Here is a 71864-nt window from a genome sequence, read left to right as displayed (position 1 = left end):
AAAAAAATTTTTAAAAAGCATTAAATACCCCCACCTTTCCAATTATTTGTCTACATTAACTAGCACCCAGGTTGCTGAGGTTATTTGTGTCTATTGTGTCTGTATGGTGGAAATCCTAGAAAGGGTGAGCTGGGGTACGTCTCTCAACTCTACGTCACGCTCAGTGTGATGGCGCATAGGTAATTTGAAATGGGTCGTGGTCAGAGTATTTACACCACAGAAATCAGCAAATGCTCCAAATTGCCCCTTGACTTATAGTTTTGTTTTGTCTAGGCTTAAAGAAGTGAAGAAAAAATACTAGTCATACCGCTTTAACTAAAAAGTGTGTCATATCTGGAATCATTGCATCGTAAATACAGCAAAATAGGAAATATTTTTTCAGTACTTGAAAACTATTACACAATTTGGCAAAGAAGTCACTCACATCATTTGTGACATTGATAAACTAGTGAAATGCTGCCAAATGTCTTTGTTTCTTCACTTTGACCTTGCTAGTATCAACCAAGGTTTGTGTTGTAACTACACTTGTTCGTCAATTACAACCTCAGGTTGGTACAGATAAGTGAGTGCATCAAAAAGCAATGAAAACATTCTGAGGGAATCAACGGACTATATAGAATTTACAATGAAAAGTATTACAAACATTTTTCTTTGTAAATTGTATGCCACAGGTCATTGGTAACAGTAAGATGTGTACTCTGTGTGTGTGTGTGTGTGTGTGTGTGTGTGTGTGTGTGTATGTGTGTTTATATTTATTTTTGGAGAGTTGGTTGTTAAACATTTGACAGCTCCCAGCACCCCTCTGGCTCCAATCCAACTTCGAATCAGTGATTACGGATCATAGGGACCGACAGATAGAAGGGAGAGAGGTTTCTCAGGACGGCCAATCAGCTGAAAGGGATGGAGTTATTTTGAAATCATTCTGCTCTAAAATTCAGTTAGCCAGGCTGGACCCCAGGAATTTCTTTGCATTTCTACGGATGGTGACTTTATGGTAGGTGAGTCTAGCTCTCCATTTATGGTAGTGATACAGTTTCCTTTTCAAACACAAATCGTTTGAAGTACCCCCAAAAAGGTTAGTTTCCAAAAGAAAACCATTCAGTGAAGGATACAGGTAAAACACAGAAGGGGCAAAAATCCAAATGGTGGGCTGCAGTGACTTAACCACTTTGGGCAACACTAACTCAGTGACTAAGAACACAGGCTGTGAAAACATGCACCTGGGCTCCAATTCAGGCATTCCAAATGACCACTGGCTTTTTGAATTTACAGCCTCGGTGTCGGCAGGGACCTGAGTCAGTGAGATTAGGGAAGCCCAGGGCCTGGCACCCAAGCCGCAGCCTCCAGAGGGGACCCGGGGAGGAGCCTGGGCTGGTCTAGGCCTCCTCCCCCACCCAAACCAGGCAACGCCTTCAACCTCCTCTCTCCGACTTGTGTAATGTAAATGCTATATTCACACACACGCACGGAATTTTTGCTTCAGTAAATCAGCCCAGCAGCCAGCTCCCTCTCGCAGTGACTCAGCGTTCCCAGTGCAAGCTGCCTCTCCACTCCTAACTGCCGGAGGCCCCGACAGAGCAGAATAAAAATCCCACTGCCACAGTTTGACTTTTGCTTTTCATCCTTTTTTTTAACTTCCCAAAGTGGGGGAATAAAGGGTACTTTTTGAGTGGGTAAAATCAACTTTGAAAGATAAGTACAGTCAGACATTGATTGTAAGAGTTTTCATCCCTCTGTATTGGCTTTGAGGGTGAATCAGAGAGCTTGTGGTTTAAATAAAACGTCCTGATGCTTCTCCCAGGTTCCTTCAGGTAGGGCCCATCAGAGTGCTTGTTGACATGTGCCTGGTCCTGTGTTATGCACTGAAGTTATAAAGCCGAAAGGCCTCTGGCCTTGCCTGCAGAGTTTTGACCAACTAGTGAGGGGAGCAGCTGTCAACAGCAGTGTGCGTTGTGATCGCCACCAGACCAGGTGGCCCCATAGGCCTCGCCGTTTGTTTTCTGATGGTGCTGGGCTGTTTGGCTTGCAAGGAATAGAAATCAGTTGAGTTCTTAGGCGACAGGCATTTACTGCAATCATCACAACAGCAGTGTTTGTGTCAGTGGGCATTTGTGCCGAAGAGACTCTACGGGCTGTCCGTCCTCTCCCCACCCTTCACCACCTGCTCTGGGCCCCGGCAGGTGGATTTCCACGTTGTGCATCCGCCGAAAATGCCTTGCACTTTGGCTTCCAATTGGATTGGTCTTTGAGTGGCATGGGCTGGAGCTCAGAGTGAAGGAGGAGAGGGCTTGGGGGTCTGTGACCCCTCCTCTTCTTCCCCGTAGGGCCAACTGGCCCAGCCGCACCCTTGTCCGGAGCCCACAGTTCCTGTCCCGCCATCCTCTTGAGAGATTGCTGGGTGTCTTGCCCCTCCCCCACCCCATCAAGCCAGGAATGGTAAAGGCCCCCTGCAGGCACTAGCCCCAGGCTGCTCCACCATCCTTTGTTGGTATCCCTGCGTCTCACCCACGCCCATTTGTAAATGGTCCCTTACACTCTCAATTAGCCAAATGAGGGTCCAGTCCAGACCCAGACTGCTACCTGGTTAGAGAGCGTTCAACATGGGCCTGTCTGCTTTCTGCCTTTTCTATCCGTTAACTCATTCAGTCATCATCACAGTCCCATGAGGTACATACCAATACCAATATTAGCCTGGTTCACAAAAGAGGAAATTGAGGCACAGAGAGAGCAATTAATTGCCCAAGTGCACCCAGGAGTAAGCGGCAGGGCCAGCATCACACTCAGGCAGTCTAACTCCTGATGCTCTTCTGTGTTAGGATATGTAAGGGAATAGGAACATATGTGTCTGTTTTTGCTGAGAGCACAGGCCCAGCCATACACACAGGCTTCTGGAGTCTGGAGTGTCGTTCAGAAACAGAAAGACCCTCCAGGCCACTCTGAGGATCCTTCCCTATCTCATAGCTCCCAGTACTGCCACATCACCGTGACTCAGCCACACTGTCTCTGCCCCTCCTGTCACCAGCACCCTGCCCCTCTCTGCTCTCCTCTTGCCCTCAGCGCTTCTGCCCAGAGCCTTCTCTGCGTGCCCTTTAATTTCTAACCTCCACCACCTGCTGCTGACACAACCCACTCCCCCACCCCTGCCACTGCCCGCCGCAAGAGGGGGCCTGCTTGATTGGGCCAGCCACTAATCAGGTGGTCTGTTCCACTCCGAAAGTCACTGGCCTGGCCCTGGGTCAGGAGCTGCATGGTCACCACAAAGGGATGGGGGTCAGTGGAAAGCCACCATCAGCTGCGCTGCGGGATTGTTTCGTGGCTGAGAAAACAGGAACCTACACGAGCCCTTCTGCCAGGGCAGAGATACGGGCATTCCCGTGGGAGATGAAGGACAGACCTTCTTACCACTTCTAACAGTTCTGGAGACACTGGTCATGTGCTGGCTCTCCTTGAGAACGAGAAGCCGATACTAAATAACTCCTGTATACTACCACAAGCTAGGTGAGGCCAGACTTAGTTTCTCAGGAGCATGGCGGCAGACTCGGGCCTCAGGCCTGTCCCAAGTCCATCCCTGTAGATGTCCACCTCAGGCAGTAGCTATGGCCAGAGTGGATGGGCCAGCTGTACAGAAGGACGAAACCAGGCTGGCGATAGACAAGAAGCCACTCAGACCTTCTCTTCTCTGTACCTTCTCTGACCTCTCTGGGTGTCGCAAGCCCCCAGATTCTGAGACACTCTTCTGTGAACATTCCTCATGCGCCCTCCACTCCGGTGTCTCTGAACTTTCCACAGGTTCCAAACATAAAGCATTCATAACCTTCCCTCAGCCTAGAAAGTTTTTCTCCACTTTCCTCCAGCAAATTACCTGCCACTCAAGAAAACCTCCCCAGATACTCCAAACTGGATCAGTTGTCCCCTCGCCTGTGCCCCGACTTCTTCGTTTTCTGGAACAATACTCATCATGTCCCACTGCCAGTTTTTAGCTGTCTGTCTTCTCTTAAACCACAAGCTCCTCACGAACAAGGCTAGTGACTGATTCCTTTTTATATTTTAGGGCCCTTCCCCAGACCAGGAACATATTAGATGGTCCCCAAGTGCTATTAAAGAAATGAATAGATGAAGAGGTAGAAACATAACCAGAAAGTAGCAGATAGATAGGAGGGTGACTGTTGTTTCCCACAGGGAATAGAGGGGAGGCGGGAACAGGCAAGGAGAGAAAGCCAGCACAAGGGTGTGATATCAGCTGGTCACGTGGGGATATCTGGGGCCTAATCCCACTGGAGGCTTCTGAGTCATGTAGAAGGACCTGAAAATTACCCACCTGACAGACAGAAGAGGGGGGCCTTCGCCCTTCAGTTCCCATCCCCCATTGACCAAAGTTTGCCCCGCAGCATGGTGAGTCCCTCACATACCCAGAGGGCAACCAGGAGGCAAGCGTGTCCACCCTGCAGGGTCAGGCAGCAAGTGTGTGATTCCCAGCACGGTTCAAGTGAGAGCTGTTGGGCCGCACGTGCACAGAGCTGTTGGCCACAACAGTGGCTAGAGTGGCAACTGCCAAAAAGGATGCCAAGCATCCATGCGTGTCTACAGAAGGCGTAGATATTAAGGCCAGAAAAGCAGGGCGAAGGTTATCCTGCGGAGGGTCTGGAAAATCAGCCTACGGTGTAACAAGGTAGGTTTCCCAGAGCCGTTACGAGTTTCTATACAATGTAGTAATGTATATGGCAGCACCAAGGTGTGGCCTGGGTTAGCTGTGGTCTGGTCCCTCCATGAACCAATAAGCCCTCTCCCCAGACCTCTGCAAATGAACAGAATTTAGCAAGAACCAGTGCAACTGCTATACTCCTCTTCCCATCGATCCATAGCCAAGCCCAGACAGGCCCCTTGAGTCAGAAATACTAAGCACCAGTTTGTACGACCATCTCTCTCTCCCTCCCTCCCTCCTCCCATGACAAAATCCCCATAAACATACTTTTTAAATATTTCGTTCTTTGTGTTGTGCATCTTTAAGATCTAAAGAAAGAGAAGCTTGGGAAGCTTTACGAAAAAAGTCAGTCACGAGAGGCTTCCTTGTTGCAACCCAGCAGGGTCTTTAGCTACTGAGGAAGTAATTCTATTCTAATTTCCAAAAAGGTTTAGAAAAACATGCTAGGTCAAAGAAAAAAAAAGAAAAAAGAAAACACCTTCCAACTGGTAAAGAATCAAGCAGAATACACCTGGCAAATGCCATGATCCTACTCTTTCAATTTCTTAAGCAATTCTATCAGGACAACGAGAGCTGGCTTTGGGGGGCACGTAACACTTACACTCTGTGTTCGCGGTGTTTCTCTATTTTACCTCCTGACTCTGGTGGCACATTCATATGAATCTCCTCCAGAGTTGCTTTCTTTGTTCTTTTGAGATAAACTGGATTCTCTTGAATAGTCCGAGATCAAAGGCAAGAGGAAAGATTAAGATTTTTTTTTTTTTTGAACATGAGTTCTAGCCTGGAGTTCACCAAATGTTTTCAGTGGTGATGACACTATGCAGACAAGATTATAGAGTTCTGGTGTGACGTTTAATCAAAACTTTATATCTGATCAAGGGCACGGTCACCGTTGGTGACAATGGAAGTTACCCATCACCCAGAAAGTCTGCTTCTGGGAATTTATCCTGAGGAACTAATCAAGAATCTGGGGTAAGATTTAGCTGTAAGGATATTCACCAGAGTGCTCTTTAAAAGAAAATTTAGAAGCAACATAGATTCCCAAAAGAAGGGGATTAGCTAAAGGTAGGATCACCATACAATGGAATACTATGTTCCATGCTGCCATAAACGTAAACACTGTGTGTTCACATACACACATACACACACGCACACACACACACACATGCCCGGACATAAAGTGAAAACTAAACAATCTGTGGTATTCCTCAGATTTGGGGAGATGGGATTATGAGTAGTTTAGATGTTCTCTTTGGTTCCTTTTCCCATTCTGAGCACAAACTGCTTTTGTACTATAGAAAGAATAATTAAAGAATAGTCCTATTGGGGGGGGAGTCCCATGGCTCATGTACAAGCTGATCAGCATTTCTCTCTTTTTCCAGGCTCCGCTCATGGAATAGTTTAGTCCAGTAGACATCCAGCTTCCCTAGGACATGCCAAATACAAATTTCTGGGCACACAACAGTGATGGTGTGGTATGGTTCCGGGTCTTGAAGAACTCATGTCAAGTGGGAACACACATACCTTAACAAGAAGTCATCAAAAATCCAAGGGAAGCCTACAATTTCAAGCACAACTGTCCCTATCCCCCAAGATCAGATACTACAGTAAAGTGTTTGAAAGGCAGCTCTAGGGGCGCCTGACTGGCTCAGTCGGTTGAGCGTCCGACTTCGGCTCAGGTCACGGTCTCGTGGTCTGTGGGTTCGAGCCCCACGTCAGGCTCTGTGCTGACGGCTTGGAGCCTGGAGTCTGCTTCAGATTCTGTGTCTCCCTCTCTCTCTGCCCCTCCCCTGCTCATGTTCTCTCTCTCTGTCAAAAATGAATAAACATTAAAAAAAAAAAATAGAAATACGAAAGGCAGCTCTATACTAACATAGGCTCCCAAATGCCTCCCGTCATAGCCTCCCCTCAGAGGGGCCAACTCACAGGAAAAGCTAAGTCTTCTCACGAAGGCCAGCCAGCATATAGAGTGTACAGCATGGGAGAAAATGTCTAGAAGCTTCTTTATGGCAGACACATGTAGGTGGAATCTGAGTAATGCTGAGGTCAGCCTTCTAGCGGCAATACCCTTCTGATACAGTAATATTTCCCTCCTGTAGAAGAATACTACAAGACACTCTATTAAAGAAAGACGTTTCATTTTCCTTTATACTAGACGGTTTAGATCTGGTCTGCCTTTCAAGTGTGCCATTTTTTTTTTTTTTTTTAATTGCAATTACATGTTGCCCCCTCGTGTTCATTGATATTATTGCACCCTGTTGTAACAGGGCAAGGATGAGGTGGAGGGAGGTCTGGGCCCTTGACTTCCCCAGAAGGGGAAAAATGAATGTAGTGGATATGTGATAGGACTTGCCAAGGTACACAAATAACAGCCATTTATATTTAAGCAAAATATAAGCCGTGGCTCTATTTTTTTTCCTGTAACAATGTTAAATCTTTTAGTTTTTGACCCGGATAATAACAGGTAATATTTAGCATGCACTTACCATGTGCCAGGCACGATGCTAAGTGTACTGCATATATTAACTCACTTAATGCTCACAACAATCCTAAGAGGGGAAAACTATTAGCTGCTCTGAGCTTGTGCAGTACCTCACAATTCAAGGGAGGATATAGGCATGAAATGTCACATCAAAACAAAGCAAACAAAGCTGAAGGGCCCAGGACCCGCAGAGAGAGTACAGGAATGAAGAGCCACATACAGATGGCCGGGGCTGTGTTCCATAATCTCGTCACATTCGTTGTCGCTGATGCTACCTGGATGATGTGCTTTCCGTTTACCCGCAAAAGTAAGCCATCTGTTTCTTCTTAACAGCTTATTGAGATATGATCCACATATCGTACAATTCACCCACTTCAAGGGCTGCCCATTAGCGGGCACTCCCCATCTCCCCAGCCCCCGCTGATCCTAGACAACCACTAATCTACTTTTTGTCTCTGTAAAGTTGCCTATTGTGCATTTTCTAACAGTGGAGTCACGTACTACATGGTCTTCTGTGACTGGCTTCTTTCACTCAGCACGTTTTCAAGGTTCATCCACGTCGTAGCATTGCGTAGGTACTTCATTCCTTTTCGCCGGCAAATAATATTTCATTGTATGGATATACCGCACACTGATCACGCATTTACCAGTTTATAAACATTTGGGTTACTGGGATGCCTGGCTGGCTTAGTTGGTTAAGTGTCCGTCCAGCTCTCGATCTCAGCTCAGGTCATGATCTCACAGTTCCTGGGTTCCAGCCCCGTGCCAGGCTCTGCGCTGACAGCAGGGAGCTTGCTTGGGATCCTCTCTCGCCTGCCCTCCCTGCCCCTACCCCACTGGTGTCCTCTCCCTCTTCAAATCAATAAATAAAAACTTTAAATAAAAGTAAACATTTGGATTATTTTCACTTTTCGACTATTATGAATAATGCTGATATAGACATTCATGCACAAGCTTTCATATGGACATGTTTTCATTTCTCTTAGGCCTATGTCTAGAAGTGGAATTGCTGGGATGTATGGTGACTCTGTGTTTAACATATCAAGGAACTGCCGGACTGTTTTCCAAAGTGACAGCACCATTTTGCTTTCCCACCGGTAGTATAGAAGAGTTCCAACTTCTCCATTCTCCCAACACGTGTTTTTTTGACTGCAGCCATCTCAGTGAGTGTGAAATAGTATCTCATCGTGGTTTTGTTTTGCATGTCTCTGATGGCTAATGATGTTGAATGTATAAAACCATCTCTTTTTTTTTAAGTTTATTTATTATTTTTTGAGAGAGAGAGCACGAGCGTGAGCAAAGGAAGGACAGAGAGAGAGGGAGAGCAAGGATCCCAAGCAGGCTCTGCACTGTCAGCACAGAACCTGATGTGGAGCTCCAAGTGACAAATTGCGAGATCGTAACCTGAGCCGAAATCAAGAGTTGGATGCTTAACCGACTGAGCCACGCAGGTGCCCCTAAAACCATCTGGTTTTGATACTGGTAGTACAATAGCCACACAGGCCAAATTCACACAATCTAGTCTGATTTTTATGAACAGCCTAAACATATTGATAAAATAGGAGTAAGGAACAATCAGGAGAGATGGAGTCGAAAATTCTTAAGATGACAGGTCATTCATTTACTTATTCATTTATTTGAGCCCGTTGGAGGTAAGAGACCATTTGGGGTGCTGGAAACAAGGTCGGCAGCCACACCCAGAATAGTTACTGCCCTTTTGGAGCTTAACATTCTATCAGGGGACACTAGCCAAGCAACTATTTACATAATGAAGTAATTATAGTCATGAACGGCTCTGTGAAAGACAAGTAGGGGAGGCTCTGAGACATTACAGAGGGTCCTGACTTCGTCTGAGGGCTCAGGGAAGGCTTCTCAGAGGAAGTGAAGTTTGAGTGGAGATCTGCAGGATGAGTTCATGGTCACAAGAGAGGGTGCTGGCATAGAAGGTGCTGAAGAGGTGGGGGCCATGTGGGGCAAGGAAGCTGAACAAGTGTGAGGGACTGAGAGCTGGCAGTGTGGCCACAGTATAGACACTGAGGAAGGAGGCCAGAGGCACAAGCCAGATCACACGAGGTATGACAACTTGTGTTCAGGGTTTTGACCTTTCTCCCAGAGAGCAATAAGAAGCCACTGTTTGAAGGGTGTTAAGTTGGGGAGCTGAGTGATAGGATTGGATCTGCACTTTTAAATGATCACTCTGGCTGCCATTTAAAGAATGCAAAGATAAGAAGGAATGCAAGCAAAACTTTCAGGAAGTGATTTTAACTAATCCAGGTCAGCGATAAAGGTAACTCGAGCCCAGAATTGGGGACAGTGGAGATATTTGAGAAGTAACTAGGAGAAATTTTGAAGAAACCTAGTCAACGATTAGATTCGGGGGCCAGGAAGTGGAAGATGTCAAGGATGACTGTGCAGTTGGATAAATAATGGCGCCACAGACTTGATAATGGGATTCTGAGGGAAGGAGCAGGTTGCAGATGGGAGATCTCATGAGTTTATTCCAGAGAAGCTAAAGTTAGGTGCCCAGGAAGTACTAAGTGGAGAGGTGGAGTGGACAGTCTGAAATACAAGTTTTGAACTCAGAGGAAAGATCCAAGCTAGATCTCCTCAGGGAGAGACTCACGTGGGACACTCAAGGTACAGATGGTAAAGGTGGAGCCTTGGGTGGAGATGAGCTGATTTAGGGGAAAGGTGTGGAATTAGAAGAGAAGGATCCCACTGAGGAGGCAAGAGTCACTGCAATATTCAAAGTCACATGGAAGAGGACTCACCAGCAGAAGAGGCTCAGGAGAGATTAAAGAGGTAGGATGAGAACTGGGAAAGTTACTTGAGTCATGAAATAAGAGTTTCAAGAGAGAATGATCAACAATATTAGAAACAACACAATGACCACTGGATTTAGCAACACAGAGGTCACCGGTGACCTTAGCAGGATTCAATATGTTAAGTGGCAGGGGCTGAAGTCAGGCTGGAGTGAGGTGAGGAACCTGAGAGGAGACAAGCAGGCAACTCCTTCAAGAACGAAGGGGGTGAAGGGCAGAAGAGAGAGGACAGCTCAAAGGAGATGTGTGGTCATGGAGGTTCGCATTTAAGATGGCAAGCTGAGGCATATTTAAATGTGGATGAGAAGGACCCACCCTACTGACAGAGACAGGAGGATGATGGCACAGAGGTGACAAAGCTGAGCGACGAAGAGTTCGGTTTCTGAAGCCAGACCTCTTGAATTCAATTCTGGCTCCTCTATCTGCTGCCTGTGTGGCTTTGAGTGGTATTTTGGCTTCTCTGTGCCTCAGTTTCCTCATTTCTAAAATGTAGGGGGGAAAAACGGAACTACTGTTGGGAGGGTTAAATAAGAGCACTTACGGAGAGGGATGAGATTTGGGTAGAGTCACTTTGCCAACGCAGGATGTCGGAACCACACTGACCATCTTCACCAGTCACCTAAGCTTTGCTCTTAGAGACCCCCATTTGCTCCCTCAGAAATTCCGCAGCAACTACCAGATAAATCCTGATCCAAAGGGGGTGATGGTAAACTGTTTCTACAATTAAAAATAAAGCACCTTGGGGCACCTGGGTGGCGCAGTCGGTTAAGCGTCCGACTTCAGCCAGGTCACGATCTCGCGGTCTGTGAGTTCGAGCCCCGCGTCAGGCTCTGGGCTGATGGCTCAGAGCCTGGAGCCTGTTTCCGATTCTGTGTCTCCCTCTCTCTCTGCCCCTCCCCCGTTCATGCTCTGTCTCTCTCTGTCCCAAAAATAAATAAACGTTGAAAAAAAATTTTTTTTTAAATAAAGCACCAACAGAATGTGAGCATATGCTCACCAGAAGTCACAAACTAGAACGTTCAGAGAAGCATGATTCACAACAGCCTCAGACTGGAAACTACTCAAATACCCATCAACAGAATAACCAATAAATAAGCTGGTATATTCAGACAATGATTACCGTAAGGCAACGAGAATACATAATCCACCACGACACACAGCAGTGAGCATGAAGCCAGGTGCAAAAGAATGTATGTTGTATGGTTCTATTTATATAAAAGGACAAAAATGGACAAAACTAATCAACACTGTTAGCTACCAGGACAGGGATTTCTGCTGAGGGTGGGTAGTGACCAGAAGTGGGGGAGGTTTAGACAAAAGGGGGTTTCCTGGGGGGATGCTAACATGTACTGTAATCCTAATTTTTAAGAAAACATTAAATAAAGGACCTATATGGAAAAAATACTGCTGGATATGCTCTATAGGCATCTTTCAAGTTCAAGTTCCTTCGTAGGGTTGGTGAAATAAATATGTACATTCTGAAACGCAAAGCAGTAACAGTTTTTGCGTTGTTCCCACAAAGGCAATGACCCCAGACGCTATGAAAGGTGTTTAAGAGTCGCCACTTTGCAGAGGGAAAATCTCTCATGTTTTCTGAGGATTTGAGGTCTTTCATTTACTCCGGACATTCTGGATGGGTAGCTTTAAAGGAAGCGTCTTCCTGACTCAGCCTCAGGGAGAGTCACAGTGGAAGCCCCGCAGTCTCACCTACTTGTTTGAACCAGCCTCTAACTGCTGACCCTCTCACTATGGCATGCTTGACTGACAGTCACTTCTCGTCTCTCGTGGAAATCCCTGAATGTTTCTGAGACAAAGCTGAGGAGCAGTCATAGCCCGACCTCACCTTCTCCTGACCGGGTCTCTTGACCTTATTTTTCTCTTCATTCAGAGCTTTTGCCTGGATTTCTGACAGAATGATTGGAGTGACCTAGCTCTGAACCTAATATCAAGATAGTTACCAAATTTTCTCACAAATTGTTCCTTCAGCTTGTTTCCACCATACTGGAACCCCTATGATCTCAGAAAATAAGAACTGCACTGCATGGGGGGGGGGGGCGCCTGGGTGGCTCGGTTGGTTAAGTGTCTGATGCTTGATCTCAGCTCAGGTCATGATCTCATGGTTTGTGTGTTTGAGCCCTGCACTGGGCTCTGTGCTGACAGTGTGAAGCCTGTTTGGGATTCTGTATCTTCCTTTCTCTGGCCTTCCACCCCCACCCCCAACCTTCTCTCTCTCTGTCTCTAAATGAATGAATGAATGAATGAATGAACACTAAAAAAAAAAAATAAATAAATAAACAAAACTGCCCTGGCTGAGTCACATGCTGCCTGGGACTTGACTTGAGGGGTGGCCTCCTCCCTGGGTCTTGATTCTGTCTCTCCTGATCCCTCACTTCTTGTACTCTTTATATTTGCTCTCCTTCCCATTTTCCGAGGTACGTCTTCTCACGTCCTGCTTGGGGCCGACTGTGACACTACAGGGTTAAAAATGTCCCCTCTCTCTTTCCCCTGCGTGCCTGCTAAATGCCACTTGGAACTGGAAAGAAAACAATCCACACTCAGCTAAGCTGCACCTACCTATCAATCATCAAAAACAAAGCCAATAAGGGGCGCCTGGGTGGTGCAGTTGGTTAAGCATCCGACTCTTGATCTCAGCTCAGGTAATGGTCTCACAGTTCGTGAGTTCAAGCCCCACATCAGGCTCTGTGCTGATACTGCAGAGTCTGCTTGGGATTCTGTCTCTACTTCTCTCTTCCCCTCCCTTACTTGTGCTTTCTCTCTCTCTTTCTCAAAATAAATAAACTTAAAAAAAATAAAATAAAAAATAAAGCCTATAAATAGGTTCCTTCCAGTTTTTGGTAATTTCCTCAGGAAACATAATTATTTCCAAATTGATCTGCCTTTGTTTTTTATTTCATTCTATAAATTGGTATGTAGAAATTCAGCTACCTCAAGAAAGGGAGGAAGCAAATAAATCAATCGTGTTCCTTTTTGTCCTGAAGAACCCAGTCCTCTATTCATAAAATTCTCATTAAAATATAGATAAACAGCTATAAAAATAACACACTGCACGTATCTTTGTGAAATAAACAGTGAAATCTGCGTATCAGAGATACTTCAAGTGAAGGGGTTTAAATGGCTTTCCAAGATATTCTATTGGAATCAGCCTGGAGAAAGAAAAAGAGTATTAGGAAATCAAAAGTAAAGGGGTTACGCTCATCTTTGTTAAGGAGTTGAACGAGTCGAAACTACAATTATCTCCAAAGTAATACAACGGTGAAGGATTCCAGAACTTGACAACTGAAAACGTAGGGCTCAATTATATTATTATTGCTATACACACTTGTCTTTGTCAATTCTTACAAACAAAACCAATCCAAGCGTGTTGGCACAGATAGAGCGTTCTCAATGTTTAATTCCTGGACCAGTAACATCAGCATCATCCAGCAAATTGTTAGAAATAAAAATTCTTGGAACCACCTCGGACCCACAGAATCAAAGCTCTAGGGGTAATGTCCAACAATCTAGATTTTGACAAGCTTTCTAGGTAATTCTGATGCATACTCAAGTTTGACTTGAATTCATTTTCCCCTAACACACAGAAACACCAGGTACCCCTACTTTTGTGTGAAGTCATACTGGTATATCTCCTCCTTGTTCCATTAGCCCTACCTGGGTATGAGATGTCATTCTCTGCCTCTCTTAACTAGGACCATGACAGAAATTGCTAACAGTTCCTCAGGATCCATTCCTTCCTTATCCCTCTTACTATTACAATCATCGCCCACCCCATTCCACCACAACTTTTAACCAGCCAAAGGGCTTTCCAACAAGAACTTACATATCTAATCCTCTCTTACCTCTAGATAGGACTAGGCAGATAATTAGTTTGGATCAAGAACACATGGATGGAAGTGATGCAGTCAACTTCCAGATTCTATCTTTTTAAAAAATCCCCAACTACCTGGTTGCCCTCCTCTTTCTCTTGCCCACCCCCATCCCCAATCAGAATGCTAATATGGTTCTTTGGCTCTGAGGGTGAGGACCACATTGCTCTGGTGAAGCAACAAGGTACCCAACACCTGGGTCCTTGAATGCTTCCGGATCAGAGCTGCCTCAAGAATCTTAACTGCCTTCTTTTGGACTATTGTGTGAGAGAGAAATAAATACACTGTGATTTTTATTTGAACTGCTGTATTTCTCTCTGTTACAACCTAGTCTGCACTTCCTCAGTGGGTAGGGCTTCCTTCCCAGAGCTTTAATCTTATTTCCTTTCCTAAGGCTGAGACTTCATGCACTCAATCCCATAAATCCACCTTCCACATATATATTCCCACCCAAGACAGCTGACACTTTACACAAAGGACTTCTTCCTCTAGTAATGACGGGCTTGGTAATTTGGACCAACTTGCCCACTGAGGACCTCTACAAAAGCCAGACATGTCCATATAATTTTTTAAAAGTCTACTTAAAGTCACCAAAGAGGTAACAATAACAAGGCAGTTTAATAACTAAGTTAATGGAGAAGGGGGAAATCCAAAGTAGTATTTTTGGGCTTGCTTTTTCCCTGAGCATTTGCCAATTCTAGGAGAGGTGACTGAGAGGTTGAGAAAGATTTCTGACAGCCTTGGGGGCACCTGGGTGGCTCATTCGGTTAAGCATCCAACTTTAGCTCAGAGTTCAGCTCATAGCTTGTGAGTTTGAGCCCCGTGTTGGACTCTATGCTGACAGCTCAGAGCCTGGAGCCTGCTTCAGATTCTGTCTCCCTCTCTCTCTGCCCCTTCCCTGCTGGCACTGTCTCTTTCTCAGGTATAAATAAACATTAAAAAAAAATTTTTTTAAAGATTTCTGATAGCCTTGAATGGACTAAGGAAATTTTAAAAAGTGAGAGAGCCCATCAAGTATGGGAGAGAGGTGCTGGTAACTCCTACACTTGAGACTGGGACGCTGAAGGCTGCATTCCAAGCATAGGATGAAATGGAAGTAGAATAATCCTTGTTAAAGGGTGCCTCTGTGGCTCAGTCGGTTAAACCTCAACTTCGGCTCAGGGCATGATTTCATGGTACGTGAGTTCAAGCCCCCCATTGGACTCTCTGCCGTCAGTGCAAGCCTGCTTCAGATCCTCTCTCCCCCTCTCTCTGCCCCTCCTCCTCCTCTCTCTCTCAAAAATAAACATAAAAAAAAAAAAAGAAGACTCCTCATTAGCGATGCAATCTAGCTTTGAATCACCATAATCACTGAAATTGGATTAAGGTAATCCTGGATTATGAGCATTCCTAGGTTCCCTCTTGGAGCAAATGGAATTCCTCTCCAGAGAAAGATTATATTATATAAAAACCTCACATTACCTCGATGTTTTCAAATAACAATGTCTGGCACATGATAAAAAAAAAATAATAACCAGGTATTATGGTGACAGATGGTGGCTACACTTGTGGGGAGCATAACATAACATATAGCATATTGAATATATAGTATATTGAATATAGTATACTGAACATATAGTAATATCGTACGCCTAAAACTAATGTAATGTGTGTGAGCTATGTAAAAAAAGAAAAAAAACCCCAGGTACTTAAAGAGACAAAACTATATGACCGATAACAACAAAATGAGGAGAGAAAAACAACAGAAACAAACCTGGAGGGTTCTGAATATTGTAGCTACTGGACATAAGCTTAAAAATAACTATGCTCACAAGGTTAACAGAGACCAGAGGCAGGCTGAATTTCAAGAGGGGATCTGAAAATATAAAAAAGGACACAGCAGAGTCTGTTTCTTTTTTCCTACAATTTCTAGAATTCTAGAGTTTCCAAAAAGAATTCGGGATGTCCTAGGATTAGGAAACTGTGGGCTGACTCCTGATCATGGAGAGAGATTTTGAGGTCATCCCCACCGAAATCCCAGGTCATGGGTTCTCCTCAAGAAAGACGAGTAGAGACAAGGAATGTCGGGTCACCAATAACAATCATTGCCCACCCGAAAGCTTTATAATGACAGTGACAGAGAGTGTATAGCTAATAAAATTAAATAAGGGGACATGGAAACTTTCAGGAAGTTTCCAAATTAAACTCATCCCTAGTAAAGAACTTCAATGACCTATATTTTCCTCTCTACTTAGCCATGTTTTTTTTCCTACACAGCCCCTGCTTTTTGTTTTCTCACTTTTTTGGTCTCTGGAAATGCCAGACCCCGTCTGCTCTCAACTGCTGTGCACTCAAAACCTAAGCTCCCACAACTTTCCCACTGAGTCATCCAGTGGAAGGAACTTCTGACTCCGCAAATGGGTTGATCGAACAAGCCCCTGGGCACTCTCTCCTACCCCAGGCCCAAAGATCTGAGGTTATTTCCTCACCTCTGGAAAGAGCAGAACACATTTCTACTCCTTCCTCCTCCTCTCCTTTCTTCCACTGCTTCTCTCCACCGCCCCACACCCACCAAGGGACACAAGGACTGAAGGGGCGCAGAGAGCTTTCCAAGGCTTCTGTGAGGCCTCTAACATTTAGGCTTATGGAGAGGACCTCCTCCCATCTCCTGAGGGAAGGAAAACCCCATAGGGCTGTGCTTGAGAGGGAAGGGGACTGGGTCCCCCAGGCCACAAGGTGGGGACATAACAGAAGCTCCTCAGCATGATGTGGGTATTTAACTTTAAAAATGACCCAGGTGGTATTGTAAATGTATATTTCTTCCAAAAATATCTACATAGAGGTGAATACAGAGCTAAAGTTTAAAGGGCTTCTTCACTCTCCCCACCCTCAACTCATTCCTACTCCTCAGGGGTATTTGTTTCTAAGATTAGGAAAAAACAAGCCCTCTCCCATATGTATGTGCATACACGTGTTTATCTCCATCCATACCTCGAAGCTACCATATCTGACGGGTGTCAAACGTGAGTTTACTTATTTCTTTCAAGAAGTTCCAGCTACTGCACTATTAGGCTACAACAGAAAACCACTTTTAGTTCTATTGCCATACAACAAACCACCGCGAAACTTAGCGACTTCAAAGCAACGACAAACTCACCATTTTAGCTAGTTCCCGGTAGCTCGGCTGTGCGGGGCCAGACGATACATCCCGTGGGCAGCTGGTGGATGACCTGAAGTTCTCCTTCACATTTGGCCGGTTTGCGGGCTAGCAAGTGCAAGGGCCCTCAGCCGCACCAGCTTGTCCCAGCTCCACGCGGTCTCACGTCCTCCAGCAGGCTAGCCCAGGCCTCATCACAGGGCGATCTCAGAGTTCCCAGCGGCAAAAAGTGCCAAGCTGCCTAACGAGGGCTCTGGGCTTCCTTCCACGCACATCGTGTTTGCTAACGCCCCATTGGCCAAAGCAAGTCACACGACCAAACCCAGATTCTGGAGTGGAGAAATGGACGCACTGCTTGCTGGGAGGAGCAAAATTACATTGCGAAGGAGTGTATGGACCCGGAGGGAGGGACCTTGCAGCCTATTCAAGCCACCAGACTCCCTGAGGGCACGTGGAGGGTACCTGGGAATTCCTGGAGAGGTCTCTCCTGGAAGCTGGATCATCTGGTCAGAAGCGCAAGCAGCTCCGACGTCGAGAGGAAAAGCACACACTTCTTCAGATCCTTTGTGCTCTGGAAAATGTCTCTCCTCAAGTGCCAGACTCAGGAGAGAAGGCTGACAGGAGTTCTGGGTCTAAGAGGCGGTGGATCCTGGGACCTGGTCTGGGGCCGTTATGACGGAACGAAGGGGCTAAGAGCTGTATGTTTATGAATTTAAGTAAGGGGCACTTAACAACCAGGGAGTGGATTATCCTCTCTGCAAAGCCCAGGGAGGCAGCCTCTGTCAGGTGAGTTAATTTCAGGGCTTAAGTGATTAACTGGGAAAAGAAAATGTGACCATTTTCACACCAGGTTTGTGCAGTTTATACTAATTATACATATTTTAGTTGACTTTTCATCATTAAAACTTGTCCTAAGGGCACCTGGGTGGCTCAGTCGGTTGAGCATCTGACTTCAGCTCAAGTCGTGATCTCATGGTTTGTGGGTTCCAGCCCCACGTCGGGTTCACTGCTGTCGGCACGGAACGTGCCTGGATCCTTTGCCCCCTCTGTCTCTGACTCTCCCCATCTCTCAAAACACACACACACACACACACACACACACACACACACGCACACACACTAAAAAAAAAAAACAAAAAACAAAAAACTTGTCCTGATGGGTTTACTTTGAGAAATTTGCCAAGGTGTACACTTATCATTTGTACACATTTCTATGTGTATATTTTAATTACAAGCTTGTAGTTTTTAAAAACTGCCCCCAGGTTGAGCATAACAGCGCTAAGGACATTTTTGTGTTTTTGTGAAGATAATATTGCCCTGGGAGCCAGATAACTTGAGTTGTGGCCTTCATGTTGCCACTAACTAGTTCTGGGAGGAGAGAAACCACCAAGCTTCTAGGAGCCAGAGTTGTTCACCTGTAAAGTGAGAGATTATAAATCATACCTGAAACCCATTTAATTTTATGTGATCCACCTCCTTTTATTAAAAACCTACTAGGCCATCAGGACACATCGGAGGATAAGACAGATACGTTTCCTGCCCTAATGGGACTTACAACTTAGTAAGTACAGACAGAGAAGTACACAAGCAGAAACTGCCTGTGATCCGTATCATCTCCTGCAAGGAGTAGCACAGGGGAATGGGGGGTGGGGGAGCCTTGTGGAAATCATGAAAGATGAGTGAGGTGAGTGAGCTAGGTGAGGCACAGGGGAAGAGCACACGGGTAGTGGGAACAGCATGCTACGGGTCCCGAGAAGAGAGAGATGACAGGACGCATCTAAGGAACGCAAAGACGTTGGGTAGAACCTGAATGCGGGGGTGGGTAAAGGTCTTACAAGACACAGCTGGAGAAGCAGGGGCCTGCAGCTCATTAGATCAGCCTGTACCTGAACCCTGGCTGACCCGTTCGCCAGCAGAAGTCCCTCACAGGACAGAGTGAACATGTAAACACCACCCAGAGACCTGAAACACCCTCAAAGGACCTCTTTGATACAAAGAGGCCATATGCCTTACTCCCCCCCCCCCCCATTAAACCCACAGTAGGAAATAAAGCAAGATTTTGAACCCCATGGCAAGCTACTGCTTGCATGTGTAAGGCCTGATGCATTATCAACAGTTACTTGAGTCAACAGATGAAATAAAAACGGTAATCCAAAAAATAACGAGAAAACCTGCCCATATCTCCCCTGCTCATAGATGTTGTACCTCCACAATTTTCCTGCATATAACATTCATCTAGGGTCAGCTGACATTTATTAAGTCGCTCATTTGCTAAAAACCACTGGGACAGGAAGGAATTAACAAGTGGATGAGTATGATCCAACAAGCAGTTTATTATCAACCTGCCACTTCCTTCTCAGGCCATAAATACGCTTGAGTATTTATTATTTATACCTTTAAATCTCTCTTTTCTTGACCTCAATTATTTTTCAGATCACTGACAAGCTTTGAAAGAGGCATCTACATGACTGCCCCCACCCACAAGCTGTTACTGCATTCTAATTGTATCTAAAATTAAATCTAAAATTACATCTAAAAATGTAAATAGAGGGGCACCGGGGTGGCTCAATCAGTTAAACATCTAACTCTTGATTTTGGCTCAGGCCCACATCCGGGCTCTGAGCTGACAGTGCAGAACCTGCTTGAGATTCTCACTCTCTCTCTCTGTCTTTCTCAAAAATAAGTAATAAATTAAAAAAAAAAACTTTAAAAAATGTAAATAGATAATGCAATATTTACAATGTGCCAGGAGCTGTTCTAGCTTATTACATAATTAACTCATTGAACCCTCATGACTGGCCTATAAAACAAGTATGAAGCATATTAGTGCCCACTTCATGGGCTTGTCAGGAGGATTAACGATCGCTCCTGTTAATGGTTAACAGTCTCCGTGTGCAGACTGAGGCATGGAGAAGATAGGTGTCTTAGGTCACGCAGCTGGTCAGCTCCAAGGCGATGGTTTAAACCCAAGTAGTCTTGTTCCTCGAATCCATGCCCTTAGCCATTTTGCTATTGTGTTTCTCAGTAACACCACCTGCCAAGTGTTCTGCGGAGCTCCAAAGAGTCCTCTAAGAAGGCCATGCCTAGGTTCCAGGAAAGGAGTCAGGGGGTATTATGAAGGGAAGGCAGACTTAAGCACGGCCATGACAGCCATGAAAATGCCCTGCTCACTCCCTGCTGCTAAGGGAGGGGTGGAGGGTGGCAGACTGATGGCTCCAGCTGCAGCACTGTGAATCCCATACCACAGTCACCGTAAGTCGTACCTCCCAGCCAAAGACTGAGTGCAGTAGGGATACCAGGACGGGCCTGTTCCTGCAAGATGCAGACTGCCTGACAGTCAACATTGGCTCGGGGACTCCCGTTGGCTTTGCCGAACTTCCAGAGAATTGTACTGCTGGCTAACAGTCTTCCACCTAGCCTGCCTGCCTTCCTTCCCCATCTCCTGCACAGGGTTCACACCTGCAATATAATTGGATGACTCTCCCAGCCTCCTCCGGCTCCTTCTCCCCTTTTCTTCTCAGACCTTTCCCCATCTTGGTGTTTACCTCTTGGAGAATCCAAACGAACACAAAGCTCCTGAAGGATGAGCACACTTCTGCCATGTCCCTGAAACTGCCCTTACAAACATCAGTAATCTAGTCACCAAGATCCAGCAGTCTTTTCTCAGGCCTTGGTCACCACCTCTGGCACAACGGCTCATCCAAAACCTTGGCTCCTTTGTTTCCTTCAAGGTAGATGTTGTGGACTATTTGTGCCTTCCCCAAATCCCTATGCTGAAGCCCTAATTCCTGATGATATCTGGAGATAAGGCCTCAAAGGAATCAAAGCTAAGTGAGGTAAAAGGGTGGGGCCAGGGTCCAATAGGATTAGTGTCCTTATAAGAGGAGACACCAGAGAGCCCGATCCCACTCCACTGTGCTCACGCAGCCAAGAAGAAAAGGCCAAGTGAAGACCCGGGGAGAAGCAGCCATCTGCAAGCCAGGAAGAGGGCTCTCACTAGAAACCAAATTCGCTGACTCCTTGGTCATGACTTCTAGCCTCTACAACTGTGAGAAAATTAATTTCCGTTTTTTCAGCCAACCACTCTGTGGTATTTTATTATAGCAGCTCTAAGTGACTGATATGGTGGGAAAACCTAGTCCTCCAGTAGGTGAGAGGAGAAGGCTTTCCTTTCTCCCAGGGTCAGAAGTCTGAAATGAATCTTCGGGACTAAAGTCTGCCATGTTGGCAGGGATGGTTCCTTCTAGAAGCTCTAAGGGAGAATTTGGCAAAAATAAAAGAGGATGATGTGATGGAGGCCTGGGGGTGCCACTTGAGGTCAGACACGAACGAGGAGGAACCACACGTGCAGAGAGCTGAGGGCAGGGTGAGAGCAAGAGCCCGGAGGAGGAAACAGCTTCATGTATTGGTTTCCTGTTGCTGCTGTAATAAATTACCACAAACATAGTGGCTTAAAAGACTACTGATTTACTACTGTACAGATGGAATTGCTTATTCTTTTTTTTTCATTCTTTAACGCCTTCTTGTAACTTCCTTCCAGAATATAAACTTCATGAAGGCAAGGGTCTGGTCGGTCTTACTCCCAGCTGTATCCTCAGAGACTAAAGCACCGAGATCAAGTATTTGTTGGATAATTCTCTAACTGGATGCAAAAAATTAGGGCGTCAACTGAGGTACATCTACTTGATGTAATAGAAAAATTAAATGATGAGAATGTTTACGACATCATGTTAAAAGGATGGAAAGCATGATACAAAATTACGTATACTCACAAGATGTAAAACAAATATATGAAAAAAGGTGACCGAAAGAAAATACCTCTAAATGTTAACAGTGTTTGGGGCGCCTGGGTGGTGCAGTCGGTTAAGCATCCGACTTCAGCCAGGTCATGATCTCGCGGTCCGGGAGTTCGAGCCCCGCGTCAGGCTCTGGGCTGATGGCTCAGAGCCTGGAGCCTGTTTCCGATTCTGTGTCTCCCTCTCTCTCTGCCCCTCCCCCATTCATGCTCTGTCTCTCTCTGTCCCAAAAATAAATAAAAACGTTGAAAAAAAAATTTTTTTTAATGTTAACAGTGTTTGTTTCAGGTTGCTAGAAATATGGATAGGATTTGTTCCCCCTTTTGTTTTTATTTTCTGCATTTCCAGATTTTTCTGTAGCACCATGTATTGTTACTTTTCAAATATCTGGGGCTCTGGGTTAGATATAATCTACCAGGTCATACCGGGTAACGGCTGCCTCCTTCCTGAGTGTCTCCTGATTCCCCTCCCCTTGATCCCTACCCATGAAATATCTGGTCAAGCTCTAGGACATCCTCTGTGCCTGTCTGGCAGTAGGCTACTCGTTTCAGCTTCTGGTATAGTTATTTGGGAACTTGTCACATCTCCCCTCTGTCTCTCCTTCCCAAAGGCAGAAGCCTGCCTTACCCGTTTCTGTATTCCCTGCAGTATTTCTTTGGCCCTTGGGCTGTACTTCAAACATACTGCCCATCACCATAACCTTTTATCTCTCCTTTTTCTCTTCTCCCTGATCTTGCTCTCCCATAATCTGTAGAGTCTAGCAGTCTCGTCTAAATGTAACCAGGCCTTGCTCAGAGCCTCCAACGGCTCCCCATCTTCCTCAGAGGAAAAAGACAAAGGCCCTTAACAATTGATCACTTGCTTCCTCCACTCCAGCCACACTGCCCCCCTCCCCTCTCCCCACGCCTGAAACACTCATCCCCCTCTTTCCAGAGATCCCCCTGATAGCTCCCTCGCTTACCTCAGGCCTCTGCCCTTCTAGAGAGGTCTTCTGTGCCCACCTCCATAAAAAGGCAACTATTCCTGCCCACAACTCTGCACCCCTCCTACACACATTCACTTTATGTTTCTCCATAGCGCTTATGACCTTCAGCCATACTATTTATGGTACGGTCCTCCTCAATCTAAGCACCATGAGTGACAGCAGAAACCATCTACACCGCTGCTTCCCCAGGGCCTGAAACAGTGCCTACTCTACAGCATCCCCTCGATACATATTTTTTGAATGAGTGAATTACTGAGTATACTGAATGAGAATGAATGAATGGATGAATGGGGAGTTGCGTAGGAGGCAGGAAGGAAAGGGATGGCCCAGGAGTGGTTAGTTTCACCAAGGAAGGGCGTCTCCTGCCCTGTAACTGCAGGGACAGTCCAGAGACAAGAAACAAGAAATAGAATTAGGCTTACAGATTGAAAGGGATGGAATCAAAAGGGTATAAAGCCAGGCTTGACCTCAAAAGAACACAGTGAGAAGATATGAAGCCAGGGAGGAGAGGGCAGGAGGATTTAGGGACTTAGGGGTAGAGAAAGTGTTTGCTACGGCACATTTCCCAAAGGCAGTCTCTGCAGCATGCATAGCAATCAGGGAGAGTGTTTGATATAAAATATTAAAGGGAAAGATAAAGTAGACGTCACTGCTAATTAAAAGGCATTAAACATGCTTTCAGAAATCATCTTGTGAAAGGAGCTTGTGGGAAAGGAGGGGGGATCTGACATTTACAAATATGCCCCTCATAGCTCATTATTATGGTCTGAATGCTGTGTGCTCCCAAAAGATCCTATGTTGACATACTAAATAAAGCCCAATGTGATGGTATTAGGAGGTAGGGCCTTTGGGAGGCACTTGGGTCCTGAGGGTAGAGCCCTCGTGAATGGGATTTGTGTTCTTATAAAAGAGACCCCCACAGAGCCCCTTCCCCTTCCAGCGCCTGAGGACAGAGCAAAAAAAATCAGAGGTCTATAAACCTGGAAGCTGGCTCTCACCAGGCACCAAATCTGTCACTGCCTCAATCATGGACTTGCAATGTTTAGAACTATGAGAAATAAATTTATGTTGTTTTAAGCCACTCAGTCTGTGGTATTTTGTTATAGCGGCCCAAATAGACAAAGACACTAATCAGCCCTCATCAAGGCTGTGGGGTCTTTGCTATTGTTCCTTCACTGTGAATGAGAGCGATGCTTACCAAAAGCATTCTGAAGAGACCCTGTGCTTTCTTTCTGAACTGAGAGCTATCTTTGCATGCAAATATTGTTTGCACTGGGCAAAAATTCTCTCTCTTGCCTTTCTCAGTGTGGATGTATTCATGGCAGTCTTCAGAGACACAATGGTAAATAGAAAGAGAAACAATATACCAACTGATGACAAAAGAGAACAATTACATAGAACTATATACTTTTGATAGGAGGAAAAAAGTTTTAAATCAACTTAGCATTGGAAGCACCTAAAACATTTTAGAGATTACATAAAAGTGACAGTATTTTCTAAAGAAAAGTATGGGGGCCCGAAGGTAAAATACAAGATTCGTTCTTAATAAGAAAAATATTTTAATGACATGCATGTAATATAATAACAATAATAAGAAAAATATTTTAATGACATACATGTAATATAATAACAATAATAATTAAAGTTTATCTCAAAATAGCTCTGTGAATAAGGCAGATCAGAAATCTCAGATCAGGGGACCAAGGCTGAATAAGTTGAGTCAGTTAGCGAGGGGTGGTGCCTGGTTCTCAAATCCCAAGCCCCCAACTCCAGTGAGGAGGGGGGGAAGGGGAAAGGGGGGAGGGGACCAATAATGGCTCAGTGTCATCTTGTCTCTGATTGGCCAAAAGAGGGAATGATGTTTCATTACAGAAAATAAATTGTTCTTTGTAGAGTAAGTGGATCCAAGGGAAGGGATTCCTAAGACTTTCAGAATGGCCTTAACAGAAGGTCTACATATGGCTTCCTTAAAAATGAATTCACTGCACAATTGCAAAGATGCTACAGAACCAAGCCACAGAACCAAGCTGGAGGGGGGGGGGCGGGCAGACAACTCATCATAAGTGCAAGCGCTTTTACCCTTGCTCTGTCCAGGCCCGCAGCCACACCCACATACTGATTTCCATTCTGCTCTCTGAGGACCCTGGGAACAAACAAGCTTGCCTCCTCTAGAACAAATCACTTCCCCATGTACAAGTAGCTGGTGAACTTCATGACCTCTAAGGTCCCTTCCAGCATCAAAATGCTTTTATTGCCCAGAAAGGGTTGGGCTTTTTTTTCTTCCTTTCTTTCTTTTTTTTTTTTTAATATCACTTAACTTATTTGTACCTCGACCTCTCTACCGCACCTCCCTGTGCTGGCCCTCTTTCCCTGCCCTGAGCGTGGCTGGAATGCTTTTAAATGCTTTTTCCCTCCTCTCCAAACACCCAAACTTTACCCTTGCTTCCAGAGCAGCTCAACTGTCTTCTCTCATCTGTACCAACTGCTCTGCTAGCCTACGAGATATCTCCTTCTTCCAACAATATTCTGTGCATTTTCTCTCTGACTCTCTAGAGCACATGGTCGGTTTTGTGCCTTCACGTGACCTGCTCTGCCCCAGCGCCCCACAGCTTGCCAGACTCCTGCTACATGCACAGGTACCCCAAGAGGTAGTGAAGAACCATGCCTCTCCCATTCACTGCCATGGCCTAGCACCAAGCAGAGGGCTAGCTCATAGTGCTCATGAAATATTGGACAGTCATAAAATATTGCTCAGTGATTGCAGACACCTAACTTCTCACTTCCTGCTCCCTTGAGAGCCCTGTGAGTACAAGTCTTCTGGGCTGGAAAGCTCACACATAGAATTCCCTGATGCCATGAACCGACCCAATATTCACAGCTAGATCTCATTATTATTACAAGCTGGTCTGACACAGCCAGGCCATTTGGTTTTCTTGTTGGACAGAAACACTCTTGAAGAATAACAACCTCAGACAAGATGCTATAGTCTGAATGTGTCCTCTTAAAATTCTTATCCTGAAACCTCATTTCCATTAGGTTTGGTATGGTTCCCATCAGGTGATGGTATTTAGAGGTGGGGCCTTTGGGAGGTGATTAGGTCAGATGGGCAGAGTCCTCATGAATGGGATTTGTGTTCATATAAAAGAGGCCCCAGGGAGTTTCCCTTGTTCCTTCCGCCACCTGAAGACAGAGCCCAAAGACAGAGGTGTATGAGCCAGGATGCAGATTCTCACCAGACATCACGTCCGCCCGATCTTGTTCTTCCCAGCCCCTAGAATTTCTGTTGTTTATAAGCCACACTGCCTATGGCTGCTGTAGCAGCCCAAACTAAGCAATACACAGGTTACTGGGACACCATGATAAAATGAAACAAAGCCACTTCATAATTTTGTCTAAGCATAAAAATAAGGTCACTGTGCCACGACCGAACACTCCATCGTAGAATTGCCCCCACTTTGACAGCATCCAACTTAGAGCAGAGCCCTGCTTGCTTAGACCAACTCCCAAATCATCTAACCAAAGCCTAGACCCTGGAGGTTCTTTCTACCATTTTCTTACTAAGACACCTTGCCGTAATAGGGGATAACTTATTTAACCACCTGTGTGTTCCTGGTGGTATTTGGCTGAAACGCACTAACAGTTGTAGGCTGTCATTTCACATTCGCGGATACCCACAAGCAAGTTAGGGGCAAAGTTGTACTAGTCCCAATTTACACAGAGGGAAAGCGAAGCTGAAAAGACGTCAGGTGACTCAAGAGCTCATACAAGGAGACTTCTAGGCCTCATACTGTTCACTTAACCTAAGAATCAGTCCAGGCCCTTTTTACAACACCCAGATATCTTCAGCCACAGAAAATCTTTGCTTTCTTTACCTTAGAGGTGAAGTCAAACAGCAGCAACACAATCCCTCCCGCCAGGAACATTTCTCAGTCTTGAAAGGCCTTTGAAAGGAAGCTGAACTCTGCAATGAACATGTACATTCCAGCCTGGGTGGTAAGTAAACAGATGTCCATTATACATTATACTGTGTTCCTCTTTGTGTGTGTACAAATATTTTAACAAAAATACAGTGAACTGGAAACAAAGACCCAGAAAGACACAGGTGTTACCTAGGTAGCCAGATGTCTCAGGCCTTGCAACAAGCACGACTGGGTCTAGAGGGAGACACCCATCTCGGGCACAGAATTTAAACGGCATCAAAAATCTCATTAATCAAGATAAATAATGAAGGCAATGTCTTAAAAAATCAAATCAGCAAACTCCCACCCGTGCCTGGTCTTATTATAAAGTTTTATCGTTAAGTTTGAATAAGCATGTGTCTACTGGAAAACCAAAGTCCAGCGTCAGCAATACCAACTGGCCTAACAGCGTCCATCTCTGGTAGCCTCTACCCCTACCCCAAAGAAACAACGCTCCAAAGGAGGGAGGAGGAAAAGGAGATCAGTTCGCCACATGCTGTGAGGGGTCTCCGTGACCCCGGAAAGGAGGTGAGAAAGAAGCTTGCAGAGGTCCTGGCTCCTTAGCCGCTCTCTGCCCCGACGCCCCTGTCCCCACCCCTCGGGTTCTGTGCCGCCGCTTTAAATCCCAGAGGTTTGGCGGCGCGCCGCTGGCCGTTGCCCCGGGAGACGGGAGGCGCGCCCACCGTAGGGAGCTCGACACCTGACTGGGACTGGCGGCGGCACCTGCCACTGCGCTAGCGGCGACCCTGCTTCCCCCCAGCCATGGCCAGCCCGCACCCGCGTCGCGGCTCCAGAAAGCCGGAGAAGGAGGAGGTCCCGGAGGAAGAAGAGGAGGAGGAGGAGGAGGAGGAGGAAGAGGAGTTGTTAGTGGAGGAGAAGGAGGGGGAAGCAGTGGAGGGGAAGACAGGGGACGCGGAGGAGAAGACGCTGGAGGTCCAAGGGACGTTCAACGAAGAGTACTTCTGGAAGATGATGGACATCGATGACAGCAGTGACGAAAACTCAAAGGCCTTCCTTCCCCGATTAACCAGCATCACCAGCCCCAGCCTGAGCCCGACCCCCACGCTCAGCGGGACGCTGTGGAGCGAGACACCGATCTTGAGCTCACACTTGAGCTCACAGGAGACCGGGAGCGTCTCCTCCCAGAAAAGTACATCCCCTGCCCGCCCCTTCCTCTAAGGCTTCCCTGGCCCTCGGACCGCTGGTCCCGCCACTCCAAAGTCTTGGTCTACCTGAGTGTCTGGTTTCTAAACACATGCACCACCCCACACACAACCTAGTCTATCTTGGTCCCTTTATTCAAAGGCACTGAAATCTTGGCTGAGCGTTCTGTTGGCTCACGATTTAGGACATCGGTGTAACGCTTGGTGAGACTGGAAATTTGGGTAGTGCTTCACCGAGTGCATTTGCAATACGTCTATGTGCATTCAGGTCATGATGCTGTTCCCTCCCTCCGTCTCTCTCTCCCCACCCCCTCCCCTCTGTCTAGGCCTCTCTCGCACCTCCCTCTCCCTGCGTCTCCCCCTCTGTTCCTGTCTCCCCTTCCCAGTCCCTCTTTCTCTCTTTCTCGGAAACACACACAGAACATGCCGCTCCTGGAAGAGCTGTCCCTTCAGGGTGTTGTGCTACCAAGACAGTCCCGTAAAAAAAAAAAAAAAAAAAAAAAAAAAAAAAAAAAAAAAAAAAAAACAATTGTGTTTAGGTTCCTATGCTAAAACCACTTCAGTCACTTCCTTAAAAAGAAAGACAGCACTTATTTTGAGTGTTGACATTTCCATCAGGACCATCTTTGTTGAGTAGAAGATGGTGGGAGGGGGTGTCCCTGGCATTATAGGATGTTTACCAGCATCCCTGGCCTCTAGCCCTGGCTGTGCCGTGAGCTCCCACTCTGATCTGGGACAATCAAAAATGTCTTCAGGGGCGCCTGGGCACCTCAGTTGGTTAAGTGTCTGAATTTGGCTCAGGTCATGACCTTAGGTCATGATCTGAATTCGACTCAGTTCAGTTCAAGCCCCGCATAGGGCTCTTTGCTATCAGCGCAGAACCCACTTCCAATCTTCTGTCCCCCCCACCCCACCCCCGTCCCCGCTCACGCTCGCTCTCTCGAAAATAAATAACCATTAAAAAGATAAGAAAAAAAAAATGCCTTCAGAGTTGCCAAATGTCTCCTGGGGGGCAGAAGTTGTCCTTTTGAGAACCACCGATTTAGAAGGAGTGGCTAAATTTTTCAACGTTTCATTCAACAGGTTTTCCTAAGATATTCCAGACATTTAGGAAAGACATGTCTGAAGCGGATTTAGATAGGTAAGAAAATGTTTTGTTTTCATATAATTTTTTGAAGCTGATGATGTTTACTTTTACCTCGTGGATAAATATGTCTGGAAGTAGAGTAAAAATAATACAGGGCACTTACAACCAATTTATTAAAAAAGGATTTTTAAAAATCTATTACTGTTAGACACTTTGGGGATAGAGACACAGTCCCTGCCCATCTGCAGCTTATTATCTACCTACAGAGAAGGCATGCCCACTTGATATAACATGAAATAATAACACTATACAATAGCAAGTGCTCTGAACGTTTAGGACATAGGTCTCTATTGGCGAAATGAGACCCTGATTAGACACACCTCCTGTGAAGGAAAGTGGAAATTATGGTCTTATTTTTTTCCTCTCTCTTTTTCTTGTTGTTATTGCTATTAGCCGCCAAGCACAGGAAGACACCAGAGAAATACCTTTTGGAACATCTTTATAAATCTTTATAAAGCTGAGTCCATGATCTTGAATTACTGTTCACTTAAGCTTTGCTTTTACAAGCAACTTTTAAAGTCCTAAGCATAAACAGGATTGTTCGGTCCCGCTCTTATGTTTTTATTTATCCTTTTAATTCAACTTAAAAATAATATATGTACATGGTTAAAATATTAAAGTATACAAAGGTGTAAAATAAAAAAAAAATTCCATGCCCTTCTTCACCCCCACACTCCCACCCACCAGGGTTAACATATTGTTAACAGCTTATTTTGTTTCTAATTTTATGTTTATTTTAAAGATTTTATTTTTAAGTAATCTCTACACCCAACACAGGGCTCGAACTCACAACCCCAAGATCAAGAGTTGCATGCTCTACAGATTGAGCCAATGCCCTTCTACTTCTATCTTTCCTCTCACCCTTTCTTCTCCCAGTTAACAGCAAATTATATATTTTATAAATATATGAATAATGTATATTCATATAAAGTCATATTACTTTGCCAAGTTTTATTGTATTTGTATTATGTTTTATAATCATAATTAACTCAATACAGGTTAATTCTGAAAATTGAAAACCAATCAACAATACTCACAATTTCATGCTAAGAAGCCAATAATGTGATTGGATTCTGCACAAAACCCCAGATTCCTATGTCCATAAAACTTGACTCCTAAAAGGAGAACTTTTCAACTCTCAGTTTTTAATTGTCTTCAGCTTTCCTGATTGGGGTTAAATGGCCACGCTTTCCTGATTCCCATATTGCTTTCTTTCTTTTATTCCTTTTCTCTTTGCTGGAGAAACTCCACAGGTAATTATTTCATGTAGATCTCATGGGTAGTCAGATTCCTGAGTTCCTGCCTGTCTGGAGATTTCTTCATTTTTACCATCATACTTAATTAATAACATAACCTGGCATTAAAGAATACATTTAAAACCATTTTCCTCAGAGCTCTGACGACATTGCTTTTTTGCCTTCTAGTATCCGGTATTGCTGATCAGTCTGATTCTGAAACACTTCTGATGTTTATTTCCTCCCCTTCATGTGTCTTCTTTAGAACTCCTACTAGATGGCTATTGGCCCTCTTGGATATCAAGATTTTTTGTATTTATGGTAACATGCAGCCTTTGTACAAAAGTTTTTATTTTCGTATTCATATTTGTAATTTCCAAGAACCCGTTCTCATTCTCTGATTCTTTCTGTTCAAATAGTTATTTTTAAATCTCTTTTAAGGGCACTTTTATACTAAGGTTCTTTTTTGTTGTTGTTCTTTGAAGTTCTTTTTTCAGGATTAATTCTGTTTATCTTGGACTTTCTCTTTTATGCTATTGATTGCCCTTAAGTAACTGGCAATCCTTCATTATCAATTTGTATTTATAAATGAGTGGCCGGTAGGTAACCAGAATGGAGTCCTTCTGCAGCTGAGTAGCTCTTAACAGGGTGTATCTGGAAGGCTGACTGTGTCCTACGTGGGTGGATGGGGGATGTCAGAGGCGGCAGCTTGTGGAGCGTTGGTAGGAGGCAGGCAAGCTGCATACCCTACTATTACTGGAGTTTGGATAAGGACACTTCACTGTGTGGTTGGAGTTCTTCACGCATTTCACTTCTGGGCAGGATGTCCCCTCCTCCTTTCTCATCCAGGCCTATTGGGCAGCTTCTGTGTAACCTCATACTATGCTCTGCTTCTCTTTCACACCTACAACCTCCTGAGATAGGCTGCCCACTCTTTGTAGGAAGCAGCTTGGGGGGGCTTTATCTAGAAATAAAAAGAACAGCTGCCTGGCCAGCTGCTCTGAGGTGACTCCCTGAACTCCTCTGATTGCAGTCTCCAGTCCCCTCCTCTCTGCATTTGGTTGAGTCTGAGCTAGGGACTTCCCAGAAGAATTTTACTTACTTCTCTTGCTTTGAGCTGCGGTGTTCTCCACCCTGGTTTTCCATCAAACTAAAGCCATTTATTTTCATTCTTTTGGGACTTCAATATTACTTGTCTACCAATGACACCTTTCTTATTTTCCAGGGCTATTTATTTGTTTGTTTGTTTGTGTTTGTTATTTCAGTAAGATCTGGGAAAGGAAGGGAAGGAGAATTGGGTGCTCAACTGCCATCTTGACCTGGACTTCCTATTAATATGGGGGCCTCTCTTTACTTGATCAATTTCTTAATTTCTCCTCATAAATCTTCCTAAGATGCTTCTTTTATATTTCAAAGCATTCTCTGGTGAATTTGGTGAGATTGTGTTTTGAAGGAAATCTATCCTTAAATGTCATAAAAATCAATCAATATTGGCTCACCTTCTATGTTTTAGTGCCCAATTACTATTCTGGTTGAAAATGGGGCCAACTATACATGGCAGGTAAATACGGAGAAATACAGGTTTTTTGTTTTGTTTTGTTTTGTTTTTTTTTTCAACGTTTTTATTTATTTATGGGACAGACAGAGACAGAGCATGAACGGGGGAGGGGCAGAGAGAGAGGGAGACACAGAATCGGAAACAGGCTCCAGGCTCCGAGCCATCAGCCCAGAGCCTGACACGGGGCTCGAACTCACGGACCGTGAGATCGTGACCTGGCTGAAGTCGGACGCTTAACCGACTGCGCCACCCAGGCGCCCCAACAGGTTTTGAAGCCAAACAGGCCCAGGCCCCATTTGCATCTGGCACAATACCGTTTTTCAGGGGTTCCCTAGAGTCTCAGTTTCCTTGCCTGTAGGGGAGGGAAGATCGATACATGCCTTGATTAGTCTTTGTTAATATCAATGAAATCATGTGAAGAAAGCAACTACTACGAATGTACCACTACACAGTCAGTTCTCAGGAAATGTTCATTTTGTTAGCCTCCGTCATCTCGTCATCTGCCATCCTTCCGCAGAATTTCAGAAACAATCTTTGGTGTCGGTTTAAGGAAGGCAGAGAGACCTAGAGGAGCCATGTAGGTCTGATTTTGTTAACCACTGAACTGGAAAAAAGGCCAAACGTTCAGTGTTGTCTAGGGATCGCTCCTTAATATTCTTTTTTACCCTCGGTCCCTGTAGCTTGTTTGGGAAGTTAGACAAACAGGACTCCCCCAGAGACTTGCACCCGTGGTTTTGGCTGAGTCGTTCTTCGCTTATTACAAGACAGAGTCATTTTGGAACTAAAGCACCCCACCAATGCAATGTGCCAAGGAACAAAGCACCAAAAAAGGAAGGTGGAGAAAGAACTAAGAAAGGTGAAAAAGTGACAACCCTAAAATTGATTCAATCATTTGAAAAAATGTGATAATTTTAGAAGATCCAGCAAATCATCACAATTTGCTAATCGTGCAAAATAATTGAAATTCAAAAAAGGCAAAGGAACTTGAAGCACTAGTTATTATTACTTGTTACCAGTAACAGTCATTGTAACTAGTAAAAATCAATACATTTCTGCCTTCCTATCATGTCAATGACAACTCAAGTAACTGAACTACTTGCAGAAAGAATACATAATACAAATTGTCTGATTACAGCGCATTTCACTTCAACTCTTAAAAAAAAAAAGTTTGGGTTATTTTTAGGCTACTTAATTGGGTCGCCTGGCTGGTTTAGTCGAAGGCACATAGGGCTCTTGAACTCGAGGTTGTGAGCTCGAGCCCCATTTTGGGCGTAGGGATTACTTACATAAATAAAACTTAAAAATACATAAAAATAAAATGAATAATATGTCTCATTTAAATTCAAGTAAATGTTTAAACACACACACCATCACCACCACCATCAACACACATGCATGGACATAGTGGTTGTAATTTACTCCCTGGAGGGAAAAATATGGTATCGGGAGACTCCGGGACTTAGAAAGGAGTACTTTCCCTATAATGCAAACACACTGTGCCTGACTTTACTGAGAGGCAAGAATGGAGGAAAATATTTCAAAGAAAATAGAAAGCCGGATCTTCTACCTACGTGTGTTACTTGATGGTTAAATGTGCTATATTTGGAAGAATGGCTAACAATTATGTAGGCACACTCACAATTAAGACTTTTGTCTCAACTTCAGGACTATGTATCACAGTTTGTATCCAGGAATTCCAACGTCAGTACAAACAGAAGAAAGCTGGCTTCAAAAATTTTCTGGCAAAAGGCAGCCAAGTGAGTAGTTTGATTTCTTAGCTTTTGCTCAGAGATGGGATTGCGCATCGGCAAGAGCATGGCTGCAGGCACTGGGGGAGAGCCAGGTTTGAATCCCAGCCCAACACAAACTGACACGGAGATGAGGGCCTCATGGAGTCCCAGGCTCTTCCCCTGTCAGTAATAATAGTAATACTTCTGTCACAGAATTTTTATGAAAAGCAAAATGAGATTAAGTATCGAAACCCTTCGGCATTTCGTCTGTAATAAATGCTAATGTTTATGTTCTCATAAAAAAAAAATCTGCCATTTTATTTTGATGCATATCTTCATTTTTTATCAAAGCAGTAACATGCACGCTGTAGTCTAAATGTCAACCATCAAGAGATAGATAATACAAAAATTAAAATTTTAATTTATCCCAGTATAAGGATTTATGAATAGACTTTCCTGGTAAGTTTCGTATTTGTTTTATGTCACTTATTCATCAGATGTTTATTGAGCACCTATCATATGCCAAGCACCCATCGTAGTCCAAACCCTGTTCTAGGGAAATGGCAATGAAAACAAAAACAAAAACAAAAAAACGAAAACGCCGGTCCTCGTGATCTGGCATGAAAGTGTGGAGGGTGGAGGTGATGGTGAGAGAGATCATAAAAAATAAGGAAATATATATAATATACAATTAGGTGATAATATATGTATTATATATACATTATATATATTACATATAATACATTAAGTGCTAAGGAGGAAAAGCAGAGGAAAGGATGGAAAATGTTGGGTGGGAGGGGTAAGTTTACACAGGGTGCTCAGGGAAATCTTTACTGAGAAGCTAAAATATTTGAGCAAAGACCTCAAGGACATGAGACAGTGAGCCAGGATGATCTTAGGGAAAGATTATTCCAGGCACACGGACTAGCAGGTGCCTCCCCCTAGAACAAGGAGGCAGTTGGTGTGGTTGCGGCAAAGTCATCAGGAGGAGAACTGAGGGGGGATAAGTTCAAAGGACTAACCGAAGACCAAATCTTTTTCAACGGGTAGAAAGATCCCTGAGGATTTGCACAGTAGAGTGACAAAATCGAACATAAAAAGGGACCAAATATTAGGAAGATGCTAATAATTCCCAAATTAATCTACACAGTGTAATTCTGATGGGATGTTTCAATGGAATTTGACAAGTTGATTTGTTGCCCTTGCTTCACAGTGTTAAAAGACAAACTGAGGTATTTTCAGATTTCTAAATTTGAGCAAACATGAATGGAATGAAGCAATGCCAAACTGGAAATAGGTGGGAGGGCTTCCCGGACAACAGTAAGGAGATTTTTACAGAGAAGACACCAGAGCAAAACGAGGAAATTTTTTGATTGGCTATGGCTTAAGGGGTTGTATTACTTGGGAAAGCCTGGTTGGCTGTTTGTGGTTGGCTGTTCCTAACCTTGAGGCATTTACAGAAATTGACTCTGGCTCAGGTTTCAGTTTGCTTTCCTAGGCTACACACGAAGGCATTAGGGCCACCTCATCTGATGGCCACTTGATTACTTTAACAGCAGGAACCTAGTGTACCTCTCCATTTCTTTCAGACCTTTTTTTATGGCCCCCCCCCCCCCCCCCGCATATAGGACTCGTGCAGCTCTTACTAGTTTATAGTCTTGTATTGATGTAACAATTGGAAACTTTTTTCCTGTTATATTTACTAATTGATTATTGTCAACAAGAAGGAAATTATTGATTTCTATATATTAATCTTGTATCAGACCCCCTTGCTGAAATTTCTTATTCTAATAGTTTCTAAGTTGAAAGTCTAGGAAACAATTATATTTCCTGTAACGGCAACTTTATCTCTTCTCTAATTCTTTTACTTAGCAGTGTATCATGGATATCTTTCCATGTCAGGAAAGATTGATCTCATTCAATGAAGCAACTGCATAATATTCCCTTATATACAGTTATTATGGCTTATGTAATAAAACGGATTGCTAGGTATTTCAGAGTTGGTGTGGTTTGATGTTTTGAGCTCGTCCCTATAACAAATAATGCCTTAATAAACATCTGTGTGCGTTAATTTTTTCATACCTATACTGGCATTTCTGTTGGACAACATGCCTAAAACATATTCAAAATTTTTTCAGGTACTCCACATAGGAAAGCACATCACTTTCTGAAGCCCACCTCTTTCTCCAGTAGCAGTCCTTGCCGCCCATGGCTCTGGGAGGAAGTGGGCCAGCTCCCCCCCCCTTTACCCCTGCCCCCACTGTAGGTTGATCTCACTGGTTTTCATCATTCCAATTCTATCAGCTTAAATCTCCTAGACGGTTATTCCAAGTTGCTGATGTCCGCCCTCCCCATTTCTAATACTGCCCTGGAATCTGTGGAGGGAATAATCCTCCTGGTTGAGTTAACGGTCTTGAATTAGAACCTCTAGCACCCTTCTACCTGAAAAATCTTTTACAAAGTAACAGGTAGAAGGTAGACAACATACTACTTTTAAAAACCAGAAAATGGAACGGCTCAGTCGGTTAAGCATCCGACTCTCGATTTCGGCTCAGGTCATGATCTCACAGTTCGTGATATCCAGCCCCACATCAGGCTCTGTGCTGCCAGTGTGGAGGCTGCTTGGGATTCTTTCTCTCTTGCCCTCTGCCCCTCCCCAACTTGTACTCGCACACACACACTCTCTCTCAAAATAAATAAGCTGGAAAAAAAAAAAGCAGAAAACATAAGAGTCTGCACCAATTTTTATAGTCAAGTGAAGTATGCATCTCTGTAGTATGTTAGGACTAGAAAGGAACAGGGAAACCTTTTTCGATGTGATAGATCAGTGGTGCCTTCCCTCTGTTCCTTATTGTTGATAAAATATTATTTGGAAAGGGCAAAAAAGTAAAAGGTCAAACAAACACAAATAAGGGTACTTACTTTTCCAAAAGGCATATTTTCTTTTGTATTAAACTTCTTTTCTACTTTGTCAGGATTGATGACAAGTGTATGCTCATTTTACAGGGAAGAAAGCACCCTCTATAATTAAGGAAACTGAACATGAAAATCTGGCTTCTAAGTTAAGAGGTAAATAGATAGAGTCCTTCCCTTTGCCGGCAAAGGCAAACCAGCCTTAACTCAGACAGTGCACACCCCCTCTAGAAAAGCCCTCCCCTAAGAATATGCTCAAGAAGGTGGTGAAAAGGTTTCAGGGCATTTAAACTGTGTGTATGTGTGTGTGTGTGTGTGTGTGTGTGTGTGTGTGTGTGTGTGTGTGAGAGAGTTTGACATGGGGTAGTGGGTTAGGAGAAAATGGAACACACTGTACTAAGGTTTTAAACTTGCTTTCTAAATCGATGCTTTTCTCTGCAGAAAAATGGGTAATTAATCCAGAAGAGCGAAAACTGAATGTTTTATGTGAGTTGGAGGTAAGAAATGGTTATCAGTCCAATAGTACACAGGGTTCATTGTAAATACCACTTATTCAAACGTCGATTCTCTCTTTTTAAAAATGTAGTTTAAAGAAGACTTCATAACACTGTTTGAGCCAGCTCTGAAAACACTGCCTAGCATTGGGCCACCATCCATTCTGAAATTCAAACAAGAGAGTTCCAATATAGGCATTAACTTCAAGGTGATTTTAATTCATATTATTTTTAAATTTGAAAATGTCTTTTATTAACAAATGATGTCATAAGCCACATGATGATTTGCACACAAGACAGTGAACATGCTTTTTAAAAAATACACGAAGAGCTCATTTATTTGGAATAGCACTTAGGGTGGCTGTGTTTGTTCCCTGGGGCTGCTGTATCCAAATACCGCAAACTGGGTGGCTTAGAACCGTAGCAACTTGTTGTCTCGTCGTTCTGACGGCTAGAGGTTCAAAATCAGTATGTCAGCGAGTCCAGCCTGTAGGGGAACATCCCTCCTTGCCTCTTCCTAGTTCCGGTGTGGCCATCAACCCTTGGCTTTCCTTGGCTTGTGGCTTCTCCATTCCGATCTCTGCCTCAGTTGTCCTGGTGTTCTCTGCATCTGTTTCCAAATGTCCCTCTTCTCCAGGCACACCACTTAAATTAGATTATGTAAATTGTGTAGATTATGTAAATTAGTTACAACTTCAACCTATCTCTTCAGGGGACAAAATTCAACACACCAGAGCAGTGGGGGACCGAATGGTGGTATGATTATTTGCAAACTCGGGTGACCTGGCCATGTGGAGAGAACAGCATGCTCCCCAGATTGGGACCCCCTTATTTATTCTGGGGTCTGCTAATGGTGCAGGCTTATCCACTGGAAGTAAGAGCCATCAATTGTGTGAGGCTGCGCCCCACAGATGTGTACGCAGGGTCGATGGGAACGCTGTGTGGACACAATAACGTGCTGCGCATTGCCGCTTTGTGCAGCACATTAAACTATGCAAGTCTCACAAGGAGTTGCACACTAAATGTCATGTAGTATCAGTCAATATTTGCTCTTTATATCTGTCCATGTTTCTAAACTTTATGGCCACCCTATAGACTCTTCAGGCTGAAATTCTTTTATTCAAACCTAGCTCCTTTCTCTTTCTGAACCACAGAAGTTTGTAGTCAAGGAAGTGTCTCGAGTTTTCTTCTGCTGACACCCGGAGCTGGTCCTAAACATGAGGAAAGCCTTGTAGCCTTTCTTCCAGGGAGTTGTGCCTGCATTGGCACCAAGGCAGGGCTGGCTTCTCCTGGATCTTGGGCAGATCCTTCAGGTCCGCCTAGATGGGGCTTTGACACTAGTGTAGTTCAGGCGTGGCAGTAGCTGGCTCGCCAGCTCTCCTCTCCAGCTACACACTCTCCAGGAGCAGATTCCAGCCCCCCTCATGGTCTTTGGAAGAATCTCCACCTTGCTTCCCCCACAGGTGAAGGGGTGAAGGGACCATGGGCTGAGGAGCTCATTAGCAAGACCCTCATATGGAAGGGTTGTGGATGGCCTGGAATCGCCACACTCTTTTTCTGCCTGCTCCGTCACTTAGGTGACAAACTACATGTGTCACCGCCATCTCTCTATGGTGGAGCTTTACTCTCCAAGGGTTCTGCTGTCAGCGATGTGCAGTACTTGCCATTGGGTAGTTTCGGTAACCTCAAGATACGGGCCATCACTCTGGTGGTGAATGCCTGGCTGCACAGGCCCCCTCGCCACCCTTTGGCCCCACAGTGGCCATTTTGCTAGTCCCAGAGAATGGCAAATTACAGCTGGCTTGGTAGTGTTCATGACCTGCGACTCATACATGATGTGGGTTTTTCCTGGAGGCCTGTGCTAAGGCTGCTTGCTTGCCCAAGAACCCCTGCAGTCACAGTCGTGACCTCAGATCATAAACATGGCCATAGTGCACCAACCCTTGAGCCCCTAACTCCCCTGTGTCCTGTTGCTTCTCCGGGTCTTCCCCACCCCTTCTGAATTACCTTCACAGCACAGTCAGGAGAATCCAGAGCCCCAAGCTGGGGCTAACGCGTTAGCCTCTGTCTCGTGCCTCTAGTTACACGCCATAGCGCCCCTCCCCCACGAAGAACTCGGCTGTCAATAGTAAAGTCATTTCTGCAACTTTCTTCTTGCGATGAGGAGACATCCTAAGGATCCACAAGCTCCTGATGGGCTCAGCTGTGCTCTGGTGAACAGCGCCAGACAGAGGCCCTCAATACACCGCCTCAGCCTCTTCAGTCCTCACCAGCCCTTGAGTAGAAATAATGTCTCATTACTGGAATACACAGATCTTGCTAGCTTGGTGCCTTCTGGTAGAGGATCTTAGCCCCCTGAAAGTTCCCCACCAGCTAGTTCAGGGGGCCCCCAGGGATTCCAGCAGGAGTTCTCAGGCAGGTTGGCACACAGCCCACCAGCCCTGCTCTCCTTCTGGACTTTTGCTGGCCCTGCCCAGAGTCCCAGCAGCATCTACTGCTCCCAGGGGCTCTGGGCCCTCTTGTGGGCACTCATTTATTCTTGTTTTCCTCTCTCTGAAGGAAGAAGAGGAGGAGATATCGCCCACGTGTGAATTTTGTGGAGGCGATCTAAAATCATTTCTTTCCAATATGGATGTTTACTATGATGATGATAGCTCTAAACCAATAGAAGATGTGAGTTCTAATGCAGGTTCACTGAGGAAATGGTGTTATTTTTAAACACACGAAGTGTTTCCTCCCCCGCACGGCAAGTCTTAAAAGAGTTACATGTTAGCTGTTGGGGAAATGCAAATCATAATCACAATGGGATACCATTCCATACCCACTAGGATGGCTATAATTAAAAAGACAGATAATAACAAGTGTTGGCAAGGATGCAGAGAAACTGGTACTCTCATATACTGGAAAGGGGGAATGTAATACGGTGTAGCCACTTTGAGAAACTGTCTGGCAATTCCCCCAAAAGTTAGAGACATAGTTACCTATAGCCCAGCAGTTACACTTCTAGATATATACTCAAAAGAACTGACAACATATACCTACACAAAAACTTAACACACAATGTTCATAGCAGCATGAGTCCTAACAGCCAAAAGTGAAAACAACCCAAACATCCATCAACTGATGAACGGGTAAATAAATGTGATGTATCCATACAATGGAATATTATTTAACCATAAAAAGAAATGAAGGGCTGATACATGCTACAACATAGAAGAACCCTGAAAACTTTATGCTAAGCAAAAGAAGCCAATCACAAAGTACCACAATTGTATGATTCCACATATATGAGCTGAACAGAACAGGCAAATGTATGCAGACAGAATTTAGCTTAGTGGTTTCCAGAGGCTGAGGGGAGAGGTGGGGAGGGTTAACAGATAAGAGTTCGTGTTCTAAAAGTTGGCTGCAGTGATGGTTTTGCACAACTCTGTGAATACACTAAAAGCCACTGACTAGTACATTTGAAATGGATGAATTGTACGGTATGTGAACTCTATCTCAATCAAGCTGTTACTAGGAAAAAGCTACCATAGATTGTTATCCAAATTTCATTAGCCATTTTTGCCCCCTGTAATTATCTTCCTCTAGGACTAATGAGATGAACATGACCTCTTTGTTTTCCAGGTCTCCTGTTGTAGTTATTTTCAAAATCTGATTGACTACATCTATGAGGAAAAACAAAAAATTCAAAGCTCTAAAGCTGAATTAATCTGTATTGACCCTCATGCAGCCCATGGCAGTGAACTTGATAGACTCAAAGCAAAGGAAAAAGCCCTGCGGAGGTAACATTGAGCCTTTGATATTGAGACTCAGGCCCGCTTAAGCTTTTTGTAAATGAACCTTGTTTTTTCAAAATATTTAATTTTGAAGATGTGTTCTCAGTAATGAAATAAAAATTGGCCAAAGCAAACCTATAAAAATTCCTGGTGGGGGGCGCCTGGGTGACTCGGTTGAGCAATCAACTCTTGATTTCAGCTGAAGCCAGGATCCTAGAGTCATGGGATCGAGCCCCACGCTGGGCTCCAAGCTGAGCCTGGAGCCTGTTTGAGATTCTGTCTCTTTCCTTCGGCCCCTTTCCCCAATTTGAGCTTTCTCTCTAAAATTAAGAAAAAAATTTAATTTGTTAAATAAAAATAAAATAAAATTCCTGGTAGATGTTATTGAGATTCAGAAGCTCCCAGAAACTCTGGAAACTTACCAATTCAAAGTAGAAATTTACCAGGGTGCCTGGTTGGCTCAGTCAGCGAAGTGTCTGACTCTTGATTTGGGCTGGGGTCGTGATCTCACGGTTGTGGGATCAAGCCCTGCATCAGGCTCTGTGCTGAGCATGGAGCCTGCTTAGGATTCTCTTCCTCCCTCCCTCTCTCTGCCCCTTCCCTGCTCGTGCTTTCTCTCTCTCTGAAAATAAATAAACATTTTTTTAAAATAAAAATAAAATAAAGTAGAAATTTACCAATTGTGGGGCACCTGGGTGGCTTAGTCAGTTAAGCGTCTGACTTCGACTCAGGTCATGATCTCACCGTTCGTGAGTTTGAGCCCTGCGTCGGGCTCTGTGCTGACAGCTCAGAGCCTGGAGCCTGTTTCGGATTCTGTGTCTCCCTCTCTCTCTGACCCTCCCCTGTTCATGTTCTGTCTCTCTCTGTCTCAAACATTAAAAAAATATATATATATAAAAAAAAGAAATTTACCAATTGCAAATTCTCAGGGCAATTTGGAATTCCCATATTGGAGAAATTTGTTGAATTTGTTGCCTGAAGAGAGTAGAAACTTATATGTATGGATTAAATGCCTGGATTCACAAGTAATAATAGATAAAAATAATAATGGATAGTATGTAAACAGTTAAAATGTGTACTAAAATTCTGTTTTAAGCTTCAAACACATTTTGGATTTATACAGCATATTTTTTAATTTTGTAGAAAACAGGAGCGACAAATGGCCAGACAATTTGCACTAATGACAAATGAACAGACTAATTTATCTGAAGACGGTGAGTTCCTCAATGCTGGTGTTATGGGTCAGTTGTACATCAGAAAGCTCAGATGTTTGACCAAAAGCTACAACTGGTATTTTAAAAAATATATTTAAAATGTTCATTTCAGTCAATGTAGCAGTTAAAATGGCTCAGAAAGGCTGGTGTGTCAGCTTTCTGGCTTTTGAAGTTTTTAGTCTTCAGCTTACTATTGTTATTGACTGAAACAAATTAGCAACGTCTATAGAACACTTTACAGATAGCTTACTGAATTCATTGTCTCTTGGTTTATTAAGCACACATTCCCTTCTGTTTTCAAGCTGGGATATGGAAAAATCCGTCAAAAATAAATCACAATTGTTTCTTCATACGTGGACCAGTATGGCTATAGTGTGGGTGAAATGGAAAGAGCACTGATTTTTAGAATCAAGTTCTTGATTTATGTACTGGCTTTTCTCCTTATAGGCTGTCCGATTTGGGGCAAAGTATTTAATCTTTCTGAGCACAGGCTCCTCCTCTACCACTCAGAGCTATTGAAAAGTACTTAGAGGGGCGCCTGGGTGGCTCAGTAGGTTAAGTGGCTGACTCTTGATTCCAGCTCAGGCCATGATCTCATGGTTCGTGAGTTTGAGCCCTGCATCGGGCTCCAACTGACAGTGCAGAGCCTGCTTGGGATTCTCTCTCTCTCTTTTTCTCTCTCTCTCTGCCCCTTCCATGCACTCTCTCAAAATAAACTTAAAAACAAAAAAAAAAAATTAAAAAAAAAAAGATACTTAGGAAAGACAGACATTTGTTTTGGTTTAAACTAAATCCCTGGTATAAAGTTCCTTAATATTCAAGTATTTCCTACTAAACACAAGGCCAGAAAGTTCCACTGAATGAAAATCATCATTCTTTGCTTAACAAGGGAATGTCTTTATTTTTTAACAAAAGAACACACTCACTTTAATGAAAAGCCTCATTTTTCTGCCATTAAAAGAAGTCTGATGAATCAATACATTTGTAATAAGGTTTGCAATTTCATTTTAGAAGAGAGGTTTTGGAAAATTTAAAACAAATATGTGATTCTTTTCCCATTAGGGTCAAAGCACTTAAGAACAATTTCTTACCAACTTTCCATGGATATTCCAGAAAAAGAGCTATTTGAGGACAGACTACTTGATTTCCAACTAGAAAACAGAAACATATCCATTGTTTGTTGTGATGCTAGAATAGCATGTGGAAAGGTAATTATCTTGCCTCTTTTTTTTTTTTTACTTGCTATTCTTTAAAATCAGTTTTACCTGAAGTTGTAAAAGCTGTCATAATGAATGTAACAGGTTGGCTACATGACACATTTAACTCTTTGTCAAGAAGAAATGGTACAGATGTGGCTTTTTAACTTCTACTAGACTTTAAAACAATGTTTTTACATGTTTTATGGTAGTCTATTTTGGCTAAAGCCTTTTTATTTTAAAATGTGATTGTTGTACATTAAAAAATGTTTGGAACGCTTAAAAACTAAAAAAGAAGGGGAGAAATATCACCAAAACCTCAAGCACTTTCCCAAAATCATTGTTAATATTTCAACATGAACAAACTGGAGAACACCAAAGGAAAAAAAAAACCTTAAAAGCAGCACAGAAAAAGAAATTCTGTTTATATTTAAAGGAAAAGAGTTAGAGGGCTGCCTGCGTGGCTCAGTTGGTTAAGCATCCCACTTTGGCTCAAGTCATGATCTCATGGTTCATGGGTTCGAGCCCTGTGTCAGGCTTTATGCTGACAGCTCCGAGCCTGGAGCCTGCTTCAGAGTCTGTGTCTCCCTCTCTCTTTGCCCCACCGCTCACACTCTGTCTCCCTCTCGGTCTCAAAAATAATAAAACATTAAAAAAAAAAAATAGAGAAACTGTCAGATAACCTCCCAACAGCAACACTGGAAGTCAGAAGACAGTGGAATGTCTTAAAGAAAATAGTGGTCAATCCAGAAGTTCATAACCAGCTAACATATTTTTCAAGAAAATATGGCCCCCCAAAACACTGTCTGGTAAAGTCAAAGATAATTTGTCACTAGTAGCCCTTCATTAAAGGAAATTCTAAAGAATGTACTTTGTGTCACTGGATGGTCTGAGATTCAAGAAGGATGAAAAGAAAGTGGTACATAGTTTTTATGGATAAAACTAAAAGTTGGCTAATAAAACAACAATAATAATAGCTTGTGGCACTTCAAAAAACAGAAAAGAATAAAAATACATTTAAAAATAGTACATGATGGGAAATAGGTTAAATGTAATTATGGTACTATAAAGCCCTTGGTTTGGGAGAAGGGCAAATATTAAAGCTTAACTTCAGACTTTGATAAATTAAGTTTGCTTGCTGAAATTTCTAGAGTAGCCAGAAAAAATAACAGAAGCAGAGAGTATAAGTTCCAAATGCATAGAGACAGAACAGAAAATAGGATTATATATTTTAATTACCCCCCTCCAAAAGACAAAATTGCATAAAGGAAAAAAACATAACAGGGAACATACAGAAAATATCAAGGAATGTTAGTAATTATATGTAAATAGACTAAACATTCCAGTTAATAGACAAAGAATGTCAGATTAGTTCTTTTTTTAGGGAAAAAATTCCAACTAGATGGTTTATAAGAGACACATCTAAAATATAAGGATACAAGAAGATTATAAATAAAAATGATATATCATGAAAATATTAAAGAGTATTACTAGAGATAAAGATGACTTCATAATGATAAAAGTTTTAATCCACCAGGAAGATACAACATTACAAAATATTTTTCCCAGTTTAAGATAGGCTCAAAATATGTAAAGCAAAATTTCACAAGAGGAAATCTTTTAAATCCATAATTATAATGGGATATTTTAGCCTATCTGTCTCAAAAATTGCAAGGGTTATTAGATAAAAAAAGTAGTAATACAATAGAATATTTGAACAATCCATGTAATAAATTTGACCTAATACTTATGGATTGAAAGATTAAATATTTTAAAGATGACATCCTTCCCAAATTGATTTATACATCCAATGCAACTGCAGTCTGTTGAAGTATAATTTATATACAGTAAGATTCACCTTTTTTGGATGTACAGCTCTATGAATTTTGGCAGTTATGTAACCACTACTACAATCAGTATATTGAATCTTTCCATTGGGCTACAGCTGGTTTGTAATCTCCTGTTTTGTTTTTACAGTAAGATGTGAATAAGGTAAAAATTAAAAAAAAAATTCAAACAGATATGTAATGTCAGATCCCTGCCTGAAAACTTTTATCAAGTTATCTGCAGGGGTTAGGAATACTCTTTAATGATTCCTAAGGATTATTCCCGGTCACTGTTGCAGGGCCAAAAATTTATTTATTTAAAAAAATTTTTTTAATGTTTATTTTATTTTTGAGGGAGAGAGACAGAGTGTGAGTGGGGAAGGGGTATAGAGAGGGAGATACAGACTCTGAAGCAGGCTCCAGGCTCTGAGCTGTTAGCACAGAGACTGACACAGGGCTCAAACCCATGAATCACAAGATCATGACCTGAGCCGAAGTCAGACGCTTACCCAGCTGAGCCACCCAGGTGTCCCCCAAAAATTTAAATTAAGAAATACTTTGTATCACTGTTTAGCAAGCAAAGGATGCTTGTTACTATCATAATTGATGTGTTATATCTGGAACAATTAATGGTTAAGGGTCCTTTCATTTTTCGTGGTCAGATCATGAGGAATGAGCTCTTAGAGAAGCACTACAAACATGGGAGCAAGTTTCTGACTTCATTTCCAGATGGAACAACACAAATATTGTATCCTTTCAACAAGTTATTTTTATTAGTTTTATTTCTTTACAAAAATGATATAGAAAAAATATATAGAAAACTATAAAGAAAAAAATAGTTATACCCCAAATCCCACCACCCAATGAAAAGCTATTAACATCTTATTTAACTTTCCTATTTCTTTCTATGAGCATATATATATATTTTCATTTTTATTTATTTCTTTTTGAGAGATAGAGTGTGTGCACAAGCAGGGGAGGGGCAGAAAGAGAGGGAGACACAGAATCTGAAGCAGGCTCCAGGCTCTGAGCTGTCAGCACAGAGCCCAATGTGGGGCTTGAACCCACAAACTGTGAGATTATGACCTGAGCCAAAGCTGGACGCTCAACTGACTGAGCCACCCAGGTGCCCCTATATAATTCTTTAAAAATCAATTCTTCAACTAGCTATTCATATTTTATAACTTTCCCTTTCTGCATAATATGTAATAATGTTATGAGTATATAATATGCAATAAATATAGAGATACACCGCCATTTTTATAACCATAAGGTATTTAATAATGGGGATGTATTATAATTCATTTAACCTAACCACAAAGGTTGTTTCACTTTTTTTTTTTTTTGCTACTATATACAACAGCTAAATGAACAGCTTTGTGCAGACTTCTTTGCGTACTTATCACTTATTTCCTTGAATTAAATGGCTAGATGCCTAGGGGTAGAAATTCTGGGTAAGAAATTACAGACATTTGGGGCACCTGGCTGGCCCAGTCAGTAGAGCATTTGACTCTGTATCTCAGGGATGCGAGTTCAAACCCCACATTGGGTGTAGAGGTTAAATACATACACACACAAACAAAAAACCTAAAGAAATCTGAATAAATTATTAAAAAAAGAAATTACAGGCATTTTAAAACTTTGGTAGACTTTCTCCCCCCAGAAAATATGTACCGATTTACACATCTGTGAGCAGCACATTATTTTTTAGTACAAAAATTCAGTGTCTGTGTTATGAAACGCTAAGTGATTCATCACTTGAACTTCTGCCTGATGGCCAAGCCATTTGCTATTCTGACATAAAGGCCATTTAATACTTTCAGGAAAGTAAAAAACAAACAAAACTATAAAATGAGGTGGGTTTTTTGGTGACTAAAGGCCCCAATTTTTAGGAGAAAGTCATGTTTAGTCATAGTTTCCTAAAAGTCTAGTCAAATCCCAATAATCAACCAGAAAAATAACTTTCATGTCTTAGGAATTATAATGAAGTTTTAGTCTGTAGGCCCTATGAGAAAGAGTGTAAGTTTTGTTTTAAATAAATACATTTAAATAAATACAGTACATTTTAAATAAATCCCCCCTTCTTTTATTATTATTATCAGTTAATTCCCTGGCTTTAATTCTTGAAGGCCATGGCTGCTTTTCAAAATGATTCAATCTTGTGTTTACTTCACCTCTGGGTTTCTGATCAGCTTAGATAGGACTGAGTATTAATGGTAAATTATCCTCAGTAGACTTTATTCTTTTTGATGCTATTGCAAATGGAATTATTTTCTTAATTACACTTTCAGAATGTTCACTGCTAGTATATAGAAATACAATTTATTTTTATATGTTGGTCTTGTAGCCTACAACCCTGCTGAACTTGTTTGTTCTAATATATTGTTTTGTGGATTCCTTTGGATTTTCTAAATACAAGAGCATGTCATCTGCAAACAAAGTTTTACATCTTTCATTTGCAATCTGGATGCCATTCATTTCTTTTTCTTGCATAAAATTTCCCTGGTTAGAACGTTTAGTGTAATGTTGAATAGAAGTGGGGAGAATGGACATTTTTGTTTAGTTACTGATCTTAGCAGGAAATCAGTCTTTCACCATTAAGTATGATGTTAGCTGTGGGTTTTTGTTAGACATTCTATTAGATTGAGGAGTCTCCCTTTCATTCCTAGTTCACTGAGTTGTTATCATGAAAAGGTGTAAGTTTTTGTCAAATGCTTTTTCTTTTTTTTTCTTTAAAAATTTTTTTCTTTAATGTTTATTTATTCTTGAGACAGAGACAGAGCATGAACAGGGGAGGGGCAGGGAGAGAGGGAGACACAGAATCTGAAACAGGCTCCAGGCTCTGAGCTGTCAGCATAGAGCCCAACGCAGGGCTCGAACCCACCAACTGTGAGATCATGACATGAGCTGAAGTCGGACGCTTAACTGACTGAGCCACCCAGGTGCCCCTCAAATGCTCTTTCTGTGTATACTGATGATTTTTTTTTTCTTTTTATTCTATCAATATAGTATATTTCATTGATGGATTTTTAGATGTTAAGCCAACCTTGCATTCCTGGGATAAATTCCTCTGTATCTAATACTATATAATCCTTTTTATATGTCACTGGATTCCATTTACCAGTATTTTGTTGAGGATTTTTGTGTCTTGTAAATATACTTTGATCCCATAAAAAGCATAAAATCCTTTTTGTAATAACAGTAATTCCCATTCTAGGATGGTTTCAAAGGGCTCTCTCATAAATTTATACCCAGAATAGTCAAGGACCATTAGAACAACTCAAATAACCTTATCTAATCTCAGCTACCCATCTGGAAACCTAGCCATCATCCGAGTGCCCAACAAAATAAATGGCTTCACTTGTATAGTCCAAGAAGACATGCCCACTGACCCTGCAATTTTAGCATTGCTAGATTCTTCTGGCAGAATTTCCTGCTATCATCCCAATGGAAATGTCTGGTAGGCTTCTAAGTTTCTCTTGCTGCCTTTTAGCTGGGGGGGTGGGGAGGGGGGGGCGGGGGTGTTGTGAAATTTTATTTTTTCTTTTATTTTTTCCAACTCTATTGAGATACAATTGACATTCAACATTGTGTAAATTAAAGGCATAAAATGTGTTGATTTGATATACTTGATATATTTCAAAATGATTATCCCATTGCATTATCTAACATCTCCATCACATCACATAATTACCATTTCTTTTTTGTGTTAAGAACATTTAAGATACACTCTCTTAGCAACTTTCAAGTATATATACAGTATTACTAGCTATAATCTGTATGTTGTACATTAAATCCCTAGAACTTATTCATCTTATAACTAGAAGCTTTCTTTTTCCTTTTAAATGATAAGAATGGCTTTAAGATTTATTTAAGTTAGTCTTTGGCAGTAATGTTAAACTCAGAGAAATTTTTTATTTATGTCATTCCATTTGCTTCCCAGTGGAAAAATCCCAGGCAACTATGTAAAACAAAGCTCATCATATTCTTTCTATAAACAGCAAGAAACATGAACTATATGATTTCAATATTAGAAAAAAACTCTCAATAAACTATATGGTCACCCTAAGGATTTGGGATATGAATCTAGTGATCTTCCTAGAGCCTGTGCCCTGATAATGTTATACTGACTCATCTATGGAAATAATTTACAATGGATAGCTGCTACACTGTGTTGTTATAGTTTGTGTTTGTGTGTGTGTGTGTGTGTGTGTGTGTGTGTTATTATAATTTGAGATATATTTGTAACTGTTCCTATATTCCTATAGCCACAACCAACAATAACATACAAACAAAATCTCTAAAGAAATTAAGATCCTGATCCAATTTTGACCTACTAACTCATATACTCTATGACTTCACATTATTTCATTTAACCTGAAAAAATTAAATTTGGGTCTTAATTTCATTTATTTTTATTTTTTTAATATTTATTTATTTGTGAGGGAGAGATAGCGTACGAGCAGGGGAGGGGCACAGAGGGAGACACAGAATCCCAAGCAGGATCCAGGCTCTGAGCTGTCAGCACAGAGCCCAATATGGGGCTTAAACCCACAAACTGGGAGAATATGACCTGAGCTGATGTCAGATGCTTAACCGACTGAGCCACCTGGGCTGACCTTCAAATGCAGTTCAAACTCTTTGAGTTTTCAGAAAGAGATATTCTCCTCCCTTTAAATTATTTACAGGAATAGCAATCTCATCCTGAGAAATTCTGTCAGTAATTGACAAAATTTGGACATTCTGCCAGTATTTGAGAAACTTAGGACATTTGTGGTTTTTTTTTTTTTTAATTCCTTTTTTAATGTTTATTTATTTTTGACAGAGACAGAACGCGAGTGGGTTAGGGGCAGAAAGAGAGGGAGACACAGAATCTGAAACAGGCTCCAGGCTCTGAGCTGTCAGCACAGAGCCCAACGCGGGGCTCGAACTCACGAGCTGTGAGATCATGACCTGAGCCGAAGTCGGACGCTCAACCGACTGAGCCACCCAGGTGCCCCTGTGTTTTTTAAGTCCAAAGCAGCACTCAGTCCATTATCCCTATTTGTATTACTGGAGAATTTCTACTCATCCTTCCGGGTTTAATAAAGCGATGCTTTATTACGTTTGGTGAGGTACTGTATTGTCACCAAATAAATATTCATTGGTTTCTAGGACCTTTCCCTTGTCTATGAAGTCCCCTGATCCAGCAGCTCAATTCCTGGTGCTCTGATGGAACTTCCACATACTCTCACGGACCCCTTCTAGCTGCCTCTTGTGCAGCAAGCCCATCCCCCTGCTGGACTGATGTTCTTTGCTTTATGTTTTTTAATTTTTTTTTAACATTTATTCATTTTTGAGAGCCAGAGAAAGAGAGAGAGAGAGCACAAGCAGGGGTGGGGTAGAAAGAGAGGGAGACACAGAATCTGAAGCAGGCTCCAGGCCCTAAGCTGTCAGCACAGAGCCTGACGTGGGGCTCGAACTCATGAACTATGAGATCATGACCTGAGCGGAAGTTGGACGTTTAACTGACTGAGCCGCCCAGGTGCCCCTAGAAGGGTGTTCTTTGAAGCCACATTCTGAATCCTTACCACTACCAGCATGTGTCTGCACTCACAGAACATTTATCAAATGAACAATCTATGTAAATAATTTTAGCCAAATATTATTTTCATCCCCATTTCGAGATGAAACCAAGCCTTCCTCCTCCCAGATACAGTAAGATAATTACCTCAATTTCTCATTTGCACTTTTGTTATTAGATCACTACCACTAATCAATAGTGGGGAAAGAAGATGTTAGTTATCTTACTCTAGGGGCCGTCATGGCCAACTCGTCTAGTTAAAAAAATAATAATTTGTTATCAAATTCAGCCAACTCTCTAAATACCCAGAGCTCAAGAAAGGGGTGGTGATCCAAGTTGGGAGAAGGTGAGAGAGCACGAGGTAGAAGGGCAGTCATTAGTGCCACCAGATCGCACACTTGGTCAGGCTTGATATGTATGTAATGACGTAAAATGTAGCGTCGGCTATGCTGAGAGACTGGAGAGGCCCCATTAGTCTAACTTCCACCTTGTGCTCCGTCACAGGGCTTTTCAGCTGCGCTCTGAGCCATCTCAGAGATGTTCCCTGAGCCACTCCTGCCCACACCCGGCCCTGATGAGAGCCCTCCTGGAAGGACTCCGGGCTCCCAGTTGCTGGGTGCTACGAAAACACAGCCATCCTGTACTGAGGCCAACTAGGCCTTCCCCCGCTGCTCTGCATTTCGTCCTGGAGAAAATCCAAGCACTGTTCTTCTCCCCTCTTTCAGGGATCGCCTGGTGTCCTGTATGTCTGCTCGTCCAGACTAATCCTTTCCCGTTTCCCCTTCTTTCTTCCCAGCACATAGTTTTCCAGACCCCTTTTACCATCCTGGTTCTGCCTTTTGGACCCAGTCTGGACCCACTACTTCAAATTAGCATAAAATTCAGTGGCGGTATCACCATGCCAAAGGTTACGTGCGGTTTTGCACTCTCCACACGCTACTGGCTAGCATGAACTGTAGCTCCCCTTGGCCAGCAAGTGACAGGGCTAATTTCAAGGTTGGATCATAACGTTACCGTTTATAATTTTTAATTTCCTTTCTGCCCAGGGTATACATCAATATCTTGGGAGGTCAATATTCAGATCAAGCTGGCAACAGAGTAAGGGCTTGGAATTGGTCCAGTTCTGCCCCTACCTCACCCTTTGTGTCATTTAAACCTGTCTTTCTGGCTTTGAATCATTACATTGGAGTTCGCATCTTAGAACAAGACAAGATTTCAATCGCCTTTCTGGCAATGGGCCAACAGGCAAGAATCAGTGTCGGGACCAAAGTGAAGGTAGGTACATTTTTGAAAACAGTTCAAAGCACTTAGAATAATAAGAGTAAATGGCTTTTGTCGGTGTTATTACTCAGATTATACTTGTGTGTAATCTACGGCCTATTAAGAGTTTTGGAATTCAATGAAAAAAAACACATAGTGAAAATTTCAGGTGGAAATGAGGCAGCCTTATTGTTCTTCAGAAATTCCTTTTAGTTCACACTTAGACCCAACTAACATTTACTGTGTTTACTCTGAGACCAAGTAGTGTTGCTTTGGGGGTTTGGTTTTAGGGTTTTGTACTGTGTTTGTTTCTCCATTGTGCTATAGTAGAAAGCCCTGGACTGAGTCAGGAGACCTGGGCTCTCACCATGTGCAAGACCACAACATATGTGCCATCTCCTTGGAGACACTTCCCAGACCTCCTAGTCCTTTGCCCAATCACAGCCTTCTCTGGGTCCTCCACGTACTGCCCTTGGTCCCTATGCTCACTGAACCATGCTGCCTTACCTGCCCTTGCGGCTGCCTTTCCTACTGGATGGTGAGCTCCGGAAGCACAAAATCTCTGCCTTACTGATTCCTCTATCCCACCCAGGGCACGGCTCAGAGGACATGCTCAGCGACTGGCAACGGTTAATATCCTGGTCTTCGGGTTACGGGGATGTAGTTTCATACCTCAACCTTGCCACTTAGCTTAGTGGGTGAACTTGAACTTCACGGCCCTTCTCAATTAGATGTGGACAATGCTTCCCACCAAATAGATGGCTGTGAAGATTCAAAGGGAATGCAAAGTACTTGGTGTGGTGCTTGGCACCGACAAAGTACTCAGTAAATGATAGCTCTCTATGTTAGTCAATTATACCTCAATAAAGTTGAAATGTAGATAGATATAAAGAGAGATCTATGGGGGACACTGGGTGGCTCAGTCGGGTAAGTATCCGACTTCAGCTCAGATCATGATCTTGCAGTTTGTGGGTTTGAGCCCTGCATCAGTGCAGACCCTGCTTGGGATCTTCCTTCTCCTTCTGTCTCTCTGTCCCTCTCCCACTGGTGCGTGCTCCCAGGCTCTCGCTCCCTCCCAAAAAGAAACATTCAAAAGTATGTATTTAAAAAAAGAGAGATCTGGGGCGCCTGGGTGGCGCAGTCGGTTAAGTGTCCGACTTCAGCCAGGTCACGATCTCGCGGTCCGTGAGTTCGAGCCCCGCGTCAGGCTCTGGGCTGATGGCTCGGAGCCTGGAGCCTGTTTCCGATTCTGTGTCTCCCTCTCTCTCTGCCCCTCCCCTGTTCATGCTCTGTCTCTCTCTGTCCCAAAAATAAATAAACGTTGAAAAAAAATTTTTTTTTAAAAAAGAGAGATCTATGTAGCATATCTAGTGTGCGGCTCCAAACACGCCCCTTCACCTCTGAGGCCTTTCATTTCATCAATGATTAAAGGAAGAGATTGCTCCAGACCTCAAAGGTGTTGTCAACCTCTAAAAATTCTACACTTCTAGGTAAGTGGAAATAGGACCTCCATATTCATTACAGGCAGGCCTATCTCATACACACCAAACAGAAGGGAGACTTCAGATCCAGCCAACAGGGACTGAGGATCCACGAAGTGCTCAGCACTATCCCCACCACTTGCCATCAGTCCGGCCACCACAGTCAGCTGTTCAGGCTCCAAACTATCCAGTGGCTTCTAATCCTACTCAGAGTAAAAGCCAAGGTCCTAGAAGAGACCTGCAATCCTGTACAGGCTCTGGACTTCCTTAATGTTCCCTCTGTTCTGCTCTCTCCTCCCTCGGCCTGCTCCAGCCACGCTGGCCTTCTCACTGTTCCTCAACACCACCAGGCATATCCCTGCCACAGGGCTTTTGCACCTGCTCTTCCCTCAACCTAAAACACCCCTCCCCTACTTAGCACACAGCTGCTGCGCCACTTCTTTCAGGTTTCTGTTCAGAGTCCTCTCTCCAGCACCCAGTCTAAACTAGTAGCGCCTCCTCCCCACCCCCACCCTGCCCTCTCTGTGCCTCCCTGGCCATATGGAGTCCTCTGGTTTTCTTTCCCTTCTAAATAGTTTGTCCTGTCTACTTTGGTTTCTTCAACTCCGTAGTTAATAGCATTTTCAAATAGATTTTTACAATTTGCCATCCTTCTCTTGTTCATTTCTGCATGATCAAGGAATATGGCTTGCACTGTTTTCCCTGCTGTTCGAAATGTATTGATCATTTTTATTGGTGGCCGAGTCCAGAATTTTTGTGACTGTTCCATGTATATTCGACCCCCCCAAAAAGGGCACTGTTGTCACAAGCTTGTGTATGTCTACTGGTCCCACTGACACTTCTCTATCCTTTTCTTTTTATATTATTGGCTTACTTCTGAGCAACCTATGAAAGATGATTGCGAACTTGTTCCTTTCTCCCGCTATTCCTATCAGGTTTTGCTTTCTGTATCTTTAGAAATATAGGTTAGGAAATTACAGATGCTGACCATCTTCCTGGGGTTTTCCTCGCTTATTCGCTCTTCAGCTGCGCCCATTATGTGAGTCAGTGTTATCAGTGAAGGTTTTTCTTTTTGACAACAACAACAAAACTGTAACATTATCAATAGGTGTTATTCCCAATTTCCCTCCTGGCGACCTTTGCCTTAAATGCTATTCTACATGGTGTTAAATTGCTACACCTGCTTTCTTTTCAGTTAGCATTTGCTTGGTACATTTTTTTTTCATTCTTTGATTTTCAGTGTTTTTATACAGTTTTAGACACGTCTCTTGCAAACAGTATGTAACTGGATTTCGTTGTTTTCCTCAGCCTATTAAACTCAATCTTTTAATACGTTGTATTTTAATGGCCACTCTAAAATTGTTAACACATCTTTTTTTTTTTTCTATGTGCATAGAATTAATTTCCAAGTCTTCTAGTTATTTCTTCTCTTTGACAACCGTTCTCTCAAAGTCCTCAGAAAATATTAACCATATATATTCCAAAGCCTCCCTCTGGCTACGAATGCTGTCTCCTTGAGTATTGGTATCCCTTATAAGTAAATCTGTCCTCTCTTTCACGGCCTCAATTTTCCTCAGATATTTGGTGATTCCTGGCCATGTGTTCATTTTGTAATTGAGGATCCTGGCTTTCCCGCATGTTCTGCTTACTGAAGTTAGTTTGGGGGGACTGTGGGAAAGTAGATGTACTGCAGAGGGGCAGAAGGCTGGCCCCAGTGCAGACTTCCAGCCCCAGCCTGAGGGCGCCAGGGTTCAATGTGGAGGGCGAGGTGCCGGCTGGCTCCCAACTGGTCATCCTAATATTTACCTCAGGGCCCCTCCTGCTTCTCACTTTTATTAACGTTGATCTCAGATTGTGTGTGTTTTGGGTTAGTGGTTCCATTTGGTCATTTATCTCTCTGTGGATATGGTCCTGTTTGCTTTGTGATTTTCAGGAATTCAATAAGATTATTCCTGCTGATCAGATTCTTTTCTATTTCCTTTTTAAAAATTTTTTTATTTAAAAAAAACCTTTTTTGATGTTTGTTTATTTTTGAGAGAGAGAGAGAGACAGAACACGAGCGAGGGAGACACAGAATCCGAAGCAGGCTCCAGGCTCTGAGCCGTCAGCACAGAGCCTGACGCGGAGTTCGAACTCATAACCCGCAAGATCATGACCCCAGCTGAAGTCGGACACTTAAACGACTGAGCCACCCAGGCGCCCCAAAAATCTTTCCTATTTCCTATAGCCATTGTTGATTTACTCTCTTAAAAAGTTTTCTGTCATCTTCCGGAATTTGGGATTGAAGGGAAGTCAAAAATGCTGGTCCATTCCTGTTATTCATCCATCTCATATTCCTCTGTCCCTCCCTCCCTCCTTACCTTCTGATGCAGGGAGGGATGAAAATGCTGTGAGTTCTTGTATCCCTTGCAGGTAAGTGGTCACTCTGCTTGCAGAACGTAGCAGTTCAGCTTGTATTTAGCCCACCCAACTGAGGCCGGCCCTGAATCCACGCCCTGGAAACTTTCAGGCAAGACCGTCCTGCAGAGCCATTTCCCTACCTGCAGCTGCAAGGAGACCATCAGCCTGAATCACCAAAGGCTGTGAGGAGGGGTCATGGAGAGATTAATGTGGAATGGCCTCCTGGTGGGTGGGGCACGTTCTGGAAGGAAAGGAATTTCAGCCATCCCGGTCTTTCTTGAAAACTCGGCTCAGCTGCTACCTTCTCTGAGGAAGGCTGCCCACTCAGTGCCTTTCCTAGCTCCAGTCCAGCACGGACCATGCTCTCCCCACGGGGCATCTCCCGGGGAAGGGACTGTGTTTGCGGCATCTTTGTGCTCCCCTCAGCATATGCTCATAAATTACTTGCATAAATTGTAAGCCCTTGAAAGTACCCAAATTCTATGTGCTCTGACCTCTCATATCTCCACAGCATTTCAGCCCCTTCCTCCTCCGGGTTAGAATAACACCACCACGGCCCCCTTGAGTAGCTAACGAGACTCGAGGGATTCCAACTCCAAATTAGTACCACCCCACACCTCCTCCTGCCTCCCCGTTTCCACAGATGGACCCTGAGCTTCTCTTCTCTTTCTCTGTGCTGCAAAGCTACCTAACCCTGAGGAGATTCCAGTTCTCCGATACCTGAATGGGGATGACCTTCTTCTGCTGGCCCATTTCATAAAGATTCGACGCCTGTTTCACAAACTTGAAGGATGTGCGAATTTCCCCTCCAGCCAGGTTTGGGAAAAGCTGAAGCTACCTTCCTACCTGTCTTCACTTTCTCTAAAACTAATTGCCCTTTGTCACAATTCCGGTGTAAAGCAGGATACAATAAGAACAATAGCGGCTATAATAAACGAAAATATTTAATGCTGGCACTCCCATTTGTTTTGTTTTTCGGGGGGAGGGTGTGTGTGCGAGATTTCAAGTAAGTGTAAGGACCAGGAAATACCAAGAAATATGCTCTATTATACATTTAGAATACAGCCCGAGTCATCACTGGCTTACATCTGTAGTTGGAAAACGAAATCCGCTCTTCAGGACGCCAGAGGAGGAGCAAATGAGCATCAGCGTCCATTCTCGGCTAGAGTTCTGTCAGGAAGACGGGAGAGCAGGAGGATCCGATGGTTCCCAAACCTCCCGGCAGGCTCAGGAAGTGAAGGTCAAGGAGAACCCCTGCTGGCCTCCGGGCAATCTGGGAGTGAAGGAGTCTCAGGAAGCCGTGAAGCCAACAGCACCAAAGCGAGAGGCAGGAGCTCTTCGGGGCGGGCTACAGCCTCACCCAGGAGAGCAGGGTCACAAAGTGCCATTTGCCCCACGGTCGCCCTGCCTGCCGTCAGCCAGGCTGCTGCTTCTCTCCCACCTAGCAAACCTCAGGTCTCTCCCCAGAAGTCAACAGAGGTGCCTAGACTCATGGCTTGATCAGTGTTAGATGCCTCTCTCTCTCTTTTTTTTTTTAACTTTGCCTTTTCCCCTCTCTTTTCACTCGTGAGTGAACTTTCAGTTTCTATCAAGTGAGACAAATATTAAACTAATTGGAATAATGTGCATCCATATAGCTCTGGAAAAATAGCACACAACAGTACAACGTCTAACAGTGACAACAAAGCCTTCACTGAATCTGTTTTTGTACGACAGTAAGAACTGTTTTGGGGTGCGGAACCCATAGTGGATACTGAATAAAGCCTTGGTTAATTGGAGACCGGAGAGAGAACGAGATGCCATCTTTCCCCTCGCTGCTTCATGTTGAGTGACAGAATGTTATTTAAAAGTATCTTTACTTTAGGGCCATCTGGGTGGCTCCGTCCATTAAGCACCCAACTTTTGATTTCAGCTCAAGTCACGATCTCAGGGGACCAAGTCCCACGTTGGGCTCCCTGCCGAGTGTGGAGCCTGCTTAAGATTCTCTCTCTTTCGGGGGGGGGGCGCCCAGGTGGCTCAGTCGGTCAAGCTTCCGACTTCACGACTTCAGCTCAGGTCATGATCTCACGGTTCGTGAGTTCGAGCCCCGTCTCAGGCTCTCTGCAGACAGCCCGGAGCCTGGAGCTGCTTCAAATTCTGTGTCTCCCTCTCTCTCTCTCTCTGCCCCTCCCCTGCTCATACTCTTTCTCTCTCTCTCAAAAATAAATAATAAACATTAAAAAAAATTTAAAAAGATTCTCTTTCCTTCTGCCTCTTTTCCCCACTCATGCTCTCTCTCTCTCAAAAAAAATTATCGTTACTTTAAAAATGATAATTCCATGTAATAAAGAAATTGATGCTGCTTCTTTAAAAATGTATTAAAGGGATGCCTGGGTGGCTCAGTCAGTTGAGCGTCCGACTTCGGCTCAGGTCATGCTCTCACAGTCTGTGAGTTTGAGCCCCATATTGAGCTCTGTGCTGATGGCTCAGAGCCTGGAGCCTGCTTCCGATTCTGTGTCTCCCTCTCTCTCTGCCCCTTCCCTGCTCATGCTCTAGTCTCTCTCTGTCTCAAAAATAAATAAAAACATTAAGAAAAAAAATTAAAAAATAAAAATAAAAATGTATTAAAAATAAAAATGTTTCCAAGTGAAAAATAGTTGTATCTGTATCTACTATTCTATTAGGGTCATATTTCAAGGCAGTTTTATTTAAAGGATTGAGTTGTTAAAAATAATAATAAATCTTATTTTGAATATCTATATATATTGGGGTATGCCACACATTTTATGTATCAGTGTCAGCTTTTCTATATGTCTATTTTAGGTAATCTCAGTTTTGAATAATCCATTCTGCTAAATCATGGGTTGTTTTTTCTCTTCTCAGTTTTTCACAATAAAAGCCTCTTCAAAAAAATCTTAGGGCCACAAGGTTGTCATATACTAGTACTGCATAAATTGAGGGAGAAGAAAACACTTTAAATGTGTAGGTTTCTCCAGATGTAAATGTTAAAGAAACTACTGATGTACTTACAGCTTAAAGCAGTACTTCAAATCTTTGTCTCTCTTTATTCCTGACCTCAGGGTTACTTTTTTATTTTGTTTATGCATAGTTCAGATCTTACACATTTTTTGACAGATAAAATGATCACCTTTTAAGAAGATACATATATGCACTTCAATGTAACTGATAAGTAAAGGGATTAAAACACTCTGCTCCAGGTAAAGTTGGCCGCAAAGTGTGCTCAGCAAAGCCCTGCCGGGATCAAGATGTAAAAAAAAACATGTCCAGAGTATTAGCCTAAGCAAACCTTTTCCACTGTATGAGCCAAATATTTTAAAGTACATTTTGTTGGTGGCCTTTTATGCTAACACCATAAATGGTTAAAGTAACACCATCTCCTTGTAGAAAATTTGGGAGATTACAGAAAAGTATAAAGATTTTAAACGTGCTCATAATCTGACCACATGGTGATGGCCATCTCTAATATTGTGCTCTATTTATTTCTAGGCCCTTATCTGTATTCACGTATGGGTGTGTTTTTGAAGAAAAAAAAAAATTCAAGCAGAGAAATCAGTCATTGCCAGTAAGAATTTTGAAAGATAGGAAGAAAACTAAATTTCTACTCCCCAAAGAAAGTTATAGAAAATTAAACTCTATTTAACAGAGAGACACCAAATAAGCCAAATAAATTAAATGCACATTATTTGTTAGTAAAGAAACAAGTATCTTCTGGAACTGTTAGTATTTCCATTCTCATTTATAAATTTTCCACCAGCTTATAAAAAAACTAAATGAACAAATAAAGCAAAATCTTTTAGAGTCTAACTTTTCATGGAGGTGCTAAATAAAATTGGTAACATTTGGGATGCCAATCACATATTTATGAGCAAATGTTATACTTAATTTTTTAAAAACACAGAACTGCACTGCATTTTTCTCCAACTATGTTAGATAATACACAAAAGAAGATTTAAAAATAGATTTTCATTCAAATTAATTTATTATGATTATTCTGTTGCTTCATTTTCCTACAAGATAACAAATATTGTGTGTGTATATTTCATGCTCTACCTTATTCCAGACACAAGGTATGGAATCCTTCAGGAATATATTCAACATAGAAAAATAAAATCATTTTAAAGAACATAAATACGATTGAGGCAATACGGAATGAGTTGAACTGTTTCAAACACACCTCCCCTAATCCCCTTGCTAAAGCTGGCACAAGACAATCTGTAATGAAAAGATAACCCTCTTCAAATTATGCGTTTCCTTAGAGGGAGGGTCTTATCAGACACTACACTTGATCTTAGCCAAAAGGCTCAGAAGCGATGGGGACTGTCTTTTCAGTTTTTCCACTACAGCACAGAGTGAAATCCAGAAATTAGGAATACCCGCATTTGAGCCAAACTAGCAAATCAAAAGCAGGTGATAAAAAGACTGTATGTGTGTCCACAGCCAGAAAGAGAACCCCTGAAGTTTCTCTGTCACACTTCGTGGTGACCCAGCAGTAGACAATGCACACAAGAGTGTGGGCGGAAAACACCACCGCTATTCGCATCCACTCTTTACATACTGCTCTACAGGACTGGCCCTGGGAAACAAAGATGACAGTGCCACGTCCATCCATATCCTTCAGAGATGATGCTCAGTTGAATCACTGTCCAAATAACACAGACGCTTTCTCTGTGTCACACTATGAAGCAAAGTGACAACACACTGCTTCTTGCTCCCTTGTTCACGTGAAAACATAGAAACACTTAACAAATGTTGACTGAATAAACAAAGTGAAATCTCTGCCGGGGATATACACGGGGGTGGAGCAGAATTCTGGGCGTCTGGTCGCTGCTCTATCCATGGCTGATAGTGCGGGATGAGGACAGACTAACGGTGCCTCATTCAAAGTCTGGTTCTTACCTCAACAGTCTGTGGAAAACCTGGTTTTCTCTGGAGCTGAGTGGCCATGGGTTACAAATTCTTGTCAGACACACGGCTGGCACTGTCTCTCTAGACCCTGAATGTCTTAATAAACCAGGTTTTCATTCCAGGTCTAGAATTCATTCCATCTACTTATTTATCTGCTTAATAAACACTTATTAAATGACTACTGTGTGCCAAGCACTAATGATACAAAGCTTAAAAACATATTTCCCTCTCCTCAGGGCAAAAGAGACCATGACAAACAATGAGGTTAAGGGCAGCGACTGGAAGTAGTACAGGGAGAACGCCAAAGAGACCGCCTGTCCCAGCCCAGGAACGAGGTGTCATGAGGGGTGGAGGGCACAAAAGTGAGTGAATCAACTGATCAGTCTCAGAATAATCATCGTATTTTCTCCCAGAAGCAATAAGTAATCCTTTAGGAGGTCAGCCAGATTCAGGAATCACAGGTGATTCAAGTGATGATCACAAAGTCGCCACTACCCAGATGAGGAGTAAATACATATATGCTCGGCCCCTTGAGGAGTCTTCCACACCATCAGTTGGCAAGAAAGGGCCAGAGATGACTAAGGCAAACCCCATCCTCTACCAAGCACTTACGGAAGCCACGATGACCTCCAGAAAGACGGAGAGAGAAGGATGGTAGTCATCGGTTCCAGGCACTGAGGCTAGAGGGGGATGGTCTGACTTTAGTCCAAAGAGAAAGATTCAAGGGCACCTGGGTGGCTCAGTTGGTTGAGAGTCCCAACTCGATTTTGGCTCAGGTCATGATCTCACAGTTCATGCTGAGAGCAGGGAGCCTGCTTGGGATTCTCTCTCTCCTTCTCTCCCTGCCCCTCTCCTGCTAGCGCTATGTCAATCTCTCTCAAAATAAATAAACATTTAAAAAAAAAAAAGAAAAGGAGAAAGATTCAACTGTGGATAGATTCAACGCCTGAGATCTTGGGACGTCTCAGAAGGACATAAATAGCACTAGACAGCGTGTCTATATAGGATAGTATCAGGGTCCTCTACATTCACCCCAATCTATACACCAGTGGTCAGCAAAATACTGGGACAGCGAATGCGAGAGAAGCGACAGGAAGAGGTAACAAGTTACCAAGTAGAGAAAGCGTCAATTCACTCAGTTAAGATTTGGCACATGTCAGGCATTGTTTGTGGCTCTCATGCCATTTACATTCTGGTTAGAGAAACAAAGTAAGCAATTTCAAATTGTGATAAATACAATGAAAAAACACACAGAGTAATGTGAATGAGAGCCATGGGGTAATTAGGAAGACAAAGAGGGGGACTCCTTTAAATTGTGTGGTCAGAGGAGGCCTCTCAGAAGGGCTGATTTTTAAAGGCTAAGAAGAAACCAGTCATGCAATGAACTGGGAAGAGAGTGTTCCAGGCAGACAAAACGAGTTCTGAGGTGGGAATGAGTTTGCCTGTATGTTCCAGTCATAGAAAAAAAGCCACCCTGAATGAGGGGAGGCCGGGGAAGGTGGCCAGGTAAGAGGAAGCCAGATAAGGCAGGGCTGTGTATGCCATGGTAAGGAGTTTGGATTTTATTCCGCAAACACTTGTCCTTTTCTTTAAGGACAGTTTCAAGTCTGCAGAGTTGATCTAACTGCTCATCGCCCTTGTACTTTTTCTCTGTCCTACCCAGTAATGATAACTGGGGGCAAGGATGAAACGCAGTAACACTCAAATACCTTTGGAGAAAATGTAAATTGGTGGCATCATTCTGGACAACAATCTACACTACCTAGGAAAGTTGAGGATGTGCGAACCCAACACATGGAAGTTCCAGCCCTACACAGATAAATCCTAGAGAAACACACATTTACACAAGAGGACAAAAAACAAGCTTGTGCTTGCAGCATTGTTTGTAATCACAAAACAAAATGTCCACCGACAGAAGAACAGGTAAACTGTGTTGTTATGGGCTGAATGTTTGTGTTCCTCCAAAACTCATACGTTGAAATCTAATTCCCAGTGTGGTGGTATTTGGAGGGGGTGGGGGTGGGGGCTTTGGAGATAATTAGGTCATGAAGATAGAGAGCCCTTAAGAATGGGAATAGTTGGGGCGCCTGGGTGGTGCAGTTGGTTAAGCGTCTGACTCTTGAACTTGGCTCAGGTCATGATCTCATGGTTCATGAAATCCAGCCCCACGTTGGGCTCTATGCTGTCAGCACAGAGCTCGCTTCAGGTCCTCTGTCTCCCTGTCTCTCTGCCCCTCCCCACGCCCTCTATCAAAAATAAATAAAATAACCATTAAAAACAAAACAAAACAATGGGAATAGTACCCTTATCAAAAGAACCCAGAGAGTTAGCTCACGTTCCTTCCTCCATGTAAGGATGAAAGGAGAAATCAGCAGTCTGCAACCCAGAAGACAGCTCTCACCAGAACCCGGCCATACTGACACTGTGATCTCAGACTTCCCAGCTTCCAGAACTGTGAGAAATAAATTCATGTTGTTGATAAGCCATCTAGTCTGTGGTGCTTGTTTTACCAGCTTCAACGAAGACATGGTGTATTCATACAGTGGAATATCAAACAGCATTGAAAGTGAATGAACTAGACTACCTGAATCAACACAAATAACCCTCAAAAATGGTCTCACTTTGAAGGAAAAAATCAAAAGGGCAGAGGAATACTTCAGTATTATTCTATTTATATAAAGTCTCAAAACATGCAAAACAATGCCATATATCACTTAGGTAGACACACCTATGCAGGAAAGTATAAAGAAAGGCATGGGAGTGATAAACATCAAGTTTCAGGCTGGTGCTACCACTGAAGCGTAGGTGATGGGGACAGGGGGGACAGGAGCTTTGACTAGCTCTCAAGCAAGGTGCTAATAAGTTCATAGGCCTTCATTAATTATTCTTTATATATATTTTTAATATCCAAAGTTGATCTTTTTCACTTTTTTATAAGACTAACCAGAAGCAGGTGAGCAAACACAGAAGGCATTTGAAGCAATTTTTTTTAGGAGAAGCAACAATTCTTTGAGTCAGCAGAAGCTTTAGCTGGGCTCTTGAAATTAGAGTAGGGAATCAGGCCATGTAAGCTGGAACTTAGAAATTTCTTCTCTCCTCATCAGAATAAGTGATGTCCCTTTAATACAAATGGTATTCTTGTTTTTTCTTTAACTCAACCCTGACACGACTCTCCAGAGACAGAGACCAGCTTCAGAGCTTAACGTGAACAATTTAGGCATTCTCTACTCAAGTTCCTTCAATTCGTGGACCATCTGGAATGCATGCAGGTGATATTTTTCTATCTAAAAAGATGTGCTAAATTTTCCTGTGCCCATACCGCCTGATTCATTTGCCCAATGCCAAGATCAGGCAGGGATGCTACACACACCCATGCGCTTGCAAGCTTTGACAATCCATTCACTGTGCCATTCAACAGAGATGGGGGAAAACAATCTCATTCCCAATTCCACAAAATCAAATGATGTTTTATGAACTCCTCTGTGATCAAAAGACGGTATGATGGTTTTTCACTAATTCTACAACAAAATAAGAACTAGGAAACAGGACAAATGAATCCTCTGTCTTACTCTTGTACTGATTACAGTTTAAATCTCACATGATGCTGCAAATTTTGAACAACACGGCCCGCAAGATGCTAAGTGACTTACTCAGGTCTCACAGCTAACCAGGCATTGGAACTAGAAAGCGAGCCCTGGTCTTTAGATCCCATCCAATGTTCTTCCTTCTGTTACTCACCTGGATGCTCTTCACCAAGAGCCAGAGCCCAGAGAGGAGTGTGCTGAAGTAGAAATCATCAGTTAGACAATCCAGGGGCAAGTCCCACCTCCCCACAAGTAGTTCTGTGCCCTTGGGCTAGATCCTTAACCTCTCTAAGCCTCACTTCTCTCAGCTATAAACGGAAAAGAACAGAATCAACTTCCCACGGCTGTAGTGACCACTAGACAGAACATGGGTACAGCTACCCGGCCTGCTGGTAAGCTGTGCTCAGTGATGGGAAGGAGCCACTGTGATTGTTACAAAGACCCAGAATTAAACGTGCACAGATCCCAGCAGTCCATTCGCATGGTCCTTCCCAAACCAGGAAAGGATCTCACCTCTCTTCTGAGGATTAAGAGAACTAGAAATAGATCAGTTAGGTGAGATAATTTTATTTTTTTTAAGATTTTCAAAAATGTTTTTATTTGTTTTGTGTGTGGGGGGGGGTTGGGGGGGTTGGAGCAAAGAGAGAGATAGAGAGAATCCCAAGCAGGTTCCACGCTGTCAGTGCAGAGCCCGACATGGAGCTTGATCTCACAAACCGTGGGATCATGACCTGAGCTGAAAACAAGAGTCAGATGCTTAACTGACTGAGCCACTCAGGCGCCCCACAAGATAATTTAAAGTACTAACGGGAAGTGAAAGATGCCGTTAGAAGAGAATGATTTGATTATTACTATTAAAATAAGCTATATTAATACATTTTAACAATAGTAAAAGTAACTTTGTGCCGCAAAGACATACGTGTTTCTCCGTTGCCCACAGATTATATATAGAAAGTGCCATGTCCGAAACACCCACACAATTCTGCAAACACACATTTAAGTTTCTGTAGTGCTTACTGTTCATCAATCATAAAACAGATGAAGTTGTAAAGCACGGGTCCATTTCTGCTTCACTGAACTATAAAGACAAGGTTTGAAATAAACTATATCCTAGTGAATGGCCCTTGCGCCTCCAGAAGGAAGAAAGCAATCCATCCAGATTGGTGATCTTCTAACTCTTCCCTTCTCCTGCCCTTAAAAAAATGTTTCTAGGGGCGCCTGGGTGGCGCAGTCGGTTGGGCGTCTGACTTCAGCCAGGTCACGATCTCGCGGTCCGTGAGTTCGAGCCCCGCGTCAGGCTCTGGGCTGATGGCTCGGAGCCTGGAGCCTGTTTCCGATTCTGTGTCTCCCTCTCTCTCTGCCCCTCCCCCGTTCATGCTTTGTCTCTCTCTGTCCCAAAAATAAATAAAAAACGTTGAAAAAAAAATGTTTCTAATACATGTTCTCCCTTGCACAATTTTCATTTGATATCTATAAGGACTCATACATAATAAGTTTAAGTGGTTGTGAAGAATGTAATTTATAATGTACTGTAAACCTGGACATTTTGAAGTAAAACATTACTTTCTAAAATGAGACTGATGGAATCTAAATGCTATGGCAATATGATGCCCACCTTTATCCATTTAAAAAAATACATAAACTCACTCTTCTTTAACATACCACCTGTTTGAAAATCACTATTCTTTCCACTTTGTTATATATTTTAAAAGACCCATGCGATAAGAAAAAATAAAATAAATAAATAAACAAACAAACAAACAGGGCACCTGGGTGGCTCAGTCAGTTAACTGTCCGGCTTCGGCTCAAGTCATGATCTCACAGTTTGTGAGTTAGAGCCCTTCATCAGGCTCTATGCTGACGACTGGGAGCCTGGAGCCTGCTTCGGATTCTGTGTGTCTCTCTCTCTCTCTGCCCCTCCCCTGCCCACACTGTGTGTGTGTCTCTCTCTCTCTCTGAAAAGTAAATAAAAACACTAAAAAATCCCCACAACATACAAATACCTATACATACATATTTTATATACAATATTTTTTATATTTATACCCACACATGCACGCACAAAACCAGAGGGCCTGGTTCCACCACTAGATTCTAAATTTAAATTGGTCTGGTATGTGGACGGCTTCAGCCTTTTTTTAATGCTTCCCAGCTGATTTTAAAGAACAGCCAAGGTTGATAATGACTGGGTTAGGGCTAAACTAAGCGAGAAAAAAATTTCCTTACAAGCATCATGATCAGCACAGACTTGTGCCTACACTGTGGGTAGTATCAGCAGGACCTATTAGTTCTGTTCTTTCCCTTTGTGCCGGAAAGAAAAATCACCACCTCTACAATGAAGAACTCAGGGACACAGTGGTTGTCTAGGAATTCAGGGACGGAAGAAGCGTTTTTCCTGGTAAAGCATACGGTCTCATGCAGACATCAAACTGACAACCTCAGACTCAAAGAAAATGTGATTTTTTTGTTTGTTTAATCAACTTTTAAAAAGAATCAATGCATCCATTTTAAGTGTAGTGCTATTATATTATCTCCTGTATTGCAAGGCTACCTCTTCCTCTATAATCAATGTGTCTTGTTTTCCACTGGCTGTTTTAAAGACTTTTCTCTTTATTACTGGTTTCCACAAGGTAGAAAAGCAGTAGAAAAAAAAAATCAATGAAACCAAAATTTGGTTCTTTGAAAAGACAGACAAAATTGACAAAACTTTAGCTAGACTAGCCAAGGGAAAAGAGAGAAGGCTCAAATTACTTCAAACAGGAAGAGAGGACATTTACCAAACTTACAGAAATAAAAAGGATTATAAGGGAAAACTACGAACAACTGTATACTAACATCAGGTAGTTTAAATTTTTTTTTTTCAACGTTTATTTATTTTTGGGACAGAGAGAGACAGAGCATGAACGGGGGAGGGGCAGAGAGAGAGGGGGAGACACAGAATCAGAAACAGGCTCCAGGCTCTGAGCCATCAGCCCAGAGCCTGACGTGGGGCTCGAACTCCCGGACCGCGAGATCGTGACCTGGCTGAAGTCGCTTAACCGACTGCGCCACCCAGGCGCCCCTAACATCAGGTAGTTTAAATGAAATGGAGAAATTGCCAGGAATACACAAAATACTGAAACTGACATAAAAGAGGCGCGCCTGGGTGGTTCAGTCAGTTAAGCGTCTGACTTTGGCTCAGGTCATGATCTTGCAATTCAAGAGTTTGAGTCCCACATCAGGCTCTGTGCTGACAGTATGGAGCCTGGAGCCTGCTTTGGAGTCTGTCTCCCTCTCTCTCTGCACCTCCCCCAATTGCACTCTGTCTCTCTCTCTCTCTCTGTCTCTCAAAAATAAACAAACATTAAAAAAAATTTTTAAAAAGGAAATGGAAAATGGGACTTGGTTTATAATAAGTAAAGAGATCAAATCAGTAATTTTTAACTTTCTACAAAGCTCAGGCCCAAAGAAAAGAAGCAGCACTGGTAAATTTTTACCAAACATGCAGAGAAGAATACGAATTCTTCACAAGTTGTTCCAAAAAACAGAAGAGGAATAGACACTTTCTAACCCATTTTATGAGGCCAGTATTACCCTGATAGCCAATTGGACAAAAATTGCACAAGAAAAGAAACTAAAGATCTATGTGGCTTGGAAATACAGATGTAAAAATTCTCAACCAATGCTAGCAAACCGAATCCAGCAACGTATAAAAAAGATTATACATCGTGACCAAGTGAAATTTATTCGAAGCATATAAGGTTGGCTTAACATCTGAAAATCAATGTAACAGACAATAACATAGAATAAAGAGAAAATATGATCATTTTAATAACCGCAGAAAAAACAGGCACTTCCTCACCTTGATACAGGACATCGCTAGGTACTTCACTGCTAGTATCAGACTTAAAGGTGAAAGACTAGACGCTTTCCACCAAAATCAGGAATATTCAAGGATGTCTGCTCCAGTCAGTTCTAATTATCATCGTATTGGAGGTTCTCTTGAAGGTGATGAAATTACTCTAAAACTGACTGTGATTGGAGGGGATTTAGCGAGGACAAAATGATCTAAAATTAGGTTGCAATGATAGTTGCACAAGCCTGTAAATATACTAAATGACATCAATTTGTATAGTTTAAATGAGTGAATTGTGTGGCATGTGAATTATATTTCAACAAAACACAGACTTTTGGGAACATTTTTCACCATTATTTCTCAAATATTTTCTTCTCTCTGCCCCAAGACTTTGGTTACTCAAAAATTCTCTCTCATAATATTGTCCCACAGGTCACTGATGTTCAGTCTTGTGTCTCTTCCTTCAGTTTAGTTTCTTTTGCTGTGTCAAATTCACCGACCTTTTCATCAGTGTCTAATCTTCTTATAAGCTTCTCCAGTAAATTATTCATGTAAGATATTGCATTGTTCCACTGCTAGAAGTTCTATTTGGTTCCTTTTTTATACATCCAATTTCTCTTGTGATTGTATTCATGTTTTTAAATATTTGAACATATGTATAAAAACGGCATTGGGGTGTCTGAGTGGCTCAATCGGTTAAGCATTTGACTTCAGCTCAGGTCATGATTTCATGGTTCGCGGGTTCGAGCCGCACATCTGGCTCTGTGCTGACAGCTCAGGGCCTGGAGCCTGCTTCAGATTCTGTGTCTCCCTCTCTCTCTCTCTGCCCCTCCCCTGCTCGTTCTGTTTCTGTCTCTCAAAAATAAATAAATGGTAAAAAAAAAAAAAAACAAAAAAAACTATATGAAAATCTTTGTCTGCTAATTCCATCATGTTAGTCATTTCTGGGTAGCTTCCATTTATCAGTTTTTTCTCCTGGCTATGACTCACATTTTCCTGAGTCTTTCCACGCGCAGTAATTTTTTGTTAAATCAGCATCACAAACTCTGTATTGGGGATTGTTAAATTTTATTGTTTCCTTTACAGGACATTAGGAGCATTCTGTGAGGCAATTAGGTTAATTTTGGATCATGGTGAGCCTTTCAAGGCTTGTTATTAAGCTTATTGGTGTGAGCTGAGGGCAGTCTTTACTCTGGGCTAGTTCAGCCCTACTGCCAAGGTGTAACCTTCTGGAGTCTTGACTGAATGTCCTACATGTATAAATCTCCATTCTAGCAGCTCAACACATGAATGATTCTCAGCCTTTCTGAGCTCTGGGAATCGTGCTCCTACAACCCTCCATTCTTTGTACAGCCTCATTGGGTTTCAGCATTACACTCAAGAGAACTATGGAGACTTCTGGAGGTCTTTCTTCACATAGCTCCCACCTCTGTGGTTTCTTTCCTAAAATTCTAGCCACTTCCTTGAACTCCAATCTGCCTCCTCAGCTTAGTAAAATGACTGCGCTCTGCTTGGGATCTCTGCACATTGGTCTGGAAAGTGCCTCTGTTACCAACTCAATTGTGTTCCCTCCAATATACTGAAGCCCTAATCCTTAATAGGACTATATTTAGAGACAGGGGCTTTGGTAAGGTAATTAAATGAGGTCATAGGAGTGGGGTCCTAATCCTATAGGACTGGTCCCCCCCCCCCCCGCCCCCGTTTAAAGAGAGAGAGAGCGCGACCAGAGGGAGACAGAGAGAGAATCTCAAGCAGGCTCCATGCTCAACCCTGAGCTGAAATCAAGAGTTGGATGCTCAACTGACTGAGTCACCCAGGTGCCCAGGCTGGTGTCCTAAGAAGAGACACAGGGTTCTCTTTCTCTCTTTCCATGTGGCCACAGAAGAGAAATCATGTGAGGACACAGTGAGAAGACAGCCATCCACAAGCCAGAAGGCAGGCCTCACCAGGAACCAACCCTGATTGCACTTCGATTTTGGCCTTCTAGTTTCATAACTGTAAGAACATAAATTTCTGTTTTTTAAGCCACTCAGCCTATGATATTTTGTTATAGCAGACTATGTCAGTACAGCCTCCAAGAGAAAGCCTACAGCATTGTATGTAGTTCCTTGTTATTTCCCTCTTAGGGATCAAGGTCCTGCACTGCCTGCTGTCCAATTTCTGAAAATAGTCATTTCACATATTTCATCTTTCTCTAGTTTATTCAGGAAGGTTCAGTTCCAGGTAATCCCAATTAAATGAATTTCTGAGAAGAGAAAAAGATGGAGAGTCACAACCCCACCATGAGGGACACTTGAGAAATCTTCAGTCACCACCCACTACTCTCCAGGAAAAAACAAGTACATTATGCCATTCTGATTGGGGTGGGAGTTAGGATCCTAAATGTATCAGGCAGCCCAGCAGAGTCCTAGCAAGATTTCAGACTTCATCAAGATAACACTTCTGGTCCTGTTCATACTTGTATTGACATGGATTTCTCATTCAGTTCAAGGGAGTAATCAGTTTACTTTCCATCATACAATTTTCCTTGGAATTAATAAGAAAAATTAACCCCCCAAGTGAAGGTCTAGGCTCAGTGTCCTTCCTGAAATCAGTACTCACAGGACATGGACTGTAGATGTTAATTAAGATTATACCCTGGGCTGGGCCACAGAGGGCAAGGATGACGTCTCAGAAAAACAAGAAAGAACAATCACACTAAACCACCAGGCACTTTAATTACAGTGAATTTCATGCTCTCAGGGCAAGAAGGGAGGCTCCTTAGGCAATGAGCAGAAAATAGATACCGAGAGGAATGTAAATGATACCCAAGGGTTAAAAGCTGTATTGTAAACATGAAACTTTAGATTTAAAGGAGGAGAATTCTGAGGGAGTCTAGTTTCAGCGTGATAGGGAACCCTAAAGTAAAAGAAAACTCGACTACAAAGGGACTGTAACCACAAAAGCTCACACTGGTTTTTTTAATTGAATAAATTACAGTATATATTTCCAAGGTCAAAGAAGTCTAAAGAGATGCTAAGAGAATGCCAGAATAATGTTTTTGTTAGAGCCTCTGGATATTTCTTTCCCCTTCCCAGCCTCCCCTCCATTCCCACCCCGTATCCTCACTACAGCCAGAATCCCTTTTTTAAAAAATGTATCTAAATTCAAGTTAGTTAACATACAGTGTAATATTGGTTTTAGGAGTAGAATTTAGTGATTCATCTCTTACACAGAACACGCAGTGCTCATCCCAACTGGTGCCCTCTTGTAATGCCTATCGCCCAGTTAACCCATCTCCCCACCTATCTTCCCTCCAGCAACCCTCAGCTTGCTCTCTGTATTTAAGAGTCTCTTATGGTTTGCCTTCCCTCTGTTTTTCTTATTTTTCCTTCCCTTCCCCTATGTTCATCTGTTTTATTTCTTAAATTCCACGAGTGAAATCATATTGGTCTTTCTCTGACTTATTTCACTTAGCAGACTACACTCTAGTTCCATCCATGTTGTTGTAAATGGCAAGATTTCATTCTTTTTGATCGCGGAGCAATATTCCATTGTGTGTGTGTGTGTGTGTGTGTGTGTGTGTGTATATATATATACACACACACACACACACACACACATCAGTATATATCCAGTCCTCTTTATCCAGTCACCATAACCTCTTTATCCAGTCATCAGTCGATAATTTCCATAATTTGGCTATTGTTAATAGTGCTACTACAGATATTGGGGTCCACGTGCCCCTTTGAATCAGAATTTTTGTATCCTTTGGATAAATACCTAGTAGTGAAACTGCTAGGTTGTAGGGTAGTTCTACTTTTTTTTTTTTAATGTTT

The 71864-nt window shown here is 42.9% G+C and overlaps 1 protein-coding gene, 1 long non-coding RNA gene and 1 other non-coding gene across 4 annotated transcripts; 2 read left to right on the top strand and 1 right to left on the bottom strand.

The window, feature by feature from the left end:
* Positions 1-6339: 6339 nt before the first annotated feature.
* TRNAR-UCG (transfer RNA arginine (anticodon UCG)) lies at positions 6340-6424 on the top strand. Its single transcript has one exon. It is a non-coding gene; the product is annotated as a tRNA-Arg (tRNA).
* Positions 6425-27644: 21220 nt separating this feature from the next.
* ERICH6 (glutamate rich 6) lies at positions 27645-60963 on the top strand. Of its 2 annotated transcripts, none has more exons than XM_040480483.1 (14): positions 27645-27916; positions 29013-29070; positions 33535-33626; positions 36606-36668; positions 36954-37009; positions 37099-37215; positions 39566-39679; positions 40631-40788; positions 41926-41996; positions 43059-43204; positions 45681-45766; positions 48323-48478; positions 51628-51856; positions 56407-56678. In XM_040480483.1, exons 1-14 carry the CDS (start codon positions 27736-27738, stop codon positions 56668-56670), a joined length of 1791 nt encoding a protein of 596 aa, XP_040336417.1. In that variant the 5' UTR covers positions 27645-27735; the 3' UTR covers positions 56671-56678. The 2 variants fall into 2 exon arrangements, with proteins under 2 accessions (XP_040336417.1, XP_040336416.1); XM_040480482.1 differs by lacking the exon at positions 56407-56678 and adding an exon at positions 60864-60963 and having other exon boundaries at positions 27668-27916.
* Positions 57902-69731, bottom strand: LOC121033839 (uncharacterized). The gene is made up of 3 exons (XR_005792144.1): positions 69516-69731; positions 60375-60385; positions 57902-57912 (listed from the first exon to the last, which is right to left on the bottom strand). It is a non-coding gene; the product is annotated as an uncharacterized LOC121033839 (long non-coding RNA).
* Positions 69732-71864: the final 2133 nt, after the last annotated feature.

Source organism: Herpailurus yagouaroundi, unplaced genomic scaffold (genome assembly GCF_014898765.1).
Source record: "Herpailurus yagouaroundi ecotype Mexico unplaced genomic scaffold, PumYag 159, whole genome shotgun sequence".
Taxonomy (NCBI): domain Eukaryota; kingdom Metazoa; phylum Chordata; class Mammalia; order Carnivora; family Felidae; genus Herpailurus; species Herpailurus yagouaroundi.
The sequence above is the reverse complement of the archived record's forward strand: the minus strand, read 5'-3'. Positions and strand labels throughout refer to the sequence as shown.

Bases quoted from the DNA above. Each gene is read 5' to 3' on its own strand.
- ERICH6 (XM_040480483.1), top strand. From the start codon at position 27,736: ATGATGGACATCGATGACAGCAGTGACGAAAACTCAAAGGCCTTCCTT. The intron at 37,010-37,098 runs GTAAGAAATGGT...TTAAAAATGTAG, and splicing joins ATGTTTTATGTGAGTTGGAG to TTTAAAGAAGACTTCATAAC. The intron at 45,767-48,322 runs GTATCCTTTCAA...ATCTAATCTCAG, and splicing joins GATGGAACAACACAAATATT to CTACCCATCTGGAAACCTAG.